This window comes from Brassica napus, chromosome A6 (assembly GCF_020379485.1).
Source record: "Brassica napus cultivar Da-Ae chromosome A6, Da-Ae, whole genome shotgun sequence".
In the NCBI taxonomy this organism is placed as follows: domain Eukaryota; kingdom Viridiplantae; phylum Streptophyta; class Magnoliopsida; order Brassicales; family Brassicaceae; genus Brassica; species Brassica napus.
The window spans coordinates 1,866,747-1,917,703 of record NC_063439.1 but is presented as its reverse complement, the minus strand read 5'-3'; the positions used below and the strand labels follow the sequence as shown (position 1 = coordinate 1,917,703).

At 35.6% G+C, this 50,957-nt stretch overlaps 11 protein-coding genes across 18 annotated transcripts; 4 read left to right on the top strand and 7 right to left on the bottom strand.

Annotated features, from left to right (window-relative positions):
• The first annotated feature begins 519 nt into the window (after positions 1-519).
• Positions 520-3,745, top strand: LOC125610100 (formate--tetrahydrofolate ligase-like). Its single transcript, XM_048781837.1, has 4 exons — positions 520-775; positions 1,284-2,609; positions 2,696-2,842; positions 3,272-3,745. Exons 1-4 carry the CDS (start codon positions 623-625, stop codon positions 3,545-3,547), a joined length of 1,902 nt encoding a protein of 633 aa, XP_048637794.1. The 5' UTR covers positions 520-622; the 3' UTR covers positions 3,548-3,745.
• A 189-nt stretch (positions 3,746-3,934) lies between these two features.
• On the bottom strand, positions 3,935-5,379 carry LOC106404546 (ubiquitin-conjugating enzyme E2 20). The gene is made up of 6 exons (XM_013845264.3): positions 5,131-5,379; positions 4,845-4,872; positions 4,520-4,747; positions 4,377-4,440; positions 4,227-4,286; positions 3,935-4,150 (listed from the first exon to the last, which is right to left on the bottom strand). The coding sequence occupies exons 1-6, from the start codon at positions 5,247-5,249 to the stop codon at positions 4,104-4,106; spliced, it is 546 nt and encodes a 181-aa protein (XP_013700718.1). The 5' UTR covers positions 5,250-5,379; the 3' UTR covers positions 3,935-4,103.
• Positions 5,380-6,144: 765 nt separating this feature from the next.
• On the bottom strand, positions 6,145-8,445 carry LOC106404272. Of its 2 annotated transcripts, none has more exons than XM_048781838.1 (2): positions 6,842-8,441; positions 6,145-6,609 (listed from the first exon to the last, which is right to left on the bottom strand). In XM_048781838.1, exons 1-2 carry the CDS (start codon positions 8,348-8,350, stop codon positions 6,292-6,294), a joined length of 1,827 nt encoding a protein of 608 aa, XP_048637795.1. In that variant the 5' UTR covers positions 8,351-8,441; the 3' UTR covers positions 6,145-6,291. The 2 variants fall into 2 exon arrangements, with proteins under 2 accessions (XP_048637795.1, XP_048637796.1); XM_048781839.1 differs by lacking the exon at positions 6,145-6,609 and having other exon boundaries at positions 6,847-7,110; positions 7,220-8,445.
• Positions 8,446-10,365: 1,920 nt separating this feature from the next.
• On the top strand, positions 10,366-11,696 carry LOC125610099 (AP2/ERF and B3 domain-containing transcription factor At1g51120-like). Its single transcript, XM_048781836.1, has one exon. It carries the CDS (start codon positions 10,671-10,673, stop codon positions 11,694-11,696), a length of 1,026 nt encoding a protein of 341 aa, XP_048637793.1. The 5' UTR covers positions 10,366-10,670.
• Positions 11,697-13,545: 1,849 nt separating this feature from the next.
• LOC106402924 (pseudouridine-5'-phosphate glycosidase-like) lies at positions 13,546-16,219 on the top strand. The gene is made up of 12 exons (XM_048781835.1): positions 13,546-13,750; positions 13,850-13,943; positions 14,041-14,151; positions 14,316-14,398; positions 14,701-14,760; positions 14,836-14,896; positions 15,045-15,151; positions 15,223-15,300; positions 15,380-15,425; positions 15,512-15,632; positions 15,736-15,821; positions 15,966-16,219. The coding sequence occupies exons 1-12, from the start codon at positions 13,670-13,672 to the stop codon at positions 16,034-16,036; spliced, it is 999 nt and encodes a 332-aa protein (XP_048637792.1). The 5' UTR covers positions 13,546-13,669; the 3' UTR covers positions 16,037-16,219.
• Positions 16,220-16,445: 226 nt separating this feature from the next.
• LOC106402768 (cytochrome P450 705A22-like) lies at positions 16,446-19,352 on the top strand. Of its 3 annotated transcripts, none has more exons than XM_048781833.1 (3): positions 16,446-18,048; positions 18,120-18,795; positions 18,999-19,352. In XM_048781833.1, exons 1-2 carry the CDS (start codon positions 17,137-17,139, stop codon positions 18,759-18,761), a joined length of 1,554 nt encoding a protein of 517 aa, XP_048637790.1. In that variant the 5' UTR covers positions 16,446-17,136; the 3' UTR covers positions 18,762-18,795; positions 18,999-19,352. The 3 variants fall into 3 exon arrangements, with proteins under 3 accessions (XP_048637790.1, XP_048637789.1, XP_013699009.2); XM_048781832.1 differs by having other exon boundaries at positions 16,447-18,048; positions 18,120-18,804; positions 18,999-19,222; XM_013843555.3 differs by lacking the exon at positions 18,999-19,352 and having other exon boundaries at positions 16,447-18,048; positions 18,120-18,954.
• LOC106406393 lies at positions 19,287-21,980 on the bottom strand. 3 transcript variants are annotated; one of them, XM_048781834.1, is made up of 3 exons: positions 21,627-21,798; positions 20,816-20,870; positions 19,287-20,683 (listed from the first exon to the last, which is right to left on the bottom strand). In XM_048781834.1, exon 3 carries the CDS (start codon positions 20,673-20,675, stop codon positions 19,461-19,463), a length of 1,215 nt encoding a protein of 404 aa, XP_048637791.1. In that variant the 5' UTR covers positions 20,676-20,683; positions 20,816-20,870; positions 21,627-21,798; the 3' UTR covers positions 19,287-19,460. The 3 variants fall into 3 exon arrangements, with proteins under 3 accessions (XP_048637791.1, XP_013702499.2, XP_013702500.2); XM_013847045.3 differs by lacking the exon at positions 20,816-20,870 and having other exon boundaries at positions 21,627-21,980; XM_013847046.3 differs by lacking the exons at positions 20,816-20,870; positions 21,627-21,798 and adding an exon at positions 21,330-21,585.
• Positions 21,981-23,738: 1,758 nt separating this feature from the next.
• On the bottom strand, positions 23,739-25,442 carry LOC106369311. Its single transcript, XM_013809450.3, has 4 exons — positions 25,093-25,442; positions 24,688-24,816; positions 24,412-24,596; positions 23,739-24,342 (listed from the first exon to the last, which is right to left on the bottom strand). The coding sequence occupies exons 1-4, from the start codon at positions 25,294-25,296 to the stop codon at positions 23,958-23,960; spliced, it is 903 nt and encodes a 300-aa protein (XP_013664904.2). The 5' UTR covers positions 25,297-25,442; the 3' UTR covers positions 23,739-23,957.
• A 658-nt stretch (positions 25,443-26,100) lies between these two features.
• On the bottom strand, positions 26,101-27,908 carry LOC106365435 (pirin-like protein At1g50590). The gene is made up of 5 exons (XM_048781831.1): positions 27,653-27,908; positions 27,538-27,576; positions 27,147-27,175; positions 26,873-27,054; positions 26,101-26,765 (listed from the first exon to the last, which is right to left on the bottom strand). The coding sequence occupies exons 1-5, from the start codon at positions 27,813-27,815 to the stop codon at positions 26,243-26,245; spliced, it is 936 nt and encodes a 311-aa protein (XP_048637788.1). The 5' UTR covers positions 27,816-27,908; the 3' UTR covers positions 26,101-26,242.
• Positions 27,909-33,980: 6,072 nt separating this feature from the next.
• On the bottom strand, positions 33,981-36,538 carry LOC106369310 (scarecrow-like protein 5). Its single transcript, XM_013809449.3, has 2 exons — positions 36,354-36,538; positions 33,981-35,812 (listed from the first exon to the last, which is right to left on the bottom strand). The coding sequence occupies exon 2, from the start codon at positions 35,810-35,812 to the stop codon at positions 34,232-34,234; it is 1,581 nt and encodes a 526-aa protein (XP_013664903.2). The 5' UTR covers positions 36,354-36,538; the 3' UTR covers positions 33,981-34,231.
• A 5,006-nt stretch (positions 36,539-41,544) lies between these two features.
• LOC111197800 lies at positions 41,545-45,089 on the bottom strand. 3 transcript variants are annotated; one of them, XM_022720510.2, is made up of 5 exons: positions 44,540-45,089; positions 43,143-43,592; positions 42,584-42,902; positions 42,430-42,489; positions 41,545-42,068 (listed from the first exon to the last, which is right to left on the bottom strand). In XM_022720510.2, the coding sequence occupies exons 1-5, from the start codon at positions 44,966-44,968 to the stop codon at positions 42,013-42,015; spliced, it is 1,314 nt and encodes a 437-aa protein (XP_022576231.2). In that variant the 5' UTR covers positions 44,969-45,089; the 3' UTR covers positions 41,545-42,012. The 3 variants fall into 3 exon arrangements, with proteins under 3 accessions (XP_022576231.2, XP_022576232.2, XP_022576230.2); XM_022720511.2 differs by having other exon boundaries at positions 41,545-42,059; XM_022720509.2 differs by lacking the exon at positions 41,545-42,068 and having other exon boundaries at positions 42,168-42,489; positions 44,540-45,084.
• Between the last annotated feature and the right edge of the window lie 5,868 nt (positions 45,090-50,957).

Below are 50,957 nucleotides of genomic sequence, written 5' to 3'. Positions count from 1 at the left end.
AACCACTAGCCCAACGCACCGTTGGTATCGAAAATCGATAATAGAAATTTAATGTGTTTTCTTTATAAATATTAACAAATAGAAATTTTTTTTTATGAAACAAATAGAGTATTAATGATCTCATAGATACCATCCCACAACCTTGAACTCAAAACTATGATTGACCAACTTCAATTACAAATCATATTCTCAAATGGTATTTATCTTTTATCATCCACTACTATACTTCCAAGCTCCTCTATTTATGCTTGAAGATTCAAACTACACCGGCTATCCATCAATTAATCAGAGTCCAATATGAGGGCTCATTAGATCATTCCAACAAACAAACTAGAATTCAAATTAGTCATCCAAGTCTTCACTAGTAAGTAGTGTTTGATCTCTCATCTACTAAAGGGAAAAATCAACAAACGTAGGCATTGATAGCCAATAGATTACAAAGGATAAAACCGTCATTTAACTACCATCAATTATTATAATATATCTTTTGAATTATTAAGAGCTGAAAAGGACGAAACATCATAGTCATCCTCCATTTTATCATCATCATCGCACACCAATAGCCAACAAGGAAGACTTTTCTTCTATCAGTCAGTCTAGAGAGCACAGCGAGAGAACAAAGATGAATTCCTCAAGAAAGCTTCAGGTCGTTTCACCAGTTCCCGCCGACATCGACATAGCCAACTCCGTCGAGCCTCTACACATCGCCGAGATTGCTAAAGATCTCAATCTCAGCCCTCTTCACTACGATCTCTATGGCAAGTACAAAGCAAAGGTCTTTCCTTTCTTCCCTCCCTTTAAATAGTAACTATTCGTGAACCTAACTCTCTATGTGTTGTGATATGTTTTAGATTCAGTAAAAACAAGGATCCGACCGAAGTCTTTTTTGTCTTAATGATATAACTTTTTCGAGAAAAAATCTGTTTTTGATCATGTTTTTGTGTTCTGTGATAGTTTTCAAGAGATTGCTGATGTTTTAGATTCGATTGAAACAAGTTTCCGACAGAACTCTGTTCTGTCCTAAATGATTTGACTTGTTCGAAAAAATCTGTTTTTGATCATGTTTTTGTGTTCTGTGGTAGTTTTCAAGAGATTGCTGATGTTTTAGATTCGATTGAAACAAGTTTCCGACAGAACTTTGTTCTGTCTTAAATGATGTGTCTTGTTCGAAAAAAATCTGTTTTTGATCATGTTTTTTATGTTACTAAGCTCAAAGTTCATAGATTAAAGGTTTTGAAGTTGTGATCTTGTCAACTGATGATTGATCTCTGTTAACTTCTTAGGTTCTGTTGTCTGCGTTTGATGAGCTTAAAGATCGAGAAGACGGCTACTACGTAGTTGTTGGAGGTATCACTCCAACTCCTCTTGGAGAAGGCAAGTCCACCACCACTGTAGGCCTTTGCCAAGCCTTGGGCGCTTACCTAGACAAGAAGGTTGTTACTTGTCTTCGCCAACCGTCTCAAGGCCCCACCTTCGGAATCAAAGGAGGTGCAGCTGGTGGTGGGTACAGTCAAGTGATTCCCATGGACGAGTTCAATCTTCACCTCACTGGAGACATCCACGCCATCACTGCCTCCAACAATCTCTTAGCCGCTGCCATCGACACTCGGATCTTCCACGAGGCGTCTCAGTCAGACAAGGCTCTTTTCAACAGGCTGTGTCCTGTTAACAAAGAAGGGAAGCGCAGCTTCAGTGACATTATGTTTAGGCGTTTGAATAAGCTCGGGATCTCCAAGACCATCCCCGAGGAGCTTACCCCCGAGGAGGTTAAAAAGTTTGCGAGGCTTGATATTGATCCTGATTCTATTACTTGGAGGAGAGTGATGGATGTTAATGACCGGTTCTTGAGGAAGATTACTGTCGGTCAAGGACCTGAGGAGAAAGGGATGACTAGAGAGACAGGGTTTGACATCTCTGTCGCTAGTGAGATCATGGCTGTGTTGGCTTTGACGACCTCTCTTGGTGACATGAGAGAGAGGCTTGGCAAAATGGTGATTGGTAACAGCAAGGCCGGGGAGCCGATAACAGCTGATGATCTCGGTGTTGGAGGAGCATTGACTGTTCTTATGAAAGACGCTATTCACCCTACATTAATGCAGACGCTTGAAGGAACACCTGTCTTGGTTCACGCTGGTCCTTTTGCAAACATAGCTCATGGGAACTCATCTATTGTTGCGGATAAAATCGCGTTGAAGCTTGTGGGGCCTGGTGGTTTCGTGGTGACGGAAGCTGGTTTTGGCTCTGACATTGGAACGGAGAAGTTCATGAACATTAAGTGCCGTTACAGCGGGCTGACGCCTCAGTGTGCGATCGTTGTGGCGACCGTTAGGGCCTTGAAGATGCATGGTGGTGGGCCTGATGTTGTCGCCGGGAGGCCGCTTGACCGGGCCTACGTGAGCGAGAATGTTTCCTTGGTTGAAGCTGGATGTGTGAATCTAGCGAAGCATATTGCAAACACGAAGGCGTACGGTGTGAATGTGGTTGTTGCTGTGAATATGTTCTCGACGGATAGTGAAGCAGAGCTGAATGCTGTGAGGAAGTTTTCTATGGATGCTGGTGCTTTTGATGCTGTGATTTGTTCCCACCATGCTCATGGTGGTAAAGGAGCGGTAAAATTTTCTAAACTGAACACGTTCTGGTCTGATCATTCTTTTGCAGTCTCAACCACATTGAAAGATGAATTGTCTTGTTGTAGGTGGATCTTGGTATTGCTGTTGAAAAAGCTTGTCAAAACGTTACTCAGCCACTAAGGTTTCTCTACCCATTGGAGATCAGCATCAAAGACAAGATTGAGGCTATAGCCAAGTCGTATGGAGCCAGTGGTGTTGAATACTCAGACCAGGTGATTGAATCATTCCTAGATTTTTGACCCAACCTAACTTGCCGCGATTTTCGGTTAGTTCGGTTCAGCTCGGTAAAAAAATCGGTTTTCAGTTCGGCAATCGGTTAGTTCGGTTTTTTAAAAACAAAATTAAAACAGTACCAATCTCTACCAAAATTCCGAACTAACCAAAATTGGAACGGAAATAACCACATTTTATTCAGTTTAAACCAAAAATTTAACCGAACTAACCGCAAAATAGAAAACTTAGGTAAATTTTTTTAAAATCGAACCGAACTGTTTTGCGGTTCACTTCGGCGAGATTTCAACTGACCTTAACAAACTGAATTCCAAATTCACCTACCTGGAAGAAACCGAACCCGCATGCATACTAGACGAACTCATTCTACTGGGACTTTGATATTTCTGACTTGTGATATGTGAATACAGGCTGAGAAGCAGATTGAGATGTACACTCAGCAAGGCTTCTCCAACCTTCCTATATGCATGTCTAAGACGCAATACTCATTCTCTCACGATGCATCAAAGAAAGGAGCACCTACAGGGTTTGTGTTGCCAATAAGGGATGTAAGAGGAAGCATAGGTGCTGGATTCATATACCCATTGGTGGGTACGATGAGTACAATGCCTGGACTTCCGACAAGACCTTGCTTCTATGAGATTGACATTGACACTGTCACTGGAAAAGTTCGTGGCCTTTCTTAATTTGGTGGATTATTCAAAGCTGATCACCAACTTCCACGAGTCTTCTTTCTCCTTAATTCAACAATAAAATGTTTGTACATTTGATTTGAGTGTGTTTATGTTTCAATTGAATAAGAACATATTGTCTTTCTGATTATTGTCTGGAAAACTTACTCTTCACATTTATATATGAATAAGAACTTATCTCCTTTCTGATCAGTCTCTGAATACTCGCTCCCCACATAATGCCATGGTTCAAGTCAAAGCTCAAGATAATGTTACAGAGAAAGCTGCTTATTATTAATCAATGTGTTCCTTCGATGAATGATGAGAGGCTTGTAGAATCCATCTCTTTGAAATGAATAAGAATATCTCTTTCCTTCTAATTGATCTCTGAATAAAACTCACTCGTTCACAATCATGTTATTATTTGGCTCAAGTCACATAACTCAATGTAAAGGTTACAGATAAAACTGTTGATGATCATAAACAAAGAAAGCAAATGAGAAATACATATTCTTTCTTCTGGAAAATCATATTATGTGATATCATCAAAAGCAATAGCAGGTTGAAGGAATCATGCACTGGGAGGCTTGTAGAGCTTCTCAACCATCTTCCTATACTCTGCACAAGAATACAAAAGAGACTTAAGAAACTCATAATGCATGTGTGAAATCAGTATCTGCATATATTTGTTTACCTTCTTGGTTGCTCCAGAGCTGAGCTGCTTGAGTGTTCAATGGCGAGCTGATGTTTGGTTCTGACAAACACAAAGACACACACACTCAGATATTGGATTAACAAGCCACATGGCTTACACGAAAATCAAAGGTTATGCTCAATAAAGTACCTCCCAGAAGGCTCTGAATCGACAGTAGTATTGTCCTCACGTCATAAGCAGACGACCATTTATCCTGCCCAATTAGATAATGTGAAAACAAATTAAAGATATTCCTCTAGATTCTGTGTAGCACACAAGTATATATGTATTACCTGAAGAATGTCCAAGCAGATATTGCCATAGAGATCAACGTTGGGATGGAAGCAAGTAGTCTGGAACTTGATCTTTGGAGGTTTGAAAGGATAGTCATTGGAGAAAGAGAGTGAGAGTCTGTACTCAGTTCCTTCAAACACAGTGTCTTTGCTTCCTGTTATTGTCCCTTTCCAACAGAAGATGTTGTCTTCCTCTGGGAAAGCAGAGATTCCCGGGTCACCACCCATCTGCAAACAACCCACATACATGAGCATCTTAACTACAACAAAGAGAACTAGTTCAAGATTTTCCTTATTGTCAACAAGTGAAACAAAGATAACTTACCATCAAGCCCATGAGTTCAGATTGCAGCCTGCGTTCAAGTAAAGACAAATCTTGATTAAGAATCTGGGTACGATAAAAATCAAAGCTTTATGTAGTATAGGAACATGGCACACTTCTCTAAGTAACATTCTAACGAACAGTTTGTATGCAAAGCTATAAGAGAAGTCTTCGCAACCATGAATCAAAGACAAACGAATCTGAGCTATCAATGATTAGAAACGAGACAAAAAAGACAAAGGCGGGTTCTTTATGTTGCAGCAAGATGGAGAGATGCAAAAGGACAAACCTTTTGAGAACAGATTGGCTGTCAACGGTCTTAGTCGGAGGAGCAGATTGCTTTGATCCGTTTGACGCCGGAGGATCTGCGGCAGGAGTATTACCCTGGTACCCATTAACGGCAGCCATCACAGAGATCGAAAGTAGAAGAAGAAGAGAAGAGAGCGTGAACAAAGATCCTTCTTCTTTCTTCCCTTCTTCCTATGAGTGAGATCGATGGAAGAGTCACCGAAGGTTATAAAGGGGCGTCTGACTGGGTGGAGACGACGTCGCTTTGAATGAAGAAAACATGTCCTAACGGCTACTTGCCTTTTTCTTTTTCTTTTACAATTTTTTTTTGTTTCTTTCCCAGAAAATAGTTAATTTTTGTTGACAAATGGCATAAACTTCTTTAAATACATTGTACTGTAATGTCTTTGTAAACAAAGAATAGAAAAAAAATATCTTTGCAGATCTTAGATATGGTTAACTGTATTATGCAAGTGATCAAGATGTATTTAATAGATTTGTCTATATATTGATAAAATATATTATTTCTGAAAGATTCACTACTATTTCTGTTTTGTTTTCCAAAATTACAACTTTTTTAAAAAATATCACAGACTTTAATTTTTTGGGTTCATATTAAATAATCTCCATTAACTGTAGGATTAGTAGTAAACTAGTAGAAATTAACAAAATTTTAAGTTTAGTAAAGAGTTATAAATGTGTTTTTATGTGTGTTTGTAGTTAACCGGGTTTACTTTCACCTAGTTTTTAAACAGGAGAAAGTATGCATCAAATCATTTGATTCAAATGCAAGAAACTTCAACCAGATGATGTAGTTGTTAAAACGTTTACCTCATCTCACAACAAACTAAAGCAGACAATCTTGTGCGAACTTTTTTTTTGAACAAAAATACTTGAAACTTTTCTTATCCATTCCAGTCTTGTGCCCCCACTCTCCTGCAAACCCAAGCGTTAAAACCTTGTAGAGAATCTCATCTTTTTCTTTCAAAACTCAAATTATTTACCAAACTTAAGCTTTAGCTGAATAGTAAATTATCATAAATGGGTGTCCTCTTTAAAGAACCGGTTTGGAACAGAACTTCATGTGAGTTGTATCTTTTATTACACTATAAATCACTAAAACAAGATTTGTTTACAGACTCAACAAAGACTAGAGTATGATCTAGACATCACTGGTGGGACCAGGATAAGCAGGAAGAGTCATGATCCGCTTGTCTAAAACCGGACCTCCCACTGTAAAATGGTACAGACTCTGAAAGCTTGAGTCTTTAATCCCAAGAACCTCATGAACAGGATCATCAAAATAACATCCTATCCCAGTTGCTGATATCCCCATTGCATGTGCTTCTAGGTACAAAACTTGCCCAACAACACCTGTCTCCCAAAACAGACGAGGGTACATCCATGCGCCCTTCTCCCTCATCACTGGCTCAAATCTAGCCACCATCCCTAGGCTGAAGCACCCATCCCCTGCAATGTCCTGCATCAACAAACCACTACCATGGTTCAACAAAGATCCAAGTTATATGCATCCAATGTTCAAGAAATCGCTAGGCGGTTGTTAGACTCTTTATAAAGAATTATTGCTTATGCGGGCGTCTAGACCGATTTTTTTAACACCTTGCATCGATTCTTTTTAAAAAATCGATTCCGTCTAAACCGATTTTTAGAACACTGTATGCATCACAACTCTATATATCCAAACTCATTACCTGATGACATGATAGTCCTTTTGCCAGCCTTTGACAATCACCCTCGGCGAGCATATACAGAGGAAGATCCTCAGGGAAACCATCTGGTCTCCTCCACTCAAACTCAGACCTCATAGCTCTCTTGAGATCACCGAGATGATCCTCGTTTCTCACCAGAAAATACAAACCCTTGGGCAAACCCGAAACTCTATGCACAAAAAGAGCAAGATGAACCTCAGCACAGTCCCAAGAAAGAGCACGAAAGGGCAGTGCAAGCTGCTCTCCCTTGGTGGAAGAGCCAGAAGGAAGACAATGCATCAACATCTGGTAAAACGCAGACTTGTCAATAAAAGTAACACCGTCCATATCAACCGCACTTCTTCTCATCCTCACAACTTGACTCACTGTTAACTCCTTATACGAACTCCTGCTAACCACACCACTCCCTCTAAAGCAAGAAGCATCGATTAAAGACGAGTTTGAGACCAACGAAGGCTTCTTGACTGCTTCAGCTGTCTTGTGGATAATGTCCCAACACAAATGCTCTTTACTCAGGACATTAGGAGTCCCTTTCCACTCCAAACTAGTGAACCCTTCTCTAATAGCAGAGGCTATTCCTTTGTAATCTATGTTAATAACAACATCTCTACCTCCTCCCTTGGGGAAAACAAGCAGCAAGCAGTCAGGATGCTCAGATTCAATCTCCGGAACTTCAGGGAGGTTCATTAGCACGTTGAGATCATCACTACCTAATCCATCAAGAAGCTTCAACTCCCACCCCAGCTCTCCAGCTGCAACGGCCAGAGCAGCGATGGCGTGACCCACGTCGTGGTTACAGTACCGAAACGCGCGTTCTCCGTACTTCCAAGCCTCACGCCAGAAGATGGAAGAGACACCGATGAGGAAAGAGTTCTCAGGGAAGAACTCGGGGAAGAAGGAAGAAGGGAGGTTTGCTCTGACCTCCAAAGAATGCTCCTTTGGAGCGTAGTGAGCGACGAAAGGGAGGTGGGAGAGCGAAGGGATGGGGGGAGAGATGAGGTAAGCTTCCGTGGGGTGCAAGTTACCGCTGCTTGGGTTGACGCGGAGAGGCCAGGTGGAGGCTCCGGTGGTTTTCCAGGCGGAGAGAGCGAGGGAGTGGAGGAAGAGGTGAGAGATTGTGGAGAGAGAGATGGGTTTTGGAGGAGGAAGCGAGGAGGAGTCGAAGAGAGAAGAGTAGAGAACAGAGTCGTGGCCCGAGTCGTGATGGAGAAGAGGGAGGAGAGGAGAAGAGAGGTATCTGCGAAAAGGGTTTGGCTGATTAGCCCAGTCGAGACCTCGAGGGCCTCTTGCGTAATTGGTGAAGGAGTGTTTTGTCTGGTTGTGGTACTTGAGAACTTGTCTCAGCTTCTCTTGTTCGTCTTCTTCCTTAAAGGTAGGGACTTTCAGGGACTTTGAAGAAGAAGAGGAGAAGGACATGGCGGAGATAAGGGAGATTGTGTGAGGGATAGGGAGAAGAGAGGCTGAGGTGAGCCTGGATGAAATCGGATTCATAATTACTGAACCTGTCTTCTACTTCTTCTTACAAATCGATCTCTGTTTGTTTGATTCTTTCATCTTCGACATGTTTCTGGAAACAAGTGGTTCAGTTCCAAAGATTCCTGAGAATCATTAACCGGGATTATTGTACCGGATCTTAAGCCGGGGTTGTACGTATTGATTTTTTCAGAACATTAAACCAGTTGTTTACAAAAAATTATTTTCCTGTTTAAAATGAAAATTATTCTAGAGGCAATAAATATCGTTTTATTTGTACAAACTGTTTAATACTAACTAGAGTTTGATCCACGCACCCGCGCAGGTATTAGTTTTTACGTATTTATACATTGATATTTGTTTTTCATGATTAGTGCAATATATTTTAGATATGTCTTCATATAACTAATTGTATTCCAAAGATCCAGATCGAATCGGATAATGTGATTATTTTTGGTTCAAATATCCAAATCATTTTCAAATACATTTGTTATTTGAATATTTTTACTTATATGTGCATCATAACCAAATTCATACAGACCCGGGAGATCCAACTTGAAACTCACACATAAATTTATATCCAAACATGGTCTAATTTCAAAACCCAAAAAATCTATACCCTAAAAAATGATCCGTACCTAAATGGGTACCCGAATGTCTATGCCTAACAGATTCCGTAAACAAATAAATATATGTATAGATATATATTTATGTGTTTGGCTAAATTAAGTGAAATAGAAAAAAAATTATTTAGTAATATTTTTACAATATTAATAATAATAATCAATATATGAATATCGATTTGTTTAGATAAGTTTTGGAATTGTAATTAGTTAATTTAAATTAAATTTAAATGCAGTGGTAGAATCCATAAATAAAAAGAAATACAAAAAGGAAGTACCTAAAAGGATATTTCAAACCCCAAAAAATCTTTACTCGAAAGAAACAACCCGTACTTAAATGGATACACCTGAATGTCTATTCCTAACTGATTCCGTAAACAAATAAAAAAATTATTTTAATGTGTTTGGCTAAATTAAATGAAATAGAAATTTTTTTATTTAGTAATATTTGTACAATATTAATAATGATCAATATATGAATATTGATTTGTTTAGATAAGTTTTAGAATTGTAATTAATTAATTTAAATTGATTTTAAATGTAGTGGTAGAATCTGTAAATAAAAAAAAATACAAAAAGAAATACGTAACTTATTATAAATGCAATGACTAAATGTATAAATAAAAGAAAATACATATACTGCTATCCAAGTTTTCAAACAATTCTCATATAACATTGTCATCCATGTTTCCAAACAAACTTAATTTGTACCTACCAAAAAAAAAACAAACTTAATTTGTACTTCAGTTTTAATAATATAGATATCTTTTTTGTAAAGTTTTCTCTATTAATTTATGATAAACTGCTTGGGCCTCAGATTAGCATTAGTTAATTCGTAGTCAAACTACTTGATCAATGAAGCTTCCATCCAGTATTAAATACTAGAAAAGTGAATAAAACAATTTTTTAAAGAAAAACCAAATCTGTGTTTCTACTTAATATTCTCGTGGATGAATGAAAATAAAAACAAATTAAAAAATGTTTTTTTTCTGTAACAATTTACATGATTACCAAGGCAGATTTTTTTACAATCACGAGAATAAATAAGTGACACCGAATATTTGGTTATGGGTAGGCAGAAGCACTCAGTTAAGGAAACACGTTTCTTGGTTATGAATCCTAATCCGAAACAATTTTCATCAGAAAGTGTGATTTGTCTGAAGTTTCGGACCCATAACCAAAGAAGATATATACTCGGTACGAATATGAAACCATAATTTGTTGTTTCGTTTTAACAAAATTCTTTGAAGCTTTTTTTATTTTATTTGGGCTTTGCACTTAACTCATTACCCAGGCAACAGTAAACCAAAATTACCCACTGTTTTTTTAATTTTTGTAACATGAAGTTTGTCAACTTTCTTGTTTGTCTAAGATATATAATTTCAGTTTAACCAATCAGTAAACAAAAACCAAATTAACAAAAGGAAAATACGAACCACTGCACATGGGATGAGAAAATGTTAATGATTAAATTTAACATAAAACTCTTAAAGTTAATTTGACATTTACAGCTGTCTTAGTCCTCTATTATTTCCTTTTCTAAATGTAACATTGCAAGAAAACGGAAACTCATTCCTTGTTAAATACCCCACTACTCATGCAACGCAACAACACAAATTTAAAGAAACATAGCACTGACTATTCCTACAAGTTACGCCTCTGTTTAAAGTTCGACATTGTCTTTCTCTTTGCTTCCTTCACAATCCAACTCGGCTATGTTTCTAGTATCCTCTGCTATTCCAATGGACGTTGCAAAGTCAGAGACTTTAAACACAACAACCGACTCTTACTTACCTGTCAAGAAACGTATGAGACTTAACGAACCACCCACCACCGACAAAGCACCAGTTTCCGCATCAGACAAGACAAAGTACAAGGGAGTTGTTCAGCATCAAAACGGTCACTGGGGTGCTCAGATTTACGTAGACCACAAACGTATATGGCTCGGTACTTTCAAATCAGCTGCTGAAGCCGCCATGTCTTATGACAGTGCATCCATCAAGCTTCGAGCTTTCGACGCAAACTCGCAAAGAAACTTCCCTTGGTCTGATTTAACGGTCCACGAACCGGTGTTTCAAAAAGGCTACACAACAGAAGCTGTCCTGAACATGATCAAAGACGGCTCTTACCAACGCGAGTTCAAAGAGTTTCTCAAAAACCGTTCTCAGATTGTATCAAAACAGAACCGAAGAGATGAAGAATCCAACAAGTGCTTCTCATGCACGCAGCTTTTTCAGAAGGAACTGACAGCGAGCGACGTAGGGAAACTCAACAGGCTTGTGATACCGAAGAAGTATGCGGTGAAGTATTTGCCTTTCATAAGCGAAAGAGAAGAGGGTGAAATAGTAGAAGATGTTGAGGTTTTGTTTTATGACAGAGAGATGAGACCATGGAAGTTTAGGTATTGTTACTGGACTAGTAGCCAGAGCTTTGTCCTTACAAGAGGATGGATTGGTTTCGTTAAGGAGAAGAGACTCAAGGAGAAAGATTTGGTCACTTTTTACACTTGTGATGTTCCTACATTAGAAGGTCAGAGCAAAAAGTTCTTGATGATCGATGTTCATTACTTTTCAGACAACAACTCAGCGGTCACTGATGAGGAAGTAAACAAGACAGTTCATAATAACAGTTCTGATGATGTAATGAAACCAGAGATTAACTCGAAGTTAGGAGGTGAAGAAGAAGCCAAACCAGAGGAGAACAAAGGAGGTTTTATGTTGTTTGGTGTTAGGATCCAATAGTTCAAAGAATATATATATATATATATATATATATATATATATATATATATATCTGTATCAAAAATAATAGATTCTAAAAATTGGAAAGAAAATAAAATTATGCGAAAATAATATATTTTAAAATTAATAGACTCAAATCTTAATTTTCAAAATAACAAAAAGGTTTCTAAACCCCAAGCTTAGTCCCTCGTCTTTCTTATTTCTTCTCTATCACTTCAAGACACCAAATAATGCAAACCACTAAAGCATCTATTAATGTATCAAGTAACATCTGTGAAACCAAAGGACAAATAATTTATGTTCCAAACCTTAAACATCTGAAAAAGAAAGGCTCAGAAACATAACATTGGAGACGGATCTCATGCTGAGACATTTTTTCTCAAAGCATAAAAAAGTTTTTCCTAAAATGAATCCTTCAACAGTAACGAAAGCAGGGAAGCTGAAAGCGATAGTGATATAACTAGACTGAGTTTAGCACTAGCCTCTGGATACACCTGTTAAACTAGGCAACGATAATTTTAATCATGTCACTTGTTGACTACTACATAAATCACAATGGGGATAATGAGAGTCATGCAAATGGAGGATATAGTGCACATAGGCTGACCTGTTGAGCTCCAGTTTCGGATAGTTGTTTGCATCTAAAAATATTAGCATAGTACTGTGGTCCAAGGGATTATGCCAGCTCCACAAAGGTCGTCCTCTATAAGGTTAGTCAAGTTAACCCCCTTGAACTGTTATTGGCAGTAGATTTTTGCAATAACAGTTCCAATATTAGTAGAGGGTAATGGAGTATGTTTGATGAACAAACAACTAGCATAAAAATCTACTTTATATCTTATACAAGAAGTACCCTAAAGTAAATACAATGTGGGTCCTAAAGTAATGAGGCAGTATTCATCACATCATATAGGCATTGGATATATATTCTATATGCAGTGTCGAGGAAAACTGGAAGTAAACTGGTGTTAGAAGGTTCTGGAGGACAGGAATGCTGCCGGCTTTCTTACTTCCGAAGGGCTGTATTAAATGCATGGAATCCCTTTGTGCTCGCTTCTTATGGTCTGGAAATATAGACAAGTGTGGTATTGTAAAGGTGTCTTGGTCACTCGTGTGCTTACCTAAGACTGAGGGAGGGCTAGGACTAAGAAGTTTTTTTTAATTTGGAACCAAGTCCTTTGTATAAGATTCATCTAAATTTGCTGTCCAGGAAAGGATCTCTCTGGTCAGAACGGCAGTGGGATATTCATCTACAAAACAAGAGCTTTTTGGTCTCTAAAGACATCTTCGAATGACTCTTGGGTTTGGAAGAGGTTGCTTAAGCTGAGACTGCTTGCTCTTCAGTTTTGTAGGACGGTGCTTTAACTAGTTTCTGGTTCGACCAATAGACTCCGTTTGGTCAGCTAATCAAATCATATTGGAACAACGGGCCTAGGATAGGAAGCTAAGGATTAATCAACGGTTGCACCTTGCAATTTCTTCAAATCTTGTTAGATTTTGAAACAATTGTTTTACAAAATTTACTCAATACTCTTCTTAAATTACCTTAAGATTTAATACATATTAAAATTCTCTCAAATTTGTGGACTTCTGAAAATTTCTTACTGTTTGAATAAAAAATAAAAATAGATTTTTTTATAAATATCACACAACTAAAAACATTGTTTTAAAAAAATTATTTATTTTATAGATTTAAATATTTAAATTTAAAATAAAACTTTGGAAGTTTTATTTAAGAATTTCGAAATTTGACACTATAATATAATTCTTTTTTTTTCTGGTAAAAGGAGTATAATATAATTCTGTTAATATACATACCCTAGTAGTCGTTATCACTATCACTTATGTGAATATTCTTCTTCTGTAGATTTGAGTAAAGATCTGAGTGTGTTCGTATATATACCCACTGTGTTTGTCAGTAAAGATAATCAAAAACACATAAAGGGAGAATCTTTCCGTTGGTTCAGAGAGAAATGGCTTCATATTCTTCGTCCTCTCTTTCTAGACTCTCAACTCTCCAGAATCATATCTCCCCTCTTGAAGCCAACAACAAGGTAAAATAATTCAACCTTTTTTCTTCTCAATTTCGTTTTTAAAGTCTCTTACTCTGATCTTGATTTTTTTCTTTCTCTTCACTACTTGTTTTGAAGCAGCTAAGGAGTCTGGTCAAGATATCTCCACAAGTATCTGACGCCATATCCAATGGACGTGCTGTGGTAGCTCTTGAGTCAACCATTATCTCCCATGGTTTGTTTGTTTTGTCCAATCCATTGCTATGCTTTTTGTTTGGTTTCAAATTGGATTCTTTGATCTTTGGTCTTATTTTCAACTGTGCATTTTGTAGGGATGCCTTACCCTCAAAATCTGCAAACAGCAAAAGAGGTTGAGTCAATTGTGAGAGAAAATGGTGCAGTCCCTGCAACAATAGCTATCTTGAACGGAGTGCCTTGCATAGGTGAGTTAACTTTGTTTGAATCGTAATATTTTTACAACATCTTTGGTAGTTTATAGTAACCTGGAAACCCAACTTGGATGTAGAAACTCTTATTAGGCAAAGGATCAAAAAGCAGTAGAGACTCTTGTAGGTGTTATCTTCTATGCTGATTTGTAGTAAAACAGGTCTGAACGAAGAAGAACTAGAACGTCTTGCATCTCTTGGGAAGAGTGTTCAAAAGACTGCAGGCAGGGACATACCACATGTTGTGAGTCACTCTATAAGCTCTCTTCACTTCTGGTGGCTCTCTACTTATTGCACCATCATAATTTTCATCAGTAGTTTAGTACAACCAGGAGGAGCATAAGACTTGCTATTTCTTAAGATTAAGTTTGTCGGAAAATATTCTTCAATAGTTCATAAAATTAAATTACATCGATCACCTCAACCTAGCTTCTTTAACCTACCTTATTTTAAACTGGCTTTTATTGACCAACACGTTATTTACTTTTCAATCAAAGGAGAGTTTTTTTGGTTCTTCCATGTAATACGTACAATGCTTTACTTCAGGTGGCAACAAGAGCAAATGGTGCAACTACAGTCTCTGCAACGTTGTTTTTCGCTTCAATGGTAACTCAATTTGTTGATATATCTTTCTTTCGTATATTTTTACTAATTTCATCCAAAACATATTGGTTGTTGTAGGTTGGCATCCAAGTTTTTGTAACCGGCGGGATAGGAGGTGTGCATAGGCATGCCAACCATAGTAAGATTCATGTCTATTTTCTACTTTTAGTTCCAAATTTTCATTTACATGGTTAGAAACTCTGTTTAGATGATTCTGTTGAGTACTGTCAAAGCCAAGCCAGTATGCACTCCTTAATGGCCTGCTATATTGTGTCGTTGTGATGCAGCTATGGACATATCATCTGATCTTACTGCACTTGGAAGGACTCCTATAGCAGTGATATCAGCAGGCGTTAAATCAATACTGGATATTCCAAAGACTCTTGAATATTTGGTATAGTCAATGCATATTAGTCCAACATTTAATAGTTAAGTTTTCACTAGAGCCATTCATTGACAATGCAGGAAACTCAAGAAGTGTATGTTGCTGCATACAAGAGCGATGAGTTTCCGGCATTTTTCACAGAGAAAAGCGGCTGTAAGGTGCAAAAATCGTCCATTAGCACTGAACTCAATCACTTAGTTCTTCTACTTAGATATTTAGTTCTGATGACTTCTGTAGGCACCTTCCCGAGTTGATAGCCCTGAAGACTGTGCTCGTGTAATAGGCAAGAGTAGACTGTCTCAACCTTTTAATTTTTCACTAATATATGAGCTTTGATCCCTTACCACCTGGTAAAACTGCTTTTGTCAGATGCAAACATGAAGTTAAACCGTAAGGCAGGGATTCTATTCGCTGTTCCAATCCCAAAACAGCATTCAGCTGCCGGAAATCTTATTGAATCAGCAACACAGCGTGCTCTTACAGAAGCAAGGTCATAAGAAAAAAAAGTTTGCATCATAATAATACTTTTAAGAGCTTTGCTTTCTTTTTTCTTATTTTGTCAGAGTCTGAAATTTGAATTTGGTTTTGGCTAGGGAACAAAACGTTACTGGAAATGCAGAAACTCCATTCTTACTTGCACGGGTAAATGAGTTAACTGGAGGCACCTCACTTGCAGCAAGTATCCTTTCTCTATATGTGGTTCCCTTAATGTCTAATCATTTTAAGTAGTTCAAAATTTTATATCTGTATCCAATCCAAACCCTTTCAGAAACAGCAATGTCTTAGCATTGTAGATCTTGAGTTCTCCTTGACACAGTTTCAGATATTGCGCTTGTGAAAAACAATGCCCTTATCGGTTCTCAGATTGCAGTAGCACTTTCTCAGCTGGTGTGAGCTTCCTTATCAACCTCAAGCTCAATCTCAGGCTCAGGTTCATGATTCAGGACAGATCAAAGATGTTTTAGATTGGTAGTTATCCAGTGTTTTAGTGTTGCTTGTGAAAGATTGTTTCTTGAACCCAAAAAACTCTTTTTCAACATATTTTCACATGTTTTTTTTTTTTTTTTTTTTTGTCAACTGGGAATTTTATTAAAGGACTAAAGCCCAAATCGAACCAAAGCCCAACAACAAAAGAAACGAAAGGCCGAAACAATGGCCAACTATACATCAAACTTCTTGGGCCGTCAGCCCAAAAAGAAAACCGTCGAAGAAGAAACCCGACAAGCAGTACCACGTGTTCGAACGCCCTGCGCTCAATGGACACGCGTCAGACCGAAAGCCAGCTTGCTTCTTCCGGAGGCAGAGAGGAGCTACGACGGATCTCCACCGTCGGCGGAGACAGATTAGTGAAGAAAGCTCAGACGGAGCGATCTTCTCAAGATCCAAGCCGCACACCGGATTGACGCTTCAAAAAACAATCATCTACAATCAACTCAACAACTTCGCTCATCCAGCATGAACCGAAGCAGAGAGAAGAGAGATGATTGAGCGGTGAAGAGACAGGAAGCGCAAATCAACGAACCGGGATAAGCCCGGTGAGGAGCCGCCATCACCAATCGAGAAGATCGCGATGCGGAGACAAAAGTCGGATGTCCAACACCGAGAGATCAAGCGAGGACACCGAAGACAAAAGCCGGACGACCTCAAAAGGAAACGAGCGTCGCCAGAGTCAGATCCAGTCGGAGAACATCGAAACCGGAGATAAACAGCCGGCGGAGCCGGCGATAAACGGATCGCCTCTCTCTCTCTAAAAGATTTTAAAGAGATAAGAGAGAGAGAGCAGTGTTATTTTTTTTTTCACATGTTTTATGAATATTTTTATTTTATCATGTGGAACCTGATCTGTCTCCTTGTGCAACTTTCTCTAAAGAATAAACTATTGTATTATTAAATTATAGTATATCACAAAGGTTCTCAAACAAAGCTCTGATCTAGAGAGTATATCTATTTCTGCCTCATCGGACTCTCTCTCTCGCTGCAGTTTTTTGACAACAATGGCTGCAATCACCGTTGACTTTCAGCTATGCTTCATCTTCACCTTCCTATGGCTCCTCACACGCTTCTGCCTGTCTGCTTTCTTCTTCAAGAAACAAAAAGACTATGATCTACCTCCGAGTCCACCATCTCTACCTGTCATTGGTCATCTGCACCATCTCCTCTCTGTTCCAACTCACAAATCATTTCACAAAGTCTCTTCCAAGTATGGTCCTCTCCTTCACCTCCGTGCTTTCAATATCCCAATCGTTCTAGTCTCATCAGGCTCCATGGCCCACGAAGTCTTGAGCATCAACGGCCTGAACTTTGCTACCCGTGACCGTGAGGTTCCTATAATGGAAAAATCATTACTGTTTGGATCTTTTGGTTTTGTCTCAGCGCCTTATGGAGATTACTGGAAGTTCATGAAGAAGCTGTTAGTCACAAAGCTTCTCGGTTCTCATTCTCTCGAGCGGACACGGCTCATCCGCGGGGAAGAACTCAAGACATTCCGTGCTATGCTCTTTGACAAGGCGGCAAGGAATGAAGCTGTTGATGTTGGTGAAGAGATGATGAAGCTGACGAATAACACCATTTGCAGGATGATCATGGGGAGGAAATGCTCTGAGGAGGACGGTGAAGCGGAACAAATCAGAAGCTTGGTGACTGAGTCACATGGTTTGGTGAGGAAGTTCCTTATAGCTAGCACGGTTGGTCGACTTCTCAAGAAGGTTGGGATCTTGCTGTTTGAGAAGGAGATCATGGAGGTCTCACAGAGGTATGATGAGTTGCTGGAGAAGATTATTAAGGAACATGAAGAGAATCCGAATCAGAAAGAGGACAGAGACATGGTGGATGTTCTGTTGGATGTTTGTGCAGATGATAACGCTGAGTTTAAGATTTCAAGGAACCAGATCAAAGCGCTTTTTGTGGTACTGTTCTGAGTTTTGCTTAAGGATCATTCAAAGTGTCTTTATCTTAAAGAATTGTTCACTGGTTGTAGGAGCTTTTACTTGGAGGCACTGATACTTCAGCACAAACTACACAGTGGATAATGGCTGAACTGATTAACCACCCTGAGATTCTTAAAACTTTGAGAGAAGAGATTGAATCTGTTGTAGGGAAAACGAGGTTTGTTCAAGAGACAGATCTCTCAAACCTGCCGTATCTGCAGGCTGTGGTGAAGGAAGGGCTAAGACTACACCCTCATTCGCCAATCTTGGTGAGGACTGCAGCGGAAGGATGCAAGATCGGAGAGTTTTACATACCACAGAACACTACTATGATCATAAACTCTTACGCGGTGATGCGAGATCCGGATTCATGGGAGGAACCAGACGAGTTTCAGCCGGAGAGGTTCATGGTTTCTCCTTCAAAGGGGAAAGAAGAGATGAGAGAGCAGTTAGCTTTGAACTACCTTCCTTTTGGGAGCGGTAGAAGAGGATGCCCTGGAACAAACTTAGGTTATATCTTTATTGGAGTAGCCGTTGGAACAATGGTGCAGTGTTTTGACTGGAGTGTTAATGGAAATAAGGTGAACATGGAAGAGACTGGAGATATGACCCTGCGCATGGCTCATCCACTTAAATGCACTCTTGTTGCTCGAGTTCACTCTTCAGCCAGCTTTGAGCCAGTTGATGGTTGAGTTTGATATGTGCTGTTGAAGTTGCAGACACACAGTATGTCTGGTAACGTTGTTTTTGTACCATTCATAACATAACTACTTGTTTTTATGTCTGTGACATCTGTTAAATAAGGGATGGTGATTGTGAAAAGTTGCAGATAACAAGAAATATGGTTGCACAATTTAGATTGTCTACTTTTAAGTTATCATTATACTTTTCACTACTTCTGAATTCTGATGATAAAGTTGTGTTTCCAGCTTCAGAAGAAGGCTCTACTGCCAATAGAAAACACATGAGCTCTTGCACTTTATCTTTGCTGGGAGGAACTTGAGTTCTCTGATTGAGTCGGGCTATGGATGTCGAAAGGGAGTTTCATCTTAGCCAGTGATTCATTGAACTGGTGCAAGCTTTGGGGTAGCCGTTGGAGCAATGGTACAGTGTTTTGAGTGGAGTATCAATGGTTAACACAGAAGAGACTTCTCCTTGCACTGTTTATAACAGAACTTGTTGTCTTAGTGTACATCTGTTAGATAAACACGTTTAAGTACAGGACAAGGTTGCGAGATTTTAGTACTAAATTAGAAAAAAAGTTGCAGATAACAAGAAAAGCTGAAGGCAATAATAGTTACACATTTTTAGATAAGTCTAACTTTCAACTTATTATTACACTTTCATTAGTTGCTACTCCTTAGTCCTTTGTGATTGCCTCCAAAGCTTCTTCAAAAGAAGGCTCTACTGCCATAGAAAACACGGGAGTTCGCGCTCTTTGGCGTCTGCTGGGAGGAGCTTGAGTTCTCTGATTGTGTTGGGCTATCCATGTCCAAAGGCAGTTTCATCTTAGCAAGTGATTCAGTGAACTGCTGCAAGCTCTTTGTGTACATGTCAACAATATCTTGCTGCACCACCTTTTGCTCTGGTTGTTCAAAGTTCACTGTCAGAATCGGTTTCACAACCTCTTCACCATCCTCCTTATCTAAATCACCGTTCTTGATGGGATCTGCTGGCTTCTTCGCTCCTTGGTCTGAACCTGAGTTGTTTTCTTCACTTGATGATAGCTGCTTCTTCACTTCTTGGTCTGAACCTGATTCTTTGCCTTTGCTTGATAGTACCAAATCATCATGAGTGCCCGAGGAACCGGAGCTAACTGCAATGGATGGAGAAGAGATTCCGTTTGTGAAGTCAGTACCTGCTGGAGCTGCTGCTGCTTCTTCAACAGTGTCAACAACTGTAGTCTGAACGCTGTTTACTTCAACAAAGCCGCCTTCAGAGCTCACAAAATCATCAGAATCAGTACAAGGAGTGGCCAAGTAACTAGACACCATCTGATTGTTCTCACAGACAATCTTCGGATCCAAAAACTCAGACTCATCAACCTCGATAGAAACCATCTCTGTCTCATCCACCGTTGGAACCGCCGCAGGGATGTGCATCACCTCAGGGAACTCTCCAGCGTAGGAGAGAGACAACTCAACGAAACCTGCAGGAGAGTGAAACAAATCGGTTGAAGAAAGAGAGAACTCTTTCTCCAGCTTCCCATTCCTCACAATCACTTCAGACAAAGGGACAAGAGCGAAACCAAGCAACTGATCCTCGAGATAGTTCCTCACGCGGCTCATCATGTATATCTCACACTTGAGCGAGCAATCAACACTCTTCACATGGAACTGGAGAGTATCGTCGAAGACAGGGTTTCTTCCTCCACCGTTGATGATCTTCGTGGACAAGGAGCTCTCGGGATCGCTTGTGAGAGAGAGCTTAGCGTACACATCTTGCTTATGGTAGATGCAGATGTTTTGGATGTCCCTGGCTTGGTGAACAAAAACCTCAAGCACACCCATGAAGCTGTCTGAATCAGCTTTCTTTGTGCTGCTTTCATCGTTGCCGTTCAAGTGGATACCGTTGAAGGTTGAGGCCACAGACTGTGGAGACTCCATTACAGAAACTGCAAACAAACAAAAAGACAGCAGCTCAATTGGTTTAAACTCTCTACACAACTAAGCACATACACCACAAACTCAAACCCTATCACAAGAAACAAAGACTTGTCTTAACAGAAGTGAATCAATTACAGAACTTAAAAGATGATGTAAGTAGAAGCAAAGCTCAAGGAACTCCTCAAACAGCAGAAACTGCAAACAAACCAACAAACAATAAGACAGCAGTTGAACTGGAATTATCCCAACAAAAGTTCGGTCTGAACTCTCAACACAACTAAGCAAATACACACAAACTTAAACTATATCACAGGAAACAAAAACTTTTCTTAACAGAAACTAATCTAATCTCTGACAGATTACAGAACTTTAAGATGATGTAATTAGAAGCAAAGCTCAAGGAACTCCTCAAACGGAAACTGCAAACAAACAAACAATAAGACAGCAGTTGAACTGGAACTATACCAATAAAAGTTCGGTCTGAACTCTCAACACAACTAAGTAAATAAACACAAACTTAAACCCTATCACAAGAAACAAAAACTTGTCTTAACAGAAGCTATTTTAATCAAATCTCTGGCAAATTATAGAACCTTTTAAGATTATGTAATAAGAAGCAAAGCTCAAGAACTCCTCCTCAAACAAATTTATTACCTGATCCGAAGCAAAAAGCTAATAACTTTGATTATGATCCAGAGGGAGCTTAACTCAACTCACTAACTTATTTATAAAACAAACAATCAAGCAGAGAAGCATCCTTTAAACACACAACAAAGACAAAAAGGGCATAGACAGATTCCAAGAAAGGAGTCAACTTTCTCGAGGAAACAAACAAACCGCCCACAAACCAAGGGACGAGGACGAATGTTCCAGAATTAAAGGATTAAAGTTAAGAAAAAGACTAAAACTTTTAATTCAATATAAAGAAGAAGTTAAGGCTCTGCTTATAACCTTTAAATCTTTGGGAGGAGAAGAAAAGGGTCAAAAAAGAAGAAAGCTTTCCTCTGTTTTCTTTCTTTCTTTCTTCTTCTTGAATTTTGCGCTGAGGTTTTGTTTTTTTATCTTTCTTGAGCTTTGAGATAGAGAAGGAGAAGATGAAGGTGGAATTAGAAAGTGTAAAGAGAGGAACAATAATTGCGTTTATTGCTGTTTTAATATTCATACAAAAGACGAATATGAAGAAGACTTTTCTAGGTAGGCAAGCACGATCCACGGATTACAGACGCCTCTCCTTTTTTGTGGAGTTTTTTGTTTGTATTCATTTCTTTTTTTTGTTTGTATTCCAATTTCTACACATCACAACGGCTCTTAAAGCTTCTAGTGAAACTTACCCTTTTATAAAGAAAATATCTTTAAAGTTTGTATCTTTTTTCGAGAAATACTTGGGTTCACCCCCTATGGTGAACCTCTAGGTTCACCAACCAATAGTGATTGAGTATTTGAAATTTGATATCTTTTAAAAAAGGAAATAAAATTGAATATCCAAATTAGATTATATCTTTAAAATAAAATAATAAAAATACATAAAAATAGTTACAAAAAATAAATAAATAAATATTGTTAAATCTTCAGCAAAATATTAAACCCTATACCCTAAATCCTAAACCCTAAACATTAAACCTTAAACTTTGGATAAACTCTAAACGTTGGAAAATCTTAAACCCTAAATCATACACTAAAAACTAAATTTTAATAACACTAAACCCTAAATCCTAATCACTAAACCCTAAACCCTTGGGTAAACTATGAACCCTTGGGTAAACTCTGAACCCTTGAATAAATCATAAACTCTAGGGTTTAATTTTAAATATTTTTGATTTAGAGTTTATGATTTATCCAAGGGTTCAGGCTTTATCCAAGGGTTTAGGGTTTAGTGATTAAGGTTTAGGGTTTAGTGTTATTAAGATTTAGTTTTGATGTATGATTTAGGGTTTAAAATTTTCCAATGGTTTACGGTTTATCCAAGATTTAAGGTTTATAATTTAGGGTTTGGAGTTTAGAATTTAGGGTATAGGATTTAGTATTTTGCTAACATTTTAACAATATTTATTTATTTATTTTTTGTAACTATATTTATGTATTTTTATTATTTTATTTTAAAAATTTATATCATATTTGGAAATTCAATTTTATTTCCTTTTTTAAAAGATATCAAATATCAAATACTCAACCACTATTGGTTGGTGAACCTCTAGGTTCACCTAGGGGGTGAAGCCAAGAATTTCTCTCTTTTTTCTTTTCCTTTTGGTATTAGCATGGACCAAGTTGATTAACTTTGGTGTGGTTCCTTTACAAGATAATTGTTTGGCTCTGGCGCGGTTAAAACGTATTAAAACATTTGTAGCTTAAAAATTAAGATACTGTTCGAATTGGTTCTGCAACCTCCCACATCGTAGTGTTTGTTGTTGGTAGTGGAAAAACCACTCACTAGAGCTAAGAAAAGAAACACAAGGTGGAAGTGACTAGAATGAAGAATCTGAGTGTTATTTACAAAACTACACACAAAGAAACCAACATGGTTGCTTTGGTATGCTTCCTTTGATGTTTGGTCTGTTCGGATGGGTTTCCATAATGATGTAAAAAGAGTTGCAACCTCAACCCCTAAAAAAACCCAGCGTTTGCTATTGGTGGCAGAAAAGCCAATCAAATCTCTAAATTATTAAGGCCAAATGACTTATATAGCATAAGAAACAAATTATGACAAAAGTAGCACATGAATAAAATTCACAAAATAGCACTAATTAAAAAGTAAAAATGACCAACTACAAATCCTAAATCATTACCCTAATTCTAGCCATAAATACTAAACTCTAAATCCTAATCATTAAACACAAACCCAAATATAAAATTAATTTTTTTTAGAACTTTTAGTTAATCCTATTTTGAGAATTGTTTTCTCTTCTGTGCTAATTATGGAACAAAAAAATCTAAATCTAACCACTAAACTCAAATCTAAATCTAAAATTAATTTTTTATAGAACTTTTAGTTAATGCTATTTGAAAAAAAAAATTCTCTTCTGTGCTAATCATGGAACAAAAAAAATGTTTCAATGCTATTTAGGGTAATTATTAAAGCTTGGTTATGGCTTAGTAGAGAATAGGTTCATATCAAAATACAATGTAGCGCTAAGAGAAGAAACACAAGATGGAAGTGACAACAATGAGAAATCTCAGTGGTACTACATAAACTACACACACACATACCCATCAGAAGTGTTGTCCATGTTCACAAATATTTTCTCTTACAGTGGAAACCCCAAAAACGAGCTAAGAAACGGATGATCATCCACAAGCAGTTTCTCTAAGTTCAGTTTCAGGTTTTGTACAACCATACGGCAATTCATAGAACTCAGCTAAGTATGTCAAAGCTTCAGAGTTGCTGTTGCATACCTTCCACAACGCAGAGACTTCTCCTTTATAAACAGTTCCCAAGTCTTCGCAACTCTCAATGAACTCAAACAGCTTTGAGTAGAAAGAATCATAGTTCATCACAATGAATGGAACTGGCAACACGGAGCCAATCCTTTTGAGCTGAACCAATGCCAAAATCTCGAACATCTCGTCGAGCGTGCCAATGCCTCCTGGCAATGCAATCACCGCTGTCTTGTCAGAAACATTGTTTCTAACCACTGCGTCCACCAATCCATGCTTTCTCGCCGAGAAGAACCTAAACATTGATTCCAACGACGTTATCGGGATCACTCAAGAGTAAGAAGAAGTGTGTTAGCTAAGTTACCTGCAAGTGTGATAGTTTTGAGGAGGGAGATAAGGATGAACCTTGGAGGCGGTCCATTCACCAGCTTCTTTTTCTATTTTGATGCCACCGACGGGTTTCTCAGCTTCCAAAGCACCTTTAGTCACAGCGTCCATGAGTCCTGGTCCAGCTCCAGACCATGTAGTACAGTCCAACAGATTCGCTGCCTGATCAAATACACACATCTCTTTTAAAAAAACTCTACATTGTAATTTTAATAACACTAAGTTCTTGTGGAGTTTCAGGGGTCCTACTTACTTCTCTGCTGAGCTCTTGTGATTGCAGGTAATGTGAATGGTTTGGTTGGATTCTAGCGGAACCTAAGTAGAGGATCCCTCTCCCAAGCCTGTGTATGAGGTCGAAGCAAGTCTCTAGCTCTTTCTTAACCTTTCATACAAGCGAGAATTTTCAAAAGGAATAAGATAAGATAGAGAATCAACAGCTCACATAGTCTACTATTCAAGAAACTTCCTCATTCAATTCAACCAAAAAGGCCAAGACTTTACAGGAGAGATAACATAAAGTTTCGATTTTTATCCTATGATGAAGCTTGTTCTAAGGTGTTATTCTACTACAAGATTAGCAATCAAAACAAAACTTAATGGACAACGTTGAAAGTTCCAACAGTCTATGACAAAACACAGTTGTAGTTCCAAGATTTACCTGAAGTGGGCTACTTCTCTCAACGAAATCCTCAGAGACAGAGCTGCATTTGAGGGATCTAGCTGAGTATGTCCTAATTGGATTACCAACTCTCATTTTCAGACAACTTTGGCCTCTTTCTCTCAAAGAGCTTGTGGGTTTCGGTGTTAGTGTCTTCGAGGATAATAGGAAACTCCGTGAGGAACCCAACATAGAAACCTCCATTTTCTGATGCTCTGCGGTTCGTAGCTACTTCAGAGGTTGTCGAAGAAAGGGCTGCCGGGGGCGGAGCAACCTTTGATACTCTTGTCTCATCAGTCAGTAGGTGGCTTTGTGAACCATTGTGGTTCCGGTTCAATGTGGGAATCTCTGGTTGGGCTTCAGGTTTGCTTGGAAGTTGGAACAGTTAGTTCGGTTCGGATTTTTGGTTTTTTTGTTAGTACAAAATTGTGCTTAACTGAACCGAACGAAATTGATTTGAGTGTGTTTGATATTCAGTTAGTTTGTTAATGAAAATTGATTTAACAGATTTTTTCTCTTAGTTTGGTTATGGTTTCTTTCAGAAGAGAATAAAAATCAAATTAATCGACTGTCGAACTAAATTAAACTGATAACCAATTTTTTTAACCAACTTAATTGAAGCAGAATAATAACCGGAATTGAATTGAAAACAAAAATTTAGGTTCATTTCGGTTAAGATTAAAATCACAGCATTGTCTTGTTATACTGTTTACTCCACAACAAAATTTTGAAAATAACATTTCTTAAATATTTTTATTTTGCATAGCATTTTACAATCTTAAATATAAAGTTTAGAAAGTTTCATTTATTAATATTTTGAAATAATAATTCTTAAAATATTTTTATTTTGCATAGCATTTTACGATCTTAAATATAAAGTAAGAAAGTTTCATTTATTAATATTTTGAAATGAAATATATCAATCAGAAACAGAAAAATTTATAGAAAATAAATAATTAGAGATATAACACATTTATTTTCCTTTTAATATGTTGAATATCTAAAATGGATTTATAAAACAATTCCTTATTTCTAATAAATGGAGATATCAAAATACAAATAATTAAAAATAACATTGGATAATGGAAAAAGAAATCAAGAAAAATAAACAATTATAAGGTAAAAAGATATTAAAACAATTTGTTAAGTATTAGAAGAATCCCAAGTCAGAAGCAGCTTGAGACTTCCAATGTCTAGCTTTCTCGAATCCATTGGTAAAATTCTCAAAATCATCAATGGTTTGGTCAATCTCTTCCTGTGTGTTCATAACAAATGGACCAAACTGAACCACTGGTTCACCTATAGGCTCACCACCAACAAGGATAAACCGAAGCGGCAGACCAGAATCAGAACCGTTCCAAGCCTCTAACCGGTCACCACCTAGGCCTAGAATCAGCATGTGATGCGCAGAAGCGGCTGAATGTTGTGACCTAGCATCCCCAAAGTGACCGTGGCCTTGAAGAACATAGACAAACGCGTTCCAGTGAAGTGGAATGTGTTGAGAGATTTTAGAACCAGGTGAGAGAGTGAAGTCAAAATACATTGTTGGTGTTCTTGTGCAGATCTTTGACTTAACTCCATTCCATTCTCCTGCTATGATTCTTACTCTCACACCGTCTTTCTCTGCTTCTGCTATATCTTTGCTCTCAATCTCTTGATAACTCGGCATTACTCTGAAGAAGTAAGAAGAAACATAATATATAAAAACCATTGATCACTGCACTCATTGCTATGCAATGGTTACCTATATGAATATTTTTTTACATAAAAAGAAGCTTACAGTTTATGTTTTGAGGAAAGATTGATCCAAAGCTGCAAGCCTTTGTTGTGAGTAGTAGTGCCATTACCGTTGGAAGAAGGCATTTCAGAGTGAACTATGCCTTTTCCTGCCGTCATCCATTGTAATCCTCCTTCCCTTATCACCCCTTTGTGTCCTTCACAGTCTTCATGCAAAATCTCTCCCTATGTATAACAGATACAATAAAACATCATGAATTAACGTTTGGCGTTTTTTTTGTGAAATTAAATATGAAGATGTGAAAAGAGATCAATACCTCTAACATGTAAGTGACCGTCTCAAATCCTGTTTTTGAAAAAAGAACAAAAAAATATTAAACACGAAAGAACAATGATATATAGCAATAGAGTTGGTTAGTAGTCATGCTCTGTTTATAGTAATGCCTCGATCGTTTATACCACAACTTGAGTATTGTAACAAAATTTAAACCTCAAAAGAAAATATTTTAATCAAATTATTTGTTTATAGTAAAAAACTAAATGTCAAACGCAAATGAAAGGTGGTTGCATTTTTCACGAAAACTGAAAAAATAGATATAAGTAAAAATACTCATGTAAACACAAACGCAAACGTGTAAATCACGTTAAGAATATAGGATTAACTTCTTTTTTTTTTTTGTAACATAATATTGGATTAAGTAAACCAACCTCTATGTGGATGATCTGGGAACCCTGCAGGAGCCGTAACTGAAATTTTGAAAGATGTTTGTATTATTAATCTCTGACAAGTTGGATTCTGAGCAAGAAAAGAAGAAAAACTAACCTGAGAACTCATCCAAAACAAGAAATGGGTCGAAGTATCTTAACTCAAACCTTCCGATGCTTCTTCTTACAACAGCACCAAACCCTTCGTGTTGCTGTCTAGCGAAAAGCTTCTTAACAACTAACCTCTTCTTACCAGAAGCTTCCTCTGAGATTGGCATCATGAATCTCTAAGAGAGAGTTAGTGAAGAATATGTTTTCTTTGTTGGCGAAGATGTGTATTAATATTTATATAGAGTAAGGAAAGAGTTGTTGTGTTGACAGTTGGCCAAATTTAAGAAGATGATTTACAAGTCAATTGTCTTAAAGGGGTTTTATTTTGGTTTAAGACGCCTTCTCTTTTCTTTTAAAACATTAGCTAATTTTGATTATACAAATAAGTTCCTTTTTTGCTTAATAAAATGTTAAAAACAATAGATAGTAACTTCATCAGATGTATGAAGCAAGAAAGATTTGAATTAAAATTATCAATGGTTAGTATTACGTCATCAATTCATCATCCTCTCTTTAGTATCTCTCAATAAAGATGTTTCATTCGAAATGTTTTGGTAGAAAGAAAAAAGTGAATGGATCATATCTATCATCTCTTATTTCGTTAATGGACCCCGTGGTGGATTATTGCATGCGAAATATTTATACTATTTCTTGATTCTCTCTTTTGTATCCACAGCTTTAAACAATGATGCACGTAGTATATAGTACGTAATGCTATAACAACATTTTTTTTTATATATAATGAAAGCCAACTTTAGAAAAATATGTTCATTTGTAAGAATTGTTTTTGTTTTTAATTCAAATGATTACCGTATAATCGACTCATTTTTATTAGTTATTTAAGCTCGGGTAAGAAAAACGAGTAATATGAAATTTGCAAGGCTACTGAATGACGAATGTAAGTTCTCTGAAGCTACAAATCAACAACTTATACATAATTTTATTTTCAATTTTTATCTTATTGACTTATTTGAAGTTACAAAAAGAAACTATATTATCTTATTTGACAAAACTAATTCTACTACATTGTCCACATATCTAGATAAGCGCACATGTTTACAAGCGGGATCACATGACGTAAAGGCTTTCGACAGCATGGCGTAAAGATGATGCCATTGCCATATAGAAGGTTACGATATATCGGGGGTACGTACCACTGATTTGAAGAGTCAAAGATACTACAAAGTACAAACCCTGAAACCCAAGTCTTTGACTACTTCTATTTAAATTAGAACGACAAAATATAATTTTTAATTCAAAACTTCTGGAAACTTTGATCTGACGAGTGTTTACATAACCATGACGTCATCAGGTATCTAAGTACTGTATGTATATTTTTTTTCCTGAATCAAATACATGCAACAAAATTGACCGTATCAAAAATTAAAATGAAGGAAGAATTTGAAGTTTGAAAATTGATGGAAAACGAATTATATTGGATTTTCTCAATGCCTCCTCATCTCATGATCATATAGCTTTTTCTATTGTAGATGAGGAGAGTGTTTGACCAATTTGATTAGACAGTTGTTTACATGTTTGTAGTGGTGACACTGCAGAGTATCTCCAATCCATATCTAACATTTGCATCATTATTTATTTATTTTTGTATATTTGTATAGGTAAATTTATTTTAATTCATTTCTATTTATTTTTATAATATAAAGATTTTATATTTAGGAAATTTGTTTTTCTATTTTTACTCTATATTTTAATGAATACTCCTTCTATTTCAAAATAATATATATTTTAAAATTTTCACAATTTTTAATAAAACATATTAAAGCTTAGTTATAAATACTTAGTTTTTGTAGTTTTATATTTATATTTTTAAACCAATAAGACTTTAAAAAATACAACTAATGTTTTTGAAATTCAAAACTTTTACTTATTAATTGATAAAAGTTGAATTAAAAATATAAAATTTGTATATTTTAAAAACAGTTTTTTTTTCTTGAACATGCATTTTTTTTGAAACGGAAAGAGTAGTATTTTACATAAATACATTGAAGTAAATACATTACAATATATTCCACATTTATTATAGTATTGTTCGATTTTATAAAAACATCGTAAATTTACATTAAAAATGTTCTTATCAACAAAACCTCATTAAATCGCCATTTTAAGCCAAACCCACAGTTTCTTTAACCGTAATATTACCGCGTTAGTGGTTATCGACTTGATTGTGTCTATGTTTTTTGTTACCAATATAAACGCACAATCAAACAAAGCCACATTTGTAGCTAATCATAATAGTAATCATAACGGAGCAATCAAATTATCTAACGTTGCTGTGACCTCTCTCCTATCTGGTCTTTCACTTCCCGTGTCGTGTTCAAGATCCGACCTCTGAAGCTTGTCGACGGGCTTCTTTGATCATTGCTCGTGCTGTTCGATGGTTTGATTGCCCCGTCGTCACCGTTTGCAATCAGTGACAGTAGTAAGCTAACCGTTTTAGGTTCTCTAAAGCGGCGTTTGGCAATGATGCTAAAGACTTCGTGTGGTATGCGGGTCTCTCGGTGTTGTCGGTGGCTCCAGGCGGTGTTGCGCACATCCCAGCGCCGGGCGTCCTCTTGGTTGCTTCGGTAGTGTTTGCCACACTAACGTTTATTTTGCAGGTCTATGAGCAGTTCAGTTTCACGATTAGCGGTCTTTTCGTTCCCGACTTTTTGCTTACCATTCTCGGTGAGGAGGCTTTGTGTCTTTAGGCCTGCGATCGAGTTGGCCCTTTTGGAGATTGTACAAAGGAACATAGAGCGTTTTTCAACGGGGTTGTGCTCTATTTCTCTTCTTCGATAGCGTCCGTGCGTTAAAGGGGTGACAGTTATAAACTTCAAGGAGATCATCGAGATTTAGCTACTCCGAAAGCGACACGGAAATTTCCGGCATCCGAAGTAACGAGGAGAACTTCACTTTCTCGTGATCAGCGTTGATGGTTGAAAACAAAAAAAACAATTTCTAATGTTTACTAAAAGCAGATTAACGGAACGTATCAGGTTTAATGGTTAAGCAAAGTTAGTTATTGTAAAACATAGACTAAAAAGTTTTTGTTTGAATCAAACTTGTAACCGAAACTATTTCCCATCTAACGGGTTTTTATAATATATTTATTGAAAAAAATTAAATAATAATAATAATAAAAATGGTAAGAAAGTAATTATTAATAATTACCAGGCCAACTCCAAAGCAAATAAAGTAATTTTGGGATCGAAGACGTACGAAGCAACTCCAATTAATCACAAAGGAACCAAAAACATCTTTGATGTTGTAACTTGTAAGTTACGCCACATTGTGCCATCAACTAATTTGGTCAAACGTTTTAATTAATTATACTGTCATATCCTCTTAATAACACGTATTGATTTTGCATTAACTCAAATAATTCATAAATTTTCAAACGTGTATCAAAAGGGTCCATTACTATCTATATTATTAAAACTGAAGTACACTTTAGTAATGTTTGGAAACATGAATAGTACTATAACTGAAAATTGTTTGGAAACGAAGATAGTAGTACTACATTAATTGTATTTCCATATTTCACTCATATTAATTATATTGTCTTAACAATATTTCACATCATTAATTATATTACCATAATAATAATAGTGTAGATTTTATTTAGTAGTTAATCAATATTAGTTTTGTGTCAATTATAAAATCAAAAAAGTAAAATAACTGAGTTTTGCATAAGGTTAAGCGTTTGTTTTAATTTGTTTTACTATAACATTTTTTTTTTCAATCAGTGGAAAATTACGTAGCCAAAAACATAATTCAAAAACATGTTTAGTGAATAAAATCATAACTTAAATCAAAATAATAAAAATGAATTACATTCATTGTCACTTAATTTTTCACTCAATATAATTGCTTACTAAATAAAAAAAACTCTTTCAGTTTCACTTAATTTAGCAAAACACATAAAAATATCATTTATATTAGTTTATAAAATCAGTTAGGCATGAACACTAAATATCCACTTAGATACGAGTCGTTCCTTTCGGGTATCGTTTTATTTTGTTTTAAAATTACTCACTCCTTGAATATTATAAATTTATGTGTAGGTTTTGAGTTGAATCCTTTTGAGTCTGGATGAGTTTGGTTCTGATGTATATGACCCTAAAATATCTAAATAACCAATGTATTTGAAACGGGTTTGGATATTTGTACCAAAAATAACCATATTATCTGATTCGATCCGGATCTTTTGAATACAATTAGTTATATTACGACATATCTAAAATATAAAACACTAATTATGAAAAACAAATATTAATGTATAAAAATATAAGTATAGTTTTATTTTAGTAATTTCATTAATTATATTACTTTAACAATATATCACATCATTAATTATATTTACCGTAAAAGTAATAATGTAGATTTTTATTTATTAGTTAATCAATATTAACTTTGTGCAATTATAAAAAAAATAAAAATGTAAGATAACCGAGTTTTGCATATGGTTAATAGTTTGGTTTAATATGTTTTACTAAAACTTTCTTTTGTCTTAGTTCCAATTGGTGAAAAATTACATAGCAAAACACATAATTCAAAGGCATAGTTTATATGAACAAGATAATAATTTAAATCAAAATAATTAAAAAGTATTACATTTATTATCACTTAATGTTTCACTTCATATAACTATTTTATTAAATAAAAAATTCTTTCTATTTTTCTTATTTTTGCCAAATATATAGAAAGAGTTTCCTTTTTAATCTATTTGCAAAATCAGTTAAGTATGGACATTCGGATACTCATTGAGGTACAAGTTGTTTCTTTCGGGATTAATTTTTTTGGATTTTTAAATTAGGCGCCACTTGGATATTATAAATTTATGTATGATGCTTGAGTTGGATCCTCTCGGGTCTGAATGATTTTGATTTTGATGTGTAGAAATATAAAAATATTTAATTAACCAATGTATCTGAAAAGAGTGTATATTTGTACCAAAAATAATCTTATTACCCGATTCAATCCAAATATTTTGAATACAATTAGTTATACGACGACACATCTTAAATATATAACACTAATGATAAAATAACAAATAATTTATAAAACCGTAAAAATTAACACCCGCACGGGCGTGCGGGTCAATCTCTAGTTTAACATTGTAACAACTAACAACTTTCTAATTGATTAGCTAGGAAAGTACCAAGTAACTCAACTAGAAAATATCCAAAACAAAAATCGATAAATTACATGACTTTTGAAAAGAAACGACTAGCAAAATATATTTGAAACCGGACAAGCAACCCAATCAAAAAACCCTTGGATCATGGTTCACTATTATCCAACCGGGTTTAAGCGGATTTGGTAGTTTTATTATGAATAATTAATTTTATATCTATAGATAAAATATTTAATGATATGTATATAAATTCAATAGAAAATATCAACCAAAACATCTTATAATTTTAAAATTTTAGAAAGTGAGACACTTGAATTATTTTTTAATATAATACATAAAAGTAAAGCCCAAAAATACATGAAATGGTAAACCAAAATATCTCGAATAGAAATTAATTAGAATACGAAATAAAATGGAAAAATCAAATAGATATAAGTTTGACTGACTTATGGTGGTAATTTGTAAAAACTTTTATAAAATGATTAAAATCTTAAACAAGTAGTATAATGGTAGAAGTTTAAAAATATCCGAACTTTTATTTTATAAAATTATTTATCTAAAATATATTACATATTGTTAGATAAAAAAGAAAAATAATTTATGAAATAAATTAGCTGTCTAATTAAAATTCAAAATTTAATAGTTAAAAGTTGAGTCTGTAAATATTTTTTGCTGTAAAAAAAAAATAATAATAGTCAAACTCAGTTGGGAACTGGTCCAATGGTTTGCCGCTTTCTGAGTTTTTGCTAGTTTGATACGTTTTTAATCTGGTTTCGTTTTTTCTTTTTGGTTTTACGGTCAATCCAACCCGACTAGTCTCCAATTTACGGTTAACCCGGTTCAACCACTAGTCCGGTTCGGTTTCACCCGGCTCAACCACTGGTCTGGTCAGGGTTTCAAAATACTGACTAGACAAAAGTTTAGTTTTGAATATGGAGAATTGTTAACTCTTCTTTTGTTTATTAGGAAAATTTTATTTTCCGACCTTAACCTCTCTTTGATCTGAAACTAACTTGCATTAGTACCAAAAACATAGCTTAGCGTAGCTTAAGATATCTTTTACCGGATTTTAAACTAGAAGCACAATAAAACCAACTCAAACGCTTGAACATAGTCCACTAAACACTTCTTTTATTTAGAAAGAAAAACGCAGAAAATCTACAGTTTCCTAGTGTCGGTACTTGATAACAAGGTCAAGGAAGAAAATCTCATCATTTATCACATTAAAACATAACAACAGAGTGCTATAAAGTTTTGTCAAATCATAGTTTCTTGTGAAAATAAAAACATAATATTTAAACACCAACACCAACACCAACCTTACTACTGCTACTACTATTACAACATTTGACAAATGTTTTATCGGTTCATAAGTTTCTTTTACTTTTACAAAACAGAATCAACGAACTGTAAACATTATCTAAACTCCTCTTGCAGATCAAGCATAAGTTACCTCCAAGCACAAGAAGTGATAAGAGGCTGATTCTTCCACCCTAAATACAAAGCTCCATCCCTCTCCTCAAGTGTGTACTTCTCCGAATAGCTCTCAAGCAACCCTTTGATCGTCGCATTCACATAAGAGCTCAACGGATAAGGCTTGAAACCCGCCATGTGAAACCTCGACCTCCACTTCCCTAACGGCTCATGCCTCTCCTCTCTTTCAACCCCTTCACAAGCTATCAGATTCACAACCTCCCTAGCCAAGCAATGCTGCTCCACGTTGATCCTCTCCTTGTGATCCCTAGCGAGCTTCACATCTATAGACTCAAAAACCGCCAAGTAATGGTTCATCGTCTCCACAAACCGGGGAAGAAACGGCGCCGTGTTTGTGTTCGCTTCTTGCTCAACCAGAGTCACCACGTTGGGAGACAAACGCTTGACAAGCCTCAGCAACCTGTCTCTGTGATTCTCCACTGTCACACTCTCATCAGGCATGTGGTGAAGCACAAGAGGGAAGTTAACAGCCAAGGCTTCACCGTTTCTAACTCCAAGCTTCTCTATCTCCACTTCCGTGCAGCACAAGGCAGCTCCGTGGAACTCAAACGGCACACCACACATCTCAGCGAGCTTCCCTAGCCTCTGTCCAACTAACTCAAGCCCTCCTTGTCGAGCAAAAGATGATCTAGGATCATCAATCCCCGTGATCCTCACCCTCGGAGGTCCACCAGGACGAGCGCCAAGTGCACGGATCAAACTCACCCACTGACCTCCCTGTGAGATTTGAAAATCTATAATATGCACAAAGCTCTCGTTCTTCACAGCTTCAGCTATAGCTCCGTTAGCAGATTCGTAACCGAACTTGAAGTAAGGACAAGCTTCGTACAAGATGTGCATGTAGGTAAGAAGCTCAGGACCTGTGGGGTCTTTGCATCTCAAAGCTTTGTAGATTGAGCTGCCAGAAGAAGCTAACCGAGCAACGAGACCTTCGAGCATATACGCTCCTAAGCGCTGAACAGGCTCTCCAGAGACAGAGACCATTTGCTGTAGCTGAGAGATCAACCAATCAGTCATTGCCACGTCGCAGTTCTCAACTGCTTTGGCGCATTCGTAGAGCGTTCCTTTTAAGTCTCCTCTGGAGATCATCTCCATGGATCTGTACATAGCTGAAGAAGCAGCTCTGTGATGTTGTTGTTGTTGCTGTTGTCCGAACTCGTAACCGTTGAAGCTGTTGTTGTCTAGATCAGGCTCCATCATTGCAGTCTCCAGGTCTTTGAGCATGAGACTGAGCTCTGTCTCGTTGTTGTTTGTAGCTGAAGATCCGCTTAAGGGAGAGTTGTTGTTGTCAGGGGAAAGGTGAGATGTGTTGTTGTTGGTGTTGGAGTGAGAAACGGGACTTCCGTTAGAGGAAAAGCTTGTGGTGGAAGAAGTGATGTTGTTGTTAGGACAAGGATGAGACTTGGTGCCTGAAGAGGATTCAAGAGTACAGTAAGAATCAAAGGTCTGAACAGAGATGTCCATTTGCTTGACTGATGGTTGATGATAAAACATTGAAGATCCATCTTGAATGGTATGTTTCTGTGTTGCCTCCATCTGCCAGTAAAAAAGACAGTTTCTTTAGATCTTGTGAGTTCTAAGAGACAACCTTAAAGGTTGTACCTTTATCTAGATAGATTCAGTTCAAAGGCTGACCCATTAGGTAAAACTCATGAACAAGATCCAAACATGAATTTAATCATCTATAGATAGACAAAGTTAAGAGATTTAAACAGTAATTTGCGAGCAAAAGAAGACTGTTACATAACCCTAAGCTGTTTAAGGTTCACATAGACAACCTTAAAGGTTTTATCTTTATATAGATAGATTCAGCTCAAAGGCTTACCCAATAGGTAAAACTCATAAACAAGATCCAAACATGAATTTAAATATCAAAAAGTGTGACAAAGTAAGCTAAAGAAGACTGTTATATAACACTAAAGCTTGATAACTCAATTTGACCACATGCATAATCAAATATTGAAACCAGAGGACGCATATGACGCAAGAAGCTTGCAGGAACCGAAACTCAACCGACATAACTGAAGAAGAGGATAAAGATTGAAACTTTGAAATCAAGAATCTCAAGAAAACGAACCTTGTTGAGTTTGCAGAGAGAGAGAGGTTCTTGAGGTTTCTTGATTTATTGATCTTGATATGAAGGATCAAAGGGGCAAAGGAATCAAAAGGGAAGTGCTTTGTTGCTACCACTTGCTGCCCACTTTCCACCAGGGGAGATAATAATAATCGCTGCTCACCTCATTTTTATCCTCATCTCTTTCTTTAGTAAATACCCCTTTGACTATTCTAATTTACGTTTTTGCCACTGTTGATATTTTTTTTGTAGCGCGTAAGAATATTATATCCTTTATTTCTATCCAGTCAGTATTATGATTAAATTATGTTTATGCTTTGATTATGTCTGAAAATTATATTCTTGTCGAACACAATAGAACAAATGACCTGAACCGATTCAGTTAACAAAATTGTAATAAAATACACAGTTGTAAATCATATTTATGTTTGTTTATTTTACATATATAACTGATTTACTTAGCTGAATTGATTTAGATTTTTTTTCTTTATTTTGTTGAAAAAAATAAATTCAATTTTGTTTCTTCTTCTATTATTAAATTGTTATTATAATAGTTTACTTATTACTTTATGACTGATAATCTGATATGATAATGAACATGATTGACAGTTTGCATTGTAAAAGGATTTCCAAATTTTGTAAACCTTTTAAATCAGTTAAATTTTGAAATCATGATTTTTGACTAATTATCAGTTTTTGGATTCTTTCCGTCTTTGTGGTTTTATTAGTAATAATGGAAACAATTAATATGATGCTTTTCATCTAACAAATGTTCGAATATGAGACTTGGGATTTAATGAGAGTAGTTGAAATGTCATGGGCTTACCATCTTTTACCAGAGTCAATTTTATTCTGGTACGTCATTCAAGTTGTAACAGTTTTTGTTTGTTTCCTTTTAATCGACACATTTTTTGTTCTAAAAACATTATATTATTTTAAACCTATTGTTTTTTTGGTAAACAACCTAAAATATTACTTTTGAACATTTTCTAACAACCTTGAAATTTCATGGAACCAAGATCAATCATATATATATGGACGGTGCTAACCACGTAGGCCATTACAAACCGAATTTGTATTCCTTTGTGTATATATTATATAGTTTTCCAATTCCTTGTAACGAAAGAAACACGAGCTAAAGCAAAACCACGGGTAGTTATCATCAATCGAATACTATATTAGTAGCAGTTCCAAAAAAAAAAGTAGCACATGGTTCTTAAATATATTTGTTAATGTAAAGTCCTTGGAATAAAAATAAAGAACGTACAAACCGAGTCATTGCGACGACTCAAGAAGATAATTTTAAAGATGTGGTGATTCTTTTTTTGAACAAAAAGATGATGGTGATTTATTATTTCTGTGGGTGCACGAATCACGAAAACAAATAAACATATTTTGATTTCCTTTTTTGGTTACATACAGTTAGTCTTTTGTAATGCATTTACAATTTATTTTCACCGTATGATAGTTCAGTATGGTAATGCAAGGTTAAAATAGTCCACACAAGCGCAATCATCGATGAGATCGAAAAGAAAAGAGATGAGATGACACCACACGTGAAAGCCAGAGGTTGGTCCGACAGTTCTCCCTTTCAGGCCTAAAGTTTGTGATTATTCCCTTCTTTTTATCCTCCCATCTTTTTTATTTATTAACTATCATAGTTTTTATTCAGGTTTTACATATATATGTGATTTTTGAAAATATGTGTTTTTACTTTATACAAAGATCAATGAGCTGTTAAAATATGAATGACTAGTGAGATGATCATAATATAACCAATGATACACAACATAACACTGACACCAATTTCTCACGATATATTTATACCAATGCTATATCCTTTATATACTAAAGCGCAAGTCGCTTTACCAATCAAATTATACTACATGTAATATTTATATAAAAAAATTAAAAAGGAAAAATATCAAACGATTTATAATTTTTTCTACAACTGGAGCTAACTAAATTCCTAGATTTTCTCAAAAATTCAATCCCACGTTCAAAAGTTTCAAACTATTTTTTTTTTCATATTTAAAGTTCTATCCACTTCGCAGTTCTCCTTCTCTATCATCTTCATTGTAAAATCTCCTTTGTTCTTTTGTTTTTCTTAGATATTCAACTGTCACGGGAAAAAAAACTTATGCAAATTTAAAACTACTCTTTATTTGATTTAGTGTTCTCTTATTCTATAACAAATAATGTATGTTTTGTTCTGTATATCTAGGATTGAAGACATCACTTCAATCTGAGCTTACACCTTTTATAAGAGAACGGAAAATAAAAATTCATCAGTAACTAAGGTATAAAGTATATCCAATTCTTTTTTCAGCAAATTACATACTACATATATCTGTTCTGAATTGTTTGAAAAAAAAGAAGAAAAAAGAAGTGTATGTACGTTACTATCATCCTACTTAAATAAGAAAAATATTATGTATTTTTCTTTTGTTGTTTGTGTAGTTTAACAGTAGATGAAATCTTTAAGAAATCATCAAATTTTGGAAGAAGAAAACTTAATATATGAGTAGCACGTAACATAAAACTTAAGCCAATCATAAAATTTCAAAGTTATAAATTAACTCTTTATAACCAAAATGAACTCTACCATCTTTTACCACTTTTCTTTCGGTTGTTTCATTGTTATTGAGTTTTTTTTATCATAGATTTATATAAGGTAAAAGAAAGACAGTTCATGTTACCATCAAAGAAACGTGAGGAGGATGACATATTGGTGTTGCCGTTGGGACGAAATTGAGGTATAAGAATTTTAGTTTATTACCACCGTAAATTGTTATGATTTTCTCAATATTATCATATTTTATGGTTTTATTATGCAAATACAAATTAGCATTCTTCATAGAGACAACATATACCTTCTTTGAATATGTGGTGTTAGTATATTTTAACCCAAAGTATATTGTTAATATATGTTCAAATTATATGTTAAATATACAAAAAATTAAGATTTTTTCTCGTACGTAGTACGGGACCAAACACTAGTATATATATATATATATATATATATATATATATATATGTTACACTATTATAAATTGATGTATGTATAGGTAAAGTTTAACTGGTATTATTTTATTAAGACATTCATTATCTTCTAAGAAAGAACCAACGTAGTTTAATCAGGGAATGGTAAAATCAGCCTCAAGAGGAACTGCAACTTCATTGCCATCTCGCCACCATCCAACTGCCCATGCCTCAGGAGATTGATGATTCTGTGGAATGGTTTATTGACAATTTTCATGTACAATTCTTTTTTTGTATGGCAGACTGTGAGATATCGACAGGATGAAAAGGACTGGGTGGATGTAATATGCTTCAAAGAAGTTGTGCCTAAGCATGCTTTCAACATGTGAGTGGCCAATGCTGATAGACTAGCTACAAGGAGCAGACTTGCTTCATGGGGTTTGCAGGTCTCTACATTATATGTACCTTCTGCTCTAGGGATCTTGAAACCAGGGACCATCTATTTGTCATGTGCTAAAGTAGTTGATCCATCTTTATTGGTTTATATTCTCTTAAGTCGATTTTTTCTGGTGTTTTATGCTGATTTTTTTAAAACAGTGATTAAAACATTATATTTTGAAATCAGTTTTCTTAATAAACATTGTATTTTGAATGTAGTGTTAACTAGTACTGTACTGAACGTATTTTATAGATAGAAGACTATTAGCGAATAAGAACAAATGCTGAAAATTGCAAACTCGCAGTTTGGATTATGAGATGTTGATTTATATACGACACTACTTACACCACTAGACTAAAATAAATTTTCTGAAATTAAAACCAAAAATATATTATACTCTCTCCATTTTACAAAGAAATTTTTTTCACTTGTTCACAGAAAACACATTAAATTTATATTACAAATACATCTTTTTGTGATTATCAGCTTAAATAAAACATCCATTCGTAATTCAATAAGCAATTAATTTTTTAAAAAATATATAATTTACTATTAGATAATAGAAATTTTTAGAAAACACAAAAATTGTTTTGTGAAATAAGTTTTCAAAAGATTTATCATTGTGGAACAGAAATAGTAAAATATGCTGGATAGAAAATCAATGCTTTTCAGCTTCCTCTAAAGCCGGGGTCTGGTTTTAAATTAGGAGAAAATGTTTTCATAAAAATATCCACTTTTAACCCCAAAAAAAACTAAGTTCCAGCACGAACAAAATTGGTATGGACGCTCGAGGACCAGCACAACAAGGCCACAGGGTGTGTACTCGAATGTTCACACGTTGCACTTTCATCCACAACCAAGAACGCCGACCAGAATTGACCCAACCTTCGCTTTTAAAGCGTTTGACCATATTACGCGTTCTCTTGAAGATTTTCAGAAACATTTTACACTTGACCTCTCATTTTTTATTTATTTTACTTTTATTTCGAACCATATACTAGTATAATTTAATTTATCATTTTCTCTTTGTTTTTTTGTCGTCTCACGAGTAACACTGTCGGGAAAAATTCAACTCCTTCAATTCGTGCGCAGTCAGAATTTCAATAAAGGTATTACAAAGTCATCATTCATGATTTCTTTACAAGACTTTTGAAAAGAACAAATATTTTCCTTACTACAGAAAAGGTCCCTTGTATAAAGAGACCACTAATCTTGGTATGCGTAGAAAACAAAAATATCACACTATACATGATAGTTTGATTCATGTGACATATCCAGGCCAAGAGAAGATAAGCTAGTACTGTTTAATTAGTTCAGATATCATACATAATCACCACCAACTTATAACTAATTCTTGAATTTTTTAACACCAACATAAATCATCTATAGACGGATAAAAAAACTTGGGTTTGTCAAAAGCAAATGACATATTCAAAGATACATTAGCAAATGGTTCAGCGTTTAATAGTTGGGATCCATCAACATCACCACGTCAAGGAAACGACGCCAACTGGTTCGGTGTTCTTTGTAGCATGCAACTACGTTTCGGGTTTACAACTTGAGGGAATGAGCTTAACCAGGATGTTAAACCTCGATCAATTGGTTCCTACGAAGAATCTACCAACCATGATTCTAATGAACAATGATTTTAATGGCCTAATGCCACAGGTTAAGAGGCTTACTTCGTTGAGATCTTTGTATTTGTCTAATAGCCGGTTCTCTTGAGAGATAAAGGCTAATGCATTTCAAGATATGCTTTAGTCGAAGAAGAATGTGTTGGCGAATATCGCCTCCAGGGGGAACAATTCCTTCTTCTTTGCCAATGCGAATAGAAGTTCGGCTGAAGGTGCAGTAGCTATAAGTCAAACTTAAGATGCAGCAGATACAAGTCAAACAGTTGAAGCTGAAGATGCAGCAACTGTAAGTCAAACGTTTGAAGCTGAAAATGCAGCGACTATAAGTCAAACGGTTGAAGCTGAATATGCTTCTATGCATCAAGCAGTTGATACTAACAATGATCACAAGGTCTTGTAGGGAAGGATGCTGAGTGTGATGATCCTTCAGAACCGGTGTCTCACTCAGAGACTCGTAATCGTCCGGAAGTAGAGAACAAAGAAGATCCGAGCAAAGATGTTGATGGATCAAGTATATTTTATAGTAAGTGATGATTACTGGAGCTTTGTCCTCTGTTTAATCTCTCTGAGCTTAATTAGTGAATGATTCAGTTGTTGTTTTTCTATGTCACTCACTCTTGTTAGACAACTCCTTGACTGTACTCTTATAAATTCCTACAGCATCTAGTATTAATTGTAATAATGCAAGATACTAAGCATAAATTTATATTTATTTTGCTATAAGTACAAAATCATTTGCAGAATTTAAAAGACAGTATGAAATGTAGAAAAGGAAAAGAGAACTTTTTATTTTGAATCTAATTTACAATAACATAAACTCTATAACAATAAGAATACTTAGATATTTAAAGCACAGATAACCAATTCACAGTAAAAAAAATAAAGGAAAAAATAATTTGAAAGTGATTATAGTGCCAAAACATTCTTGATGATCCCAGATAAGAGATTCAAGAAATGCCAATGGTTTTACCAAGAAGCCAGAGAACAAGAGACAATTCAAGTCCGAAAATTGTATGGAGTGTACCTCTATCAAGTGTAAATCCATAAACTGTGATTCCTGCTCTGTTATTCTCGAAGTAACTCACTACAAACAAACAAAATAAATCCAACCAGACATAGTTAAGTAAGAGACCATTAATACAAAAGGCATTGCAGAATATCTATTTTGTTTAATTTACCTAGAGCTTGTCGTTTCTGGAATGAGATGGTACTGAAAGCATAAGCAGGAATGATGTTATTGTTGTCTAGATCATCTTCTTCGTCACCATAATCATCACTATCTGATTCTGCTAACGTGATAACATCATTGCCTTTATTGTTATTGCTGTTTCTAGCAACCAAAGTTGGAGTCTCTCCATCTGCTATCTCAAAAGATTCTAACGTTGCGCATACATGCCATTTTGCAGCTAAGCATGTCACGGCTTGAGCCTTGTGTGTGATCTTTGACGCACTTCGTAATAGTATGAGCAATGCAGTGACCAATGTCATTGAACAAAGCTGAAGATAAAAAAGGCACACAAAATGAGTTTCTTTAAATAGGTATATTCAGAAACAAACATTACTATAGTGAGTGATTATGGCGGGTTTTAACCACAACCGGATGAAACATTCGTGTTGTCCCCTAAAATTTAAGAGCTATCATAGTCACATGACCCCCAAATTGCGATTTTTTTAATTAAGATTAACTCATAAATATTTCTATCTTCCAAAATCTCAGATTGAGTAAATGAAACTTACAGCGAGTTCTCCAGCTCTGTACATATTAACTTCAGTGTAAGCTTTGGTAGTAATAAGCAGAGAAGAAAACTGACTTCCAGTGACAAGAACCAACAAGCATAGAATGAAAGAACGATATCTATGGCTGATGATTCTGAGATGACGTCTGATACGAAGATGTTCAGACAAGATAGAACCAACATCTGAATCAATCTGAAAGAGCTTAGCAAAGTCCTGTAGGCGAAGGATCTGAAGATGGCAAATGAGACGGAAGAGAACACAGACAAGGAAGATTACGGTTGTTCGGTAAAGCCAAGAACAAAGCTCCATAACACAAGCGACTGTATCGCTTAAGATAACGTTTCCTAAAAACGGTATTTGAGATCCACCTGAAGCGTACCACCATATTTTGTAAGCACTCATTGCTAAGAAACAAGGGATCACGAAGTAGGAGACAATATGAAGCGACGTCTGCAAAAGCAAAGCACATTTAATAAATTTTTGATTCAGATGATAATGCTTGTGGAATAAGTAATATGGTAAATCAACTACAGAGAATTCACCAAAGTTCTGGACTTGATTAATGTCACAATACATGAACCACCTAAATATTGAATTTGCTATATGATATTATCAAAACTGTAAATTTGTTTAAATTTTGCTGACTTGAGTAACATGTGGAATGTTGGTTTAATAAAACATCAAAGTGACGTCATATGATCTCACCAATAAACTAAAAAATAGTTAAATCAATTTTAAGTCAGATTAAACCGGTGTTTTACTGTTAACGTAAAATTAGTATTGTTTATGATTTTGATAAAATTGATCATATTGCAAAAGAATAGGTAACAAGTTTAAATATTTAAAGATTTTATGTATGTATTGTCTTAATCAACATTTCATGTATGATTTATAAGGGAATAGGCTATTTTCCTAAAAAGTTAAGGAAGAAAATCACAATCGTATAATAATTATATTTTCTTTTGTTTACGATACTCAACCCTTAAAGATGCGTCGAGTAGTTTCCTAACTTTATAATATTCATGAATCATGATGATTCTTCCCCCTATCTTTTCATTTGTTCTATTATTTTTTTGTCCATCTTGTCCATATTCTTTGTACACTTTATTTGCCTGCCATTAGAAAATTAAATTCTACAATAATTGATGTTTTCAACTTTATTTTTTTATGTGGCAGAGATTACTTGTTTAACACTTTACACCATTAGCGAAAAAATATTTATTGTAGTTTAGCTTCAACATACTCCGACATGATCTGGACGAAGTACGATCCAAAATTTTCTAACAGAACACAACAGATTTGTCTTTTACCAGTTCAGTTCTGTAATAATTTATTTTATGAATTCGAAGAAACGGTAGAAACTAAAAAAATAAATTTAATTTTTTTTATAAACTCACATTGAGTTGATTGGTGTAGTTTCTGCGTACGGTTTCGCTCTCGTCCCATAACTTATCGAAGAAGAGGAACCGTCGGAGACCGTACTTGCTAACGAATCTAGTGAGGCAGAGAAAAGAGACGGCGGCGACGCTGCTTAGAGACAGCTGTACGACGGAGTCATACGGTCTTGAATGATAACTGTCGCAGTCAGCGCAAGCGAGGAGGAAGTGAGAGATCGCTGGAACCACGAGCGTGAAGACGACGAACATGGTCCACGAGAGGATAGCAGTCCATAGACTCGAGTGGTCCACGCACATCCATCTCAAGTATTTACGGAAGCTCTGTAGCTCGTCTTGCTGATGCGAGACGCATCGGTTAAAGACTTTGTTTCTGTTGTTCTCGCGGTTGATCAGCGGCTCGTTTCCGGTGGTGATGTCGATGTCCGCCATGGACGAGAGAATCAGAGAGAGAAGAGAGAAATCGCGGTTGCGTTTCCTTTTTGGTATTCGGTGACACGATTTGTGAACAGACGTTGGTGATGGGAAACGCTATTTATAAGTTAGTTTTATTTGTTTTGCGTGTATTTGTCTTGTAAGTTCAGGATCAAATATATATTTGGCGTATTGTGAGAGATAATATTTGGACTTTGGAGTATATAAAATTAAGGATCAAATATATTTTTGAGAGGTAATTTAAGTAAATGGTATAATATTCCTCTAATTAGCATAAAATGATATTGATTCCCTATCTAAAATATTAGGATATTTAGACAAATATTGTGTCATTTTCTTAAATAAATCTCGCAAATATTTGATCCTTAATTTTATGATACTCCAAATTTAAACGAGATAATAGTTGGAGTAGCATAGAATAAAATATCAAAATATATTTTTTCTTGAAAGCAATATTTAGGTGTATGCTGTTTCTCTTAATGACACAAAGTTTTACTAAACAGCATGTTATTAAGAGACGTGCATGACTTTTAACTGGATATTCCATTTTTATAAATATGAAGAAATTACAAGGGATTTCACATGATTATAGCCTAACAACAACAGATTACAGACGACCTGGATACAAAAAAAAAAGAATGCGCTACAAAAACGTACTCTAAATACCTTTTCAAAAAAAAAAAATTTACTCAAAATACAAAAGCCAAGTCGATAAGAAGGTTATAGTCGACGGATGGTTTCTTTGCGCACGAGAGAGGAAAGTCCAACTTTGCTCTAAGAGTTTGCTTAATGTCTGAGATCAAAGCAGATGGATGTCTACTTATTTTCTATTTATTTTCTTCATATTTAAATTTATGTTATTTTAAAATTAGCACCTAATTTAGTTTCTTTACAATAAAATCTAGCACCTAATTTAGTGTTTGCTTACAAATGCTTTTATAATTGTTTGCATCAATTAATGAACGTTCATAGTCATATAGTGCAATGCAACGATATACTAAATGTGATATAACATTTGTTTACGATAATGTTTTCACGATTCGCGGATGGACTGAATTTATGTGGATTGTCATGGGAGAACGTTGGATTTGCCGGATTTTGTTGAGCTCTAGGAAAGCGGTTTAGCTGATTGAAACTACTTGATAATATTCATATATATAAACTAATCATAGATTAACATGTTCGTGCCAAACTATTAATAAGAACTTAATAATGTTGGACATAAAGAACGTTATAAGAAGAAAAAACAAGATGTAAAAAAAGAAATGAAGCAGAAGGTGAACACAGACTGTCTAGTGGGCCATCTTTAGCATGTGTTTAGGTCTTCACAGATCACCGTAGAAACATCGCCACGCCTGTTGTTAGGCTGTTCCTAATAACCCATTTTCATTTTTAAATTACTAAACGAGTCGATTTAAATTATGCAAGAAAACAAAAGCATCATTGGATCTTTGTGAATGTACGATGATTTTCTTACTAAATTATTTTACGAAGACCTTTAAGAACTGTTTATAACCACCGAGCGGGAGATGTCTTGAGTTTACTGGAAGAAAAGTATCTTTTTTTTAAAAAGGCATCTTAAAATGTGTAACTCAGCCAATGCTAATGATCAGTCTGAATATGTTATTATTCATAATTTTTTAATTCAAAAGTTAATAGTTGTGATGCTTTGAAATCAATTCGCTTGTTTGTATCTGGTTGATTACTTATGATCTTGTCAGTGCCTTAGTGGCTATGTTATATACACACTATGGAACCACATAATTATACTGTAATCAATTACTTATTTCACATGTTCATTATTAATCATATAATTTCGTGAATTAATTTCTCCAATAGCCATCTTCATAAGTACACCTCCCGACAGGTACGTTCCTGCTTTAAATCAGGTAAAGTAACAGTTTCAGGCCACATAATATAAAAAAATTTGTGCCACATTTACAAATTAAGTGCAGCTCAAATGGTTTGAAAAGAGAAATTAGTGACCTCCTTTCCTTTGGTTAGAGTCTTGCTCTCTCTCATTCACATATATTTTTTTTTTTGCAGTATTAATATAACTATAAAGGCCACATCATTTTAACTCTGGCGGATCGCATGGTAAGCTCAACCGCTTTTTCTTCAATTATTTAAGTTTCAGAATTTTATTTTTTTGCATTTTCAAATTTCTAATGTTTGTCTAATTTATTTTTTTTCAAGGCGGAAGAAAATGAAGGCCACCCAGTTGATGATCTCGCCCTTATGAAAAGGGCGTATACCAACAAGAAGACCGGCCAGATTGATGATGGTCTTGTGAGGGACGTGGTCGACCTGGTCCAAACTCAGGTGTATGACGAAGTGTCTCAGCTTCAAACCGATGATGACGATTCGGCGGCCTCGACCAACTTGTCTCGGGTTCGAATCAACGAAATCGTTGAATCGGTAAGTTTTTTTTTTTAAAAGTTCAATTTAATTATTTCTTGATTTTTATTTTATCATCAATTTAAATTATCTAAACTTGGTTATTTATATTTCAGTCGGTTCCAAAGAAAAAGGGACGTTTGGTCGGTTTGGGTCGTCGCTCCCGGTCGGCTGCTCCTTCTTCTGCACCACATGCGTATGTTGATCCAGAAGTTCTTACGGCTCAGCTGAAGGACAAGGATGATCGGATATCTGCGTTGGAGACTCAGATGGCAGCTCAACAGGCGGGCTATGAGACCCAGAAGAGGCTGAACGAGCAGATGATGGAGATGATGAAGAGGATGTACCCGAACGAGACGTTCCCGAACATTCAAGACCCGTAGTTTTTTTTTTTTCCAAAAACTCTGAATGTTTTATTTAAATTTGAATATTATCTACTATGTTTTATTTTATGTTTTATTCAATTTTAATTTTAAATTTTAAAAATTTTAATTTTTAAAAATAAAATTAATTTTTTAAAAAAATAAATTTTTTAAAAAAATAAATTTTTTCAAAATTCCGAGGGAATGGGGTTCCTCGGAAAATTCCGAGGAACTTTCTCCCCTCGGCAAATTCCGACGAACTTTAAGTTCCTCGGAATTTTCTGAGGGAAAAAGTTCCTCGGAATTTTCCGAGAAACTCCACTCCCTCGGAAAATTCCGAGGGAAGAAAGTTCCTCGGAAAAGTCCGAGAAACATTTGTTCCTCGGTATTTTCCGATAAACATTCCGAAGAATATTTCGTCGAAACTTCCGAGGATTGGACCATCGGAATTCCCTCGGTATTTTCCGAGGAACCTTCCGACGAACTTCGTGTCCTCGGAGTATCCTCGGAATTTTGTTTCCTCGGAATTCCGTCGGAAAATTCCGACGGAATTCCGAGGAATTATGAATTTCCGAGGAGTTATTTCCGAGGACTTTTTTCGTCGGTATGTCCTCGGAATAGCGTTATTCCGACGACATACCGACGATTTTTTCCCTCAGTATCCCGATGTTTTCTTGTAGTGGTTAGTAATAGACGTTCTGATCACAAGATAATATACTACGGTTTACGGTTGGATACGAAACCACCCATGAGTTTTAAGTCACAAATTTTCCAATAAATAAAGGAAAATACACAGTTTCCAGTTTGTAAAAGTCGCTGAGTTGCTGGTCGAGAAGGACTCTCCCAGGCACTCTCTCTGAGGCTTTGACTCATGAAACTGAGCTTCTGTTTCAGGGATAGTGACATTTCACTCTGTTGCTGTTTTTAGAAACTTTTCAAATTGCTCATTTCTTCTTTCAAAGAGGAAAGATACCCTGATCCTTTTCTCGAAGTAGCATCCTCCACACACACTCAACCATCTCAGATCAAAGGACAGTATAGATCTAGAGCATTCTACTACACTTTCTCCTGTTTCCTCAAGAATCTACTACTCTCACCTCTCCTTCTAAGCTTACGAAGTCTAAAGATCCATTTCTCGGCTTGTTCCTTGTCCAAACTCACTATCTAAGATCAAGTGTTTTGTTTGATTAATATTTAATTATAAATTATTTTATATTTAAGTTTTAACTTTTATAATTGAAAGATATCATTTCAAGATAACAATACAATACAAAAGAATTATCTTATTTTCTAAAATATAATATTAATAATAAAAATATATTTTTAGTTATACAATAAATTATATATGAAATTCATTAAGTATAACATAGGGTTTAACCGTTCTAACTTTTAATATGAAAGGTTGAATGCGCAAAATTACCTCGCAAATAATAATATAGATTTACTATCATAAACTGTTTGTAACAAGATTTTTGGTTAAGTATATATAGTCCTCCTATATATTAAATGAGAATTCACTTAATTGATTTTTACTTAGGTGTCAATCATAGAGATAATTTAAGAAAAATTATTATAATTTGATTGGTTGAAGGATATTCAATATTTAATTATTTTAATTAGATCTAATATAAAATTTAAGTTTAGAACTAATTAATATCGCTTACCAAATAGTCTAAATGATATTACAAATAATAATTTATGGTAGCTAATTATCAAAATTATAGAAACTGTAATAATGTTTGATTCATTTTTTTAATATTTATATACTACATAAAATAATTAGTAGAACACAATGTCTAGAAATCAATATAATGATTTCATATTCTTATATAAAACATTACATTTTTATATAAATAATTATAATATTATTAATGTATTATAATGTCCATATATGGCTTATAAGTCATTTGTTAAAAATTAAAACATTTATAAAATTATCTATCATGGCTTACAAAAATATTTTATCTTAATTTTAAATTATTTATATGCGTTTATAAAACATTGTATAATATAAAATTTCTCTCTTTCATCTTCTTCTTTGTTTCAACTTAGTCTAAGTTTTTCTTGTTTGTCGTCTTTGATTAGAAAAACTCAAGGATGGCTTTCCTTCCCCCATCTCATGGCGGCCCATAATGATTCGCCATCAGATGATGTTTTCCCAATCTCACAGCCTCTTCTTCCACCGTCATTCTGTTTTCAGGAATAATGGTTCTGCTTGTTCATCGCACCAATTAACTAAACTTTACCCAGCATTTTGGCTCAGAAACTGCCAGTAAAAGTCGGGTCGATTCAATATTTGAGAGTCACTCGAGGTACTTGGAGACGATTTTTCTCTTTCTCGATGAGGATGAGGGACCTTGGGTGGCGCTTTCTTTGGTATTTTACGATGTGACGAGGCGCACTAGAAAGAGTGTCACCTTTGGTTTTTCTCCCTTCCATCTTACTAAATATGGTGATAGGAGTTATATAGTCATCTCCCACGTGACGCCTATTGGGATCCGTACCATTATTGCCTCCTTGTTTTAGACTTTCGAGGTAAGGGCAAGAGATGACCTCCAATGCTCGAAGCTGTGATCGCTTTTAAGTGGTTTCATAACAGCCCAATTTTTATGATCTCGCGTATATTGATGATTCGTTAAAAAAGGTATGATTGGTAAAAATTAGAATTCAAGTACAAATACAGAGGATATCGATATCTTCGATAAGAAATTAGTGTAGGATTTCGATATCTTAAAAATGTGTAAAAAAAATATGTATATTGATGATTTCGTATAAAAAAGGTATGATTGGAAACAAGTAGAATTCAGTACAAATACAGGGATATCATAGAACAATAACGTATGTATGTATTTAAAAGTATAAAATTGCTTAGGAGAATTCAGTTCCCCTCCTCTTGCCTTTGGCCTTTCCTCTTATAGGTGTATTCAAGAGCGGATTGTAACGACGGCGTGATCTTTGACGAAGATCATGTGCCTTTATGCCCTCGTTATACTGTAGTTTGAAAACATCAGCTCGCATGGACTGCTTCTTTCGAGTTCGGCAACGACGTTGGACCTCCGTGGGCTTATTTCTCTCCTTACGGGACTAAAGAATAACTATATATAGAGTTTCTCAAACCGAAGATAGAGCGGGGTGATATCCGCCTCCACATATACTATAGTTAGTTTCTCAATCATATTAGATTGAATGTCCAAATATCCTGACGCAAAATGCGTATTTCGAGTTTT

Coding starts and splice junctions, on each gene's coding strand:
- LOC106406393 (XM_013847045.3), bottom strand. CDS start 21,837: ATGAATATTAAAACAGCAATAAACGCAATTATTGTTCCTCTCTTTACA. Junction 20,684..21,626: donor CTCCTCCCAAAGATTTAAAG/GTTATAAGCAGA, acceptor GTTTGTTTGCAG/TTTCTGTAATGGAGTCTCCA.
- LOC106404546 (XM_013845264.3), bottom strand. CDS start 5,249: ATGGCTGCCGTTAATGGGTACCAGGGTAATACTCCTGCCGCAGATCCT. Junction 4,748..4,844: donor CTGAACTCATGGGCTTGATG/GTAAGTTATCTT, acceptor GGTTGTTTGCAG/ATGGGTGGTGACCCGGGAAT. Junction 4,287..4,376: donor GATTCAGAGCCTTCTGGGAG/GTACTTTATTGA, acceptor TGTGTTTGTCAG/AACCAAACATCAGCTCGCCA.
- LOC106402768 (XM_048781833.1), top strand. CDS start 17,137: ATGGCTGCAATCACCGTTGACTTTCAGCTATGCTTCATCTTCACCTTC. Junction 18,049..18,119: donor AGATCAAAGCGCTTTTTGTG/GTACTGTTCTGA, acceptor CACTGGTTGTAG/GAGCTTTTACTTGGAGGCAC.
- LOC106404272 (XM_048781838.1), bottom strand. CDS start 8,350: ATGAATCCGATTTCATCCAGGCTCACCTCAGCCTCTCTTCTCCCTATC. Junction 6,610..6,841: donor AAGGACTATCATGTCATCAG/GTAATGAGTTTG, acceptor TTGTTGATGCAG/GACATTGCAGGGGATGGGTG.
- LOC111197800 (XM_022720509.2), bottom strand. CDS start 44,968: ATGGCGGACATCGACATCACCACCGGAAACGAGCCGCTGATCAACCGC. Junction 43,593..44,539: donor ACTACACCAATCAACTCAAT/GTGAGTTTATAA, acceptor TTGCTTTTGCAG/ACGTCGCTTCATATTGTCTC. Junction 42,903..43,142: donor ACAGAGCTGGAGAACTCGCT/GTAAGTTTCATT, acceptor TTTTATCTTCAG/CTTTGTTCAATGACATTGGT.
- LOC106369311 (XM_013809450.3), bottom strand. CDS start 25,296: ATGGAGGTTTCTATGTTGGGTTCCTCACGGAGTTTCCTATTATCCTCG. Junction 24,817..25,092: donor AGAGAAGTAGCCCACTTCAG/GTAAATCTTGGA, acceptor CTTGTATGAAAG/GTTAAGAAAGAGCTAGAGAC. Junction 24,343..24,411: donor CAAAACTATCACACTTGCAG/GTAACTTAGCTA, acceptor ATCAATGTTTAG/GTTCTTCTCGGCGAGAAAGC.
- LOC106365435 (XM_048781831.1), bottom strand. CDS start 27,815: ATGATGCCAATCTCAGAGGAAGCTTCTGGTAAGAAGAGGTTAGTTGTT. Junction 27,577..27,652: donor TGTTTTGGATGAGTTCTCAG/GTTAGTTTTTCT, acceptor TCAAAATTTCAG/TTACGGCTCCTGCAGGGTTC. Junction 26,766..26,872: donor CTTTCCTCAAAACATAAACT/GTAAGCTTCTTT, acceptor TTACTTCTTCAG/AGTAATGCCGAGTTATCAAG.
- LOC106369310 (XM_013809449.3), bottom strand. CDS start 35,812: ATGGAGGCAACACAGAAACATACCATTCAAGATGGATCTTCAATGTTT.
- LOC125610099 (XM_048781836.1), top strand. CDS start 10,671: ATGTTTCTAGTATCCTCTGCTATTCCAATGGACGTTGCAAAGTCAGAG.
- LOC106402924 (XM_048781835.1), top strand. CDS start 13,670: ATGGCTTCATATTCTTCGTCCTCTCTTTCTAGACTCTCAACTCTCCAG. Junction 14,152..14,315: donor GAACGGAGTGCCTTGCATAG/GTGAGTTAACTT, acceptor GTAGTAAAACAG/GTCTGAACGAAGAAGAACTA. Junction 15,633..15,735: donor CGTGCTCTTACAGAAGCAAG/GTCATAAGAAAA, acceptor GGTTTTGGCTAG/GGAACAAAACGTTACTGGAA.
- LOC125610100 (XM_048781837.1), top strand. CDS start 623: ATGAATTCCTCAAGAAAGCTTCAGGTCGTTTCACCAGTTCCCGCCGAC. Junction 2,610..2,695: donor CTCATGGTGGTAAAGGAGCG/GTAAAATTTTCT, acceptor GTCTTGTTGTAG/GTGGATCTTGGTATTGCTGT. Junction 2,843..3,271: donor GTGTTGAATACTCAGACCAG/GTGATTGAATCA, acceptor ATGTGAATACAG/GCTGAGAAGCAGATTGAGAT.